This window comes from Oncorhynchus clarkii, chromosome 29 (assembly GCF_045791955.1).
Source record: "Oncorhynchus clarkii lewisi isolate Uvic-CL-2024 chromosome 29, UVic_Ocla_1.0, whole genome shotgun sequence".
In the NCBI taxonomy this organism is placed as follows: Eukaryota; Metazoa; Chordata; class Actinopteri; order Salmoniformes; family Salmonidae; genus Oncorhynchus; species Oncorhynchus clarkii.
Genome location: NC_092175.1, coordinates 7,874,161 through 7,935,108, shown reverse-complemented (window position 1 = coordinate 7,935,108; position 60,948 = coordinate 7,874,161). Strand labels below are relative to the sequence as shown.

At 44.7% G+C, this 60,948-nt stretch overlaps 2 protein-coding genes across 2 annotated transcripts; both read right to left on the bottom strand.

Annotated features, from left to right (window-relative positions):
• Positions 1–1,965: 1,965 nt before the first annotated feature.
• LOC139388034 (fibroblast growth factor receptor 1b) lies at positions 1,966–26,813 on the bottom strand. The gene is made up of 17 exons (XM_071134529.1): positions 26,174–26,813; positions 11,908–12,146; positions 9,253–9,342; positions 8,931–9,103; positions 8,509–8,632; positions 8,210–8,400; positions 7,915–8,059; positions 7,589–7,779; positions 7,296–7,441; positions 5,857–5,978; positions 5,596–5,706; positions 4,356–4,546; positions 4,078–4,200; positions 3,919–3,989; positions 3,598–3,735; positions 3,356–3,461; positions 1,966–3,263 (listed from the first exon to the last, which is right to left on the bottom strand). Exons 2-17 carry the CDS (start codon positions 12,023–12,025, stop codon positions 2,976–2,978), a joined length of 2,328 nt encoding a protein of 775 aa, XP_070990630.1. The 5' UTR covers positions 12,026–12,146; positions 26,174–26,813; the 3' UTR covers positions 1,966–2,975.
• Positions 26,814–51,934: 25,121 nt separating this feature from the next.
• LOC139388529 (membrane-associated ring finger (C3HC4) 5, like) lies at positions 51,935–56,135 on the bottom strand. Its single transcript, XM_071135235.1, has 7 exons — positions 55,962–56,135; positions 55,292–55,378; positions 54,980–55,182; positions 54,706–54,836; positions 54,327–54,501; positions 52,837–53,003; positions 51,935–52,730 (listed from the first exon to the last, which is right to left on the bottom strand). Exons 2-7 carry the CDS (start codon positions 55,318–55,320, stop codon positions 52,554–52,556), a joined length of 882 nt encoding a protein of 293 aa, XP_070991336.1. The 5' UTR covers positions 55,321–55,378; positions 55,962–56,135; the 3' UTR covers positions 51,935–52,553.
• Between the last annotated feature and the right edge of the window lie 4,813 nt (positions 56,136–60,948).

Here is a 60,948-nt window from a genome sequence, read left to right as displayed (position 1 = left end):
TCAGGAGTACATGCGGTAACACTTACCTGTTTCAACTGCTTCAGAAAGAAACTGTTATACTAGAAAGTTGCGTTTCTAAAATGGCGGTTTGGGTCACAGCTGATCCCATTCCGTCTAGGTCGTTATTGGGGCCAGAAACGGAAACAGTGGTGGTTGTGGTTATTGGGTGGGTCGCAGCAGGGAATTTTGGAAGGCTGTAGATGGGTCACAGTACAAAACAGACTGACTTGAGGGAAACTTGAACTCTCTGTCTGTCTCTCATGCAAGCTCACGCACGCACGCACACGCACACACACACACACACAAAATAGGAAGTCTGGGGGGACAGGGGGAGCAGGTAGCTGACTTGTGGTGGCTGTTCAGTAGCCTGATGATCTGTGTGTAGAAGCTACTGACCAGTCTTTCAGGTTTTGCCACAATGCTCCTATACTTAGTGAAGGAAGTGGGGAGAACAGGGCGTGGCTCGGGTGGCTGGGGTCCCCGATGATCTTGTCCTTCCTGCGACACAGGCAGTGTGCACCCAACGGTGCATTCGGCTGAGCGTACCACCCTCTGTAGCACTTTGCGGTCTGCGGCGGTGGAGTTGCCGTACCAGGCTGTGACGCAGCCCGACAGTAGGCTCTCGATGGTGCTCCTGTAGGACACTGTGAGGGCCCTCGGGGACAGGCTGAACTTCTTCAGCATCCTGAGGTTGAAGAGTCGCTGTCGTGCCTTATGCACCATGGTGTCTGCGTGGTTTGACCATTTCAGCTCCTCTGACGTGTGTAAGCTGAGGAACTTTGCACAGTTGAAAGCCACCCTGTCAATAAATCTCCAGCGTTTTTTTTTTTTTTTTTTTTTTTTTTACAAAAGCCTGATAACCCTGACAGCCCCTGTGGTTCCCAAGGCTGATCCTCCGCTAGCTCCGACAGGTGTCGATAACAGCACCACACTGGATGCCAGTGTCTCTGACGCCCCTCTGAACCATCTGTCTCAGGTGGAAACTGCAGCCCCATTATGGCTCCTCACACCCAGTAACGGCAGCTCACGGCCCATAAACCCCAATAGAGCCCACATACAGCCAGGAGAGCACTTAATGGAGAAGGGTGGCAGGGGTGGGGTGTTTGCATTAACACCTTGGTGGGGGACATTGATTGCCGTCGTTGTGTGCGTTTGTGTGTGTGTGTGTGTGTGGTGGTCAACATATAGGGCAATAGGGCAGATGGCTGTGCTAACAGCCCTCATTTCCAGGAATACGAGCAACCCTGAGAAAACACACTCCTCAACACGTTTAGACAAGCCCAGATTTACACAGTGACACAGGAAGAGCTCAGGGAATATAACCCTATTCGGGGTAATCAGGTTAGAATAGGTTACTTCAAAGTCTAGAGTGAATGGATTTATCCTTACGCCTCCGGAGATGTTTCTGGAAAATTCCTATCTGAAACAATCGGGATAGGATCCGTATGAAGTGTTTTTTAATTCAACACATAGTTAGCTATGAGCTGTGGCATAGAACTCAGAAACAGCTGACATCTCAGCAGAGAGAGAGAGAGAACGCAGCCAGAAGTTTAACCGAATGTCTCCTCTCCAACAAACAGACATGCTATCCAGACCCTGGACCTCAGCCAAACAAGCTGCCAGCTATGTGTGCGCGTGCGTCTGGCAGGAAGCTGCTGTCTGTGCTGTAAGGTCCAGATCTCAGGGTGATTGATAGAACGAAGTTACTGGCCAATCCTCTCTTCCCACCATTAAATCTCACACACACACACACTTACCATTTTCTGGAGAGAATGCTTCCTCTGCAGTCAGCAGCAGAACCGCTCCTCCCTCTCTCCCATCACACACTCTTTCACCAGTCCTTTCTTCGACCCCTGAAGTCCTGGAGCACGACAACATTTGGCAGACTGATCACTTCAGCATACGCTCTCTCTCTCTCTCTCTCTCTCCCGATTTTCTCTCTCATTCAAAAAGACTTCCGTGAGGTTTTGTAACACTGTTGTCTTTTATTTTACAGTCCTTCAAATAAAGGCATCCTCTGTAAAGGAAGGTAGACCTCCATTGGCGATAAGTGCATTTGCCACTGTTTTACAACCATTTACATTACCATGAACATTATCCTCAGCAACATCATCATTACCTTCAACGTAACACTGGTGTCCATAGAGTCTAGACTATAGGGTGATACGGTAACTGTAGCCCTGACTAACACTGCTGGTATGATATTAGCTTATTAAAACACATAGCATCTTACCTACTTCTTTCCTCTGATGCGAACACATAGCATCATATCCACTCCACTCTTTCATTGACAGGGATAAAAACAAGCAACCATCTAAAAAAAAGTAACCCTGGAAATATATTTTCAGATGACACAATTCATAATATATTGATATAAAAAGCCCCCGTCCCCGCAGGAGGCCTTTTGGTAGGCCGTCATTGTAAATGAGAGTTTGTTCTTAACTGACCAGTTAAATAAAGGTTCAATAAAAAAATAAGTGAATTATTTGTTTTCCCTTGGTAAGATTTCCTTTTTAATAGCCTGTATGGGTTTACTCACGAAGCAGCAGTTTGGTGCATAATATGGCGATGAAAATCATGTTTAGCAGCCTCCTCCTCTTGCTCCTGTGTGAGTATCCCCATATTAATAGGGAGGAGAACAGAAGAGTCTTTGTGAAAAGTCTATTGCATGTCTTATGACTCTGTTATGACCCTCTGTCTGTCTATCTTTGCCATTGTCTTCATCTTTGTTAATGAGCCTCTCCCCAGAAATGCCAAGCAGGTCAAATGAACCCCGCTCCGGGGCAGACTGGAGAACAAGGGGTTAAAGCACTCAGGTAGTGTCCTCCCCTCTGGTAGGCCTCCCAGTCACCAAGCAGGGGCTGGGGGTAGAAGTCAGGGGGTGGGGGGTAGGAGGGGCTGGGGGCAGAGCTCATGGTAGGGACTGACTAAAAGGGAGGTGGATAGGTTAAGGTGTGCGGCAAGGGTTTGGTAGATCAACGTTGGCTGTGTCCCCGGGTGGTGGTGTGCCGGGTAGGTATGGTGTAGGTCAGGGTGGACGTCCGGGAGGGAATATGGTGGTCGTAGGCCAGGGTAGAGGCCCGAGAAGGGGTCCTAGGGGGGGTGTGCTGGTTGTAGAGCAGGGTGGAGGTCCGGGACGGGCTCCGGGAAGAGTACTCTGCTCCGTGGGTCGGATCCCTGGAGAAGACCGAGTCAGAGGAGCTGCTGGTGTCTGGACCCACTAGAGAATACTGGACCGCAGGGATGGACAGATCCAAATACTCCTAGAGAGAGAGCAGAGACAGAGAGGACATGTTCAGGGGAACAATTCAAATTATACGAAAATGACACTGTGTGTGTGTGTGTGTGTTTTTACCTGGTTGGCCATGAGTGAGAGCATGCGATCCAGATCCTCTACCAGTTGTTTGAAGGTTGGCCTGTGAGACTGAACAGCATGCCAGCAGTCTCTCATCACCATGTACCTGGGAACAAACACCACAGGGTCAGAACAGACAGTGCATTTGCATTGCTATAAGTGCAAGGACATTTATTATACTTGTATCACTATACTTGCGAGGACATTGTACTGTCTGTGTGTGTGTTTCGGCGTGTACTCACAGCTCCTCTGTGCAGGCGGCTGGTCTGTCCATACGATGTCCCTCCTTCAACAGTTTGAACAGCTCCTCCACGGGGACACCTGGGTACGGAGAGCCTCCTAGAGTGAAGATCTCCCACAGCAACACACCAAACGACCACCTGCAACACAAACACACACACACACACACACACAGAATTCAATACAGTGAACTATCACTTTATCAGGGACAGTTATTGCTGGGCTTGAAAAGAAACCTACAGGTACATAACATGATGGATCAGCGTAAAGCCACGGCGCAACAGAACAAAACGTCTATAAAATGTTAGGAGGGCGAGACTTACACGTCACTCTGGTGTGTGTAGATGCGGTCGAACAGAGCCTCCGGTGCCATCCATTTCACTGGCAGGCGACCCTGGGAGGAAAACGAGGGGTTAAACCACCTATATGTCCGTCTGTCTGTGTTTAAGTCACACCTGCTCCATTTTGACCAAGTCACTCACGTTGGTGGTCTTCTTGTAGTAGTCTATGTGATGGATGTCTCTGGCCAGCCCAAAGTCTGCGATTTTCATCACATTGTCCTCTGTCACCAACACATTCCTGGCTGCCAAGTCCCTGTGGATACACTACAAAACAAACCATTGATTGATGAATTAATTGACAGGCACAAATGTCCACACTTCAAGGAGAAAGAGAGAAGTAGAGTAACAGAAGAGAATAGATGCAGACGAAGAGAGAGTGAGAGAGAGAGAGAGACAATAACACTAGTCTCTTCTCTGACCTTCTGTGAGGCGAGGTAAGCCATGCCCCTTGCCACCTGATAGGCAGCAGACACCAGCTCCCTGACCTCCAGGGTGTCCAAGGGGGCCTGGGTAGGCCCAGACCAGTACTCCAGACCCACAGGCCTCCGACACCGCAGGTACTCTCTCAGGTTGCCCTGAGATGCATACTCTACCACCACGTGGAGAGGGCCTGGAGAGAGAAGAGGGTTATAATTAGGCTTGGGCGGTATACCGTATGTAGCGTATACATAGGTATTCTGAAAAAGACAAGATAAATTAAGAATATTTGTAGCTACTTTTAAATGCCTGCAGTCAACTCGCTCAGTAATCTAGGAGATAAAGCAGATTGCATTCTTCATTTCACCTGTCACATTATTTTACATTATGAAGCTTACCGTAGTTCCCCAGAAATGTTGAGCCAGTCACGTGTTTGTTTGTAAATAGCACAATGGGAGAATACAGGAGCTGGTGAGTCCAGCTGTGTATTTGGTTTAACTGGCTAGTTAGCTCAGTAAGTGGCTGAGTTAATAAAGAGACACGTTCTGTCATGTTTGAGAAGTCAAAGTGCTTTGGATGAGTTATCTGTAAAGCGGGCACTGCTGCCATCTTGATTTCTTAGCGTTTATTTTTTCTCCCCTCCATTCGCAGCAGAGCAGGCAGGCCCGTTACCATAGCAACTCCAAACTCCACACAGACACAGCGTGGACACATACTGCTCCAGAGCCAGTACGGTTCTTCCTTCAGACAAACATGCGTCAAAACTTTGCTCATTTTCACAACGTCTCTAGTTCACATGCGTGTGAACTTTTACAAGCGAAACAGAAATTACATTCAGTAGCTACTACCTATACTTGTATAACTGTATAAACTGGATTACATGTCTTTGCAATTAGTTTATTTTGTTTGCGCTCGTTAGCATATTTAGCTAACAGCCTCTATTGAAATACGCTATTAGTTTGTGCTATTTTTGTTAGCATTCTGGTAATGGATGCCCAATGGCCTTTTCAGCACTAAGACGGTACTAAGACGGTAATACCATAGATCCAGAGATGAGAGATACCGCCAACTTGTACGTGTATGAGAGATACCCCTACTTGTAATGTAACATTTGGGTGTTCGCCAAGGTTCAGTGCTTGGACCCCTGCTGTTATCTTTATCCCTTTGTACTGTGCCTCTTTGTACTTATGGTTTGCCATTCTGCTCATACACATGCACGCACACACACAGCGCCAGTCTTACCGTCCTGTGTGCAGGCTCCAAGCAGGTTGATGATATTCTTGTGTTTCCCGATCATCTTCATCATCTCCATCTCAGAGATCAGATCACTCAGATCCTTCTCTGTGGCGTCCGCTACACAGGAAATAGGACGTGACATCACATCAATATCAACCACCGTTTTCAAGGTTAGAAATGACAATACCAAAATCTACGTTTATTCTAATTTGCTCCTCAAATTTTAGGAATATATTTCAAGAAGTAGCCAGCAGTAGTCTCACAAACATTTAAGCATCTTCACTGCGACCATGGTGAGACGGGAGGGTTTTTCTCTGTCCAGACCTGCAGCCTCTGCTAGCACCACCTGACCAAAACATCCTTCACCCAGTGGCTTCCCCAGAGACAGCCTACAACACAGACACGCACGGCATATTGTTATTTGTATTTTTTGCTCCTTTGCACCCAAGTATCTCTACTTGCACATTCATCTTCTGCACATCTATCACTCCAGTGTTGAATTGCTAAATTGTAATTACTTCGCCACTACGGCCTATTTATTGCCTTACCTCCCTAATCTTACCTCATTTGCACACACTGTATATAGACTTTTTCTATTGTGTTATTGACTGTACGTTTGTTTTTCCCATGTGTAACGCTGTGCTGTTGTTTGTGTCGCACTGCTTTGCTCTATCTTGGCCAGGTCGCAGTTGTAAATGAGAACTTGTTCTCAACCGGGTTAAATAAAGGTGAAAAATAAATAAAATGAATGTCTTGTTCATGGAGGTTATGAATCCCCTTGGTTAAGTTATAAGCACCTTATGCAGGGTTATGTATTCCCTAAACTATAGGTTGTGTATTCTCTATTCTCTATCCTGACCCCTCCTGTCTCAGCCTCCAGTATTTATGCTGCAGTAGTTTATGTGTCGGGGGGCCAGGGTCAGTTTGTTATATCTGGAGTACTTCTCCTGTCCTATTCGGTGTCCTGTGTGAATCTAAGTGTGCGTTCTCTAATTCTCTCCTTCTCTCTTTCTCTCTCTCGGAGGACCTGAGCCCTAGGACCATGCCCCAGGACTACCTGACATGATGACTCCTTGCTATCCCCAGTCCACCTGGCTGTGCTGCTGCTCCAGTTTCAACTGTTCTGCCTTATTATTATTCGACCATGCTGGTCATTTATGAACATTTGAACATCTTGGCCATGTTCTGTTATAATCTCCACCCGGCACAGCCAGAAGAGGACTGGACATCCCACATATGCTCTCTCTAATTCTCTCTTTCTTTCTCTCTCTCGGAGGACCTGAGCCCTAGGACCATGCCCCAGGAATACCTGACATGATGACTCCTTGCTGTCCCCAGTCCACCTGGCCGTGCTGCTGCTCCAGTTTCAACTGTTCTGCCTGTGATTATTATTATTTGACCATGCTGGTCATTTATGAACATTTGAACATCTTGGCCATGTTCTGTTATAATCTCCACCCGGCAAAGCCAGAAGAGGACTGGCCACCCCACATAGCCTGATTCCTCTCTAGGTTTCTTCCTAGGTTTTGGCCTTTCTAGGGAGTTTTTCCTAGCCACCGTGCTTCTACACCTGCATTGCTTGCTGTTTGGGGTTTTAGGCTGGGTTTCTGTACAGCACTTTGAGATATCAGCTGATGTACGAAGGGCTATATAAATAAATTAGATTTGATTTGATTTGATATGCAGGGATATAAGCCTTCTAGTACCTGTCTCGTGACAGCTCCCAGAGCGGGTCCGCAGGCAGCTCATATTCTGACACGCCGGCAAGGTTGGGCGTGGCTCCGCTGGAGAGGCGGTAGGGTCTGACCAGACACACCCCAGACTGCAGAGAGGAGGAGGAATCTACTGACACCTAGAGAAAGAGAGGGGGAGGCTGTGAGAGAGGATAGGATAAGCGGTCCGTCTGCTGAACTAAACCCAGGGATTAGTTCTCAGGCAAATTTTACGCATCATACGATCGTGGTTTATGGGCATGTGTGTATATGTGTGTGTGCGCTACCTGTCTGCGTAGGGGAATGCTCTTTGCCAGTTTATGAACAGCCAGCTGGCTACTGAAGTCACTCTTCTTTGGGGAGCAGCGTAATCGGCAGGCGGTCGCTATGGCGATTAGGAGCATGATGATGAAGAAGCCGACACAGTAGATGAAAATCTGCAGGTAGGCCTGAGACGGTACGGGGGAGGGAGGCACGTCTGCAGAGGAGGAAGTCAATGGTTTTTTATTTTGTCATTTTTGTTTGTTTCTTCTCTTCCATTTTGAGTGCACATTTGTAAAGCACATTGGTCTGCAAAGGTTAAGAATAATCGAGTACATTTATGTGTGTGTACCTTTGATCACACTGAGCCAGGCAGAGTGGTGAGACATTCCTATAGAGTTTCCTGCCAGACAGGTGTACTCTCCCTCATCCTCCACAGACACGTTCCTCAGAGTAAACACCTCCATCTCCCTGTCTGTGGTGTTAAACCCTGCAGTCTGAGGGCGATAGAGAGATGTTTATGTGTGGGTAGCCCTCGTGGGTACAGTGTGTGTTAACCTTCAGAATTTGTACGTAGATATATGTGTGTGTGTGTGTGTGTGTGTGTGTGTGTGTGTGTGTGTGTGTGTGTGTGTGTGTGTGTGTACCTTCAGTACACGTACGTAGGGTAGTCCGTCTGGTCCCACTCTGCTGCCGTTAATGGTGATGCGTTTGAGCCACTGGATGTGGGGCTGAGGGTCGCTGAACACTCGACAGACAAACTCTACGTCACTACCCACCACTGCCGTACGATTAGCTGGCAGGCCTGCCTGGAGGATGGGCCTGTGAGGGGAACGTTCTAGAACACACAAACACACATGCAACGTGAGTGACGCAAACACACACATATACATCTCTCCATGTACGCATATCAGAAGTAAACACACACACACACACACATACTGACCCACTACGTCCAGCTGGTAGGTGTGTGTGAGGCTGCCATGCTTGTTCTCCACCAGACATGTGTAGTTGCCTTTATCAGACGGAACAACAGACTCCATTATTATAGTCCACATGTGGTCTCTGAGCTGAAAGAGGGAGGGGGTGAGAGAGAAAGTCAGGGAGTGAAAACATAAGAATAACCAAGAAAAATAAACATTTGATGTGGTGTTTGTGATTGAAATTTGGTAAAGTAGAAATAAGTGACATTTGGTATTCCCCAAGGTTCAGTGCTTGGACCTCTGCTGTAATTTTTTATACATTCTACCCCTTGGCACTGTAATCTAATCTTTACTTTTAAGGTATGCTATTTACCTGCTGACTTTACCGATGACGCACTATACAGACAACACACTATGCAGCAGAGGGCTGTACAAACATACATACCTTGAAGCCTCCAATCCGCTGGTCTCTCCTGAACTCTTTTCCATTCCTGTACCACCGCAAAGTTGGAGTGGGATTACCAGTCGCCTGGCAACGGAATTTAACAGTCTTACTGGCAGGAACGGCATGGAGCCTCTTTTCCATCTTGTCTGGAGTCACCCACTGAGGAGCCACCGCTAGAGAGAGAGAGGCATTTATATTTCTAACTTTGGATTCAATATAAATTTTTTTGGGCTCCTACTTTTTCATACTAATCAAGTTAGAGGGAGCGAAGGGTGAGTGACAGGCAAGGTTTGGGGGAAAGAGGTGAGAGGAAGGGGCTTACGTTGGAGCTTCTGGTTGTTGTACAGTTTATTTTCCTCTGAGGAAGACTCTTCATCATCGTCTTCATCCTCCGACGATGTAAGCATGTCAGCTATGGAGAGAGAGAGAAACACTTTCAGTATTGCTGTCGTTCTCAAACGAGTATGTAAACTATAGTTAGAAACCAGTGTGTGTGTGTGTGTGTGTGTGTGTGTGGATGTGTTTATCTTGTGGGGACCAGTTGACCAACTGGAGACATTTTGTTGGTCACGACAAGATCAAATGCTATTTCTAGGAAGTTTAGGGTTAAGCTTAGAATTAGTGTTAGTATTACATTAAGGGTTAGGAGCTAGGGTTAGTTTTAGGGTTAGGAGCTAGGGTAAGGTTTCAAATCAAAATCTAATTTTATTGGTCACATACACGTGTTTAGCAGATGTTATTGCAGGTGTAGTGAAATGCTTGTGTTTCTAGCTCCAGCAGTGCAGTAATATCTAACAAGTAATATCTAACAATTCCACAACATATACCCAATACACACAAATCTAAGTAAAGGAATGGGATTAAGAATATATAAATATGGATGAGCGATGTCAGAGAGACATGGACTAAGATACAGCAGGATAGAACAGAACACAATACAGGCAGTAATGCAAAATATTTTAACATTATTAAAGTGACTAGTGTTCCATTTATTAAAGTGGCTATGTATATATGTAGCTATGTATATAGGCAGTGGGCTTGAATGTGCTAGTGATGGCAAAATAACAATACATAAATAGTACATTTAGAGTCAAGGTTAGGGTAAGAGTAGGTTAGGTTTAAGGAAAATAGGATTTTGAATGGGACTGAATTGTGTTTCCCCACAAGGTTAGCTGTACAAGACTGTGTGTGTGTGTGTGTGTGTGTGTGTGTGTGTGTGTGTGTGTGTGCGCAAACAGGAAGGGCTGAGACAAGGTTACTCTGTGGGGGTCTGCTGAGTGGGAATGGAAACGGCATAAAGATGAACCTTTTCACCCCTTTTTAAGGTGCCTCGACTGTCGCCACAGCGCACGCACCACCGCTCCTTCAGAGTTCCCACGTAGCTCCCTAACCCCAAGCTCAGAGATAAACAAACACACTAAATCATCAGCACCTTCATCCTGACAAATGGCTGCAAACAAAAGGGCAAGGATGGGTGTGAGGGTGAGTTGAGGAAGGAGGGCTCCAGAGCTTTAATAATGGGTCCTGTTTGAATATGTTGAATAAGAAAAAAGCCCTTTTCCTTCTACCATTAGACACAGTCTGATAGGGTTCCAGTCCACAGCATTCACAGATCCAGCCACGTCAGATCAGTGATTACTATAAGCAGGGATATATTCTACCACACATCCCTTTCCATCTCCCAGCAGAATGTATATATTGATTTCTACACAATATAGAACTACTACATTACTAAGGGCATTTTCTGCCGCAGATCCCTTCCCTCCCCACATCTCAGCAGGACTGCGACCAGAGAAAGCACGACTCATCATCATATCTACTGTAATCTAGAGAGATTAGGTCCATAATCATCACCACCACAGAGTGACATAGACCATCCCAGAATCCCAGCTCCCAGCCTCACCACAGCAGGTCTGTAATCTACAGGGAGAGGTTTACAGAAACTGCATTATGGGAAGTCCTGAATACGGTCTGCTCATGGCAGGGGGAATATTCCTAATGAAAGGTTGTCAAAGATAGACAGAGAGAGAGTTGGAGAGAGAGAAGAGATACAAACAAACAAGGATAAAATAACTGAAAAGAAGAACGGAATCCACTAAACAAGAGCAGAGCAGGGGGAGGTGGTTGAAATCGAAAGACCAACAGTTTTATTTGAAAGAAGCAGCGAGACAGAGATAGAAAATTGGAAACAGCCTTCGTGTATGGCAAAATTGTTTGCAGCAGAAGTGACATTTTTGGTGTTTTTGACTGAGAGAAAAACAAGAATTGATGCGTTTCAAAACAACAGTATCAAACACACATTCGCAAGCACGCACACACACACACACCATGGTGTTAGGGCTGGTTTAGGATGGCCGGTGGTTACACGACTCACCAATAGAGGGAAAAAAACACCGCCTTTCAGACAGCATTCATCCTTTCCTACCAAACACAGCCTTTCTGTTCCACATCCAACCAACTGTGTGCATGTGCGTGCGTGGACAGGATATGTACACCATAGTCAGCGGTGGAGAAGCTAAACCGTGGTTGCGCCATGAAAGAATCCCTGTAAACATCCTCCGTTTTTTTTAACTAAATGGACAAACCTTGAAGACTGAGGTCCTTTCTAGACCAATAAAGAGCCTCCACATCCCCAAATTGAAGAGTGTGTTCTGTCCTCTGTCTCAGAATAAAGACCCACTGCTAACTGAGCAGTTCCAGACAGCGGAACAGAGTCAGTGGGATTGAACCATCATGGAAGCAGCCTGAACCCAGAACCCTCAGCCTGGCATGAAAGAGATCAAATAAGAAAGAGGGAGAGTAAGCACACGTTAAAACGCACACAAGCGAGCGAAACGGAAGCGCACGCACACACACACAGAAGGCTAATGAGATGCAGCCCTGCCGAGAGAGAGAGAGAGGGAGAGAGAGAGAGCAAGCAAGAAAGAAAGAAAGGAGGAGAGAATTTAAGATCTTTTATGTGGTCCATGTCTCTTACCTGTGTCACTGTCAGTGTCACTGAGGGAAGCAGCTGGTCTGGACTGGGTTAGGGGGGACTGGACCAGTAGAACCAGTAGAGACCAGAGTAGCAGCAGAGACCAGCGAGACAACAACATAATGGCACTGGTATAGCTTAACTGGTACAGTACTGGAATGGCAAGGGCTACTGGTACAGGGCTGGCTGTAGAGGGCGCTCCAATGGATCAACCCACAACCATCAACTCATCAGGTGGGGAACTGTAAGAGCGGAAAAAAGAGAGGGTCAAGAGGAACAATAGTGGTTATGTAAACAAATAAACAATGAAAAGAAAAGGTGAGAAAAGGTTGCGTCACCACTACCCTGTCAGCCCATGCTGTCGGGAGCAGATTGGTGGAGACACATGCTCTAGTGTCTCTTTTCACAGGTCTGAGATGGGAACTCAGCTTCCCACACTCCTCAGCCCTCACACTTTAGCACCTGTCCCCGAGGGGAGGTGAGAGAGGCGCACCTACCACACACACACACACAGACACACACCTTTGACGCCTGTCCCCTATCAGATCACCGGTCACACCTTAAATGCCCATCGAACGTCACAGAACAAAAACGGTGTTATATCACAGTTATGCCATACATCCTCTTCGCAGGGTCTTGCCCCACTACCGAATGGACAAGTGTAGTGTCTCTCGTCAGAGATCACATTTATTCTGGGAGAATGCAAAATATGACCTTTTCATTCAAGAGAGAATAAATATATTGTTTCAGGTGAAAATGCCAATCAATTTATAACATTTTTGACATGCGTTTTTTGTTGTTATTCTGTCTCTCACTGTTCAAATAAACCTACCATTACAATTATAGACGGATCATTTCTTTGTCAGTGAGGAAACGTACAAAATCAGCAGGGGATCAAATACTGTTTTTCCTCACTGTAGGTAGTGTCACGCCTGCTCCCACTCTCTGGTACTCGAGGATGCCAGACTGCCTTCACCATTGTTATGTGCATCTGAGCTTCATCACAGGTCACCATCACACGCAGCAGCGCATCATTGGACTCACCTGAACCCCATCTTTATTTGATTGCCTCCCCTTTATCTGTGTGTCCCCCGTGTCTGCATTATTGTTGTTATGTTTCCCCTGTCCAGACGCTGTCCCTGTTTGTTTCATGTTATTTATTAAATGTTCAGTCCCTGTACTTGCTTCGTGTCTCTTGTTGTGTGTTGAGTGTTGTTTGGAAAATATATGTTATTTTCCTCTGGGTGATGACTTTGTCATAGTAGGATCCCCACTCAAAAGAACTTGTGAGCCTCACACTTTTTGTAAATATCTTGGTTTTCACTGGTTTTGCTATTCACAATGAAGACTACATTTTGGTTTTTTTTCACTTTAGCAGACACCTATCCAGAGCGACTTACAGTAATGAGTGCATACATTTTCATACTGGTCCCCATGGGAATCAAACCCCCAAACCTTGCGTTGCAAACGCCATAGTATACCGACTGAGCCACACGGGACCTCAATTTGTTTGTCATATTTTTTTTGATGAGGCAGCCAAAAACCTATTTAGTGTTATCAATGGCTCTAGTCTGAAAAATGGGCCTACAGGTATAGTATTCGTACACTAATTACGAGAGAAACTTTGTTTCCTATCAATTTACATTTCACAATAAAGACATCCAAAAAAGACAGACACTTCATTCTCACGTTGTTTTTGTCATATATTTTGTCCTAAGGCTAGTACAGACGACGTGGCTTAGCATGATTCTGTAACATGTACTGTCTGACATTAAGGACAGGCCCCACTCAAGACATTAATCTCATCTACATGGCCATGTATAACCTTCTGTTACGTGAACCTTTAAATGGGACTTTCCTGTTTTGGTACATTGGTGAGAATGTCTGTCCAGATGTAAACAATAGCCTAATCTACATGGCCATGAAAACCTTCTGTTACGTGTCGTGGCCTTTCAACCATTTCAATGAGGATGTTCCTGCTATGGGTGAGAGTGGCTGTCTAGCTGTGGACATTAAGGACACACCCCCCCGTCTGTCGTCCCATCTACGGTGCCTTCAGAAACTATTTAAAACACTTGACTGTTTCCACATTTTGTTGTGTTACAGCCTGATATATATATATATATTTTTTTTTTAAAGTGTCACTGGCCTACATACAATACCCCTGTAATGTCAAAGTGGAATTATGTTTTTAGAAATTTTGACAAACTAATTAAAAATCCAAATCTGAAATGTCTTGAGTAAATATTCAACCCCCTTGTTATGGCAAGCCTAAATAATTTAGTTCAGGAGTAACACTGTGCTTAACACGTCTCATAATAAGTTGCATGGACTACAATAATAGTGTTCAACATGATTTCTGAATGACTACCTCGTCTCTGTACCCCACACATACATTTATCTGTAAGGTCCATCAGTCGAGCAGTGAATGTCAAACACAGATTCAAGCACAAAGACCGGGGAGGTTTTCCAATGCATAGCAAAGAAGGGAACCTATTGGTAGATGGGTAAAAGAAGCAGACACTGAATATCCATGAGCATGGTGAAGTTATTCATTACACTTTGGATGGTGTATCAGTACACCCAGTCATTACAAAGATACAGGCCTCCTTCCTAACTCAGTTGCTGGAGAGGAAGGAAACCAATGGTGACTTTAAAATAGTTAGTGTTTAATGGCTGTTGTAGGAGAAAACTGAGGAAGAATCAACAACATTGTAGGTACTTCACAATACAAACCTAATTGACGGAGGGAAAAGAAGGAAGCCTGTACAGAATACAAATATTCCAAAACATGCATCCTGTTTGCAACAAGGCTCTAAATTAATGCTGGGGGAAAAATGACCAAAACAATTACCTTTATTAACTTTATGTTGTGAATACAAAGTGTTATGTTATGGGCAAATCCAACACAACACACCACTGAGTACCACTATCCATATTTTCAAGCATAGTGGTGGTTGCATCATGTTAAGGGTATGCTTGTAATTGTTAACAACTGGGCAGTTTTTCAAGTGTGCAAAGCTCTTAGAGACTTACCCAGAGACTCACAGCTGTAATCGCTGCCAACGAGGATTCTGACTTATATTGACTCAGGGGTGTGAATACTTACGTAAATGAGATACAGCATTTCATTTTCAATAAATACGCAAACATTTCTGAAAACGCGTTGTCACTTTGTCATTATGGGTTACAGTAACAAAATGTAACAAGGGGAAAATAGCGCAATGTAAAACACAAGGTGCAAATAAGACGTGACAAACAGTGCAGGTGCAGTGGGAATATTGTGCATAAGACATGGGGGAATAAGACCAGATCCACAAAGGCAAACCACCAGTAAATTAACCTTAACACGTGAATGATAAAACACGCAACATACCCCCAGTAAATGACCTACCAACATAACTTGTGAATTAGAAGGGAAAAAAACTATACAGAAAAAACATGTCAAACGCCAACATCTTTACAAACGTCTTGAGCACACAACTTGTTTTAGGTCACAAACACGCACAAACACAACCGTACATATTGTACCTGGTATATTGGTGTCTGTCGGACAATGTTTTACATAAACAGGAAGCCAACCCAGTTGTTGGACAATCGGCGCAGTCCCATTCCTGGTCTCTTCCTCCTTTATCAGACTGTGAACATACCGGGTCCCGAATCTGTCTCCATGTCGATGCTCCCGAGTGGCGCAGCATTTTAAGGCACTGTACCTCAGTGCAAGAGGTGTCAGGTTACAGGTACAGTCCCTAGTTCGAATCCAGGCTGTATCACATCTGGCTGTGATTGGTAGTTCCATAGGGCGTTCGCCCAGCGTCGTCCGGGTTTGGTCGGGGTAGGCTGTCATTGTAAATAAGAATTTGTTCTTAACCGACTTGCCTAGTTATATAAAGAAACATTTTTTACATGTTGTGCTATCTCCCCCCAGCTGTTGACTTTGTCCGTATACAACCGCACCAAACAATTTTACAGAGGTGCTCGTATCGTCTCACCTCCTCGGACAGACGATCCTCAAAATTGGACGGAGATTTAATTTTGCATAAGGAATGTCGAAATCAAAGCAAATATGCAAGTAGAATAGCAGTAGCAGCATGTCCATTGCTTCCATGTTTATAAATACCAGAAAGCATGTGAAGTCGACACAGGGGCGGGACTTCCACTGCGAAGCTTTCTCAATACTGCCCATCAATTGTATACGTTGTGTTGCCAATTTCATGTGGCGCACTTGTTTGTAGTAGGTTTGTGCGCATAACAAGGAGCTTCCCATTTTGTGACGTAAAATGACACTGCAACACTCTGGCGGCTCCGACTGCGTACAGTGTCCTGGCCTTAACCCCTTTGTCGCTGTACATGTGCTAGTCAGAACTTGGAAACTCTTAAATATCCGACTAGCTAACTGGTTAAAGTTATACACGCGCCGCGTTCAACAAATCAGCGAGTCAGAAATGTCAGTTTCCTAGTTCCGACCAGCACGTGAACGCAGCATAACCCCATATCCAAAACACCTCCTGGCCAGGAAACAGAACACCATTTGCTTCCAGCCTGCCGGTCAGTGTCACAGTGTTAAAGTCTCATTGGGAAGATGGATCTTGTGTTTAGGTGTGATGAGACCGTTCCAACCCACAGACACACACCGTGAGAGACTAACAAAAAGTAAAAAAATACTCTGTAACACATAACCTCCGTGCTTTATGGCAGAACAACCTGACGATACACTAGACCTGGACATTACTGTAGATGGCAGTGAGGAAAGGTGCGTGTGTGGACATTACTGAGGGTCCGACTCCATAATGAGATCTGTCCTTCGGAGCTGGCAGCCAGTGTGTGTGTGAGAGTGAGAGAGTGTGAGAGTGAGAGAATGGTGACCCAGAGAGGGAGGTATGTAACGGTGAAGAGTAGAGCGGGAGGTTTATGAAGACATCATTAATGCCCTTCATTAACGCCGCCCATAACTCAACCCCACACAAACATTAAAGACTCTCTTAAACGAATGAGTCTGTTTGCAGATTTATGAGTTTTATGGTGTAGCGTCTCCATCATACTGCTGGCTAGCTGACAGGAGAGCCCAGCACAGAGACACCCAAGCTGTGACAGAGTGAGGGAGTAAGAGAGAGAGATATAGAACATTCTGAGTATGCAGGCTTTTGCTCCAGCACTACCCCAAAGCATGGTAGGAGTAAAAACATGCAAATCCCCGCCATAGCGCTTCAGCAGGAGGGTTGATTAGCCCTGCCATAGAAGCTAAAAGCTAGTTAACAGCTAACACACCCAGCTCTGTAAACCTCACTGTGGTAGTTATCACACCGCCACCACCACAAAATCACCAGAGACACAATTAGAACAAAAATAAGAGTGGTTTCCTGCCGCTCTAGCCATGCTGTGTGGCTTCTTTAAATTCGAAAGGAACATTTCAGCAATTTAACAGACACTCTTATACGAAGGGACTTGCTTTCAACTAGAGTAGGGAAGACAACGGCCATAAATTATGATCTTCACAAGTAAAAAATAACTTTAAGAGCAGTGATAATTATTCTGCAGATGCTGTTGAACTAAACGCCATTGGCTCAGCATGTTGGTACTGTGTATAGCTTAGCGATGGACTGTTACAATGACTCCGGAGGTTTGATATGATTCTAAATTGATGGTCTGAGAGTAGCTACACACACTCCCAGGGTGGTGTATAGTCGCTAGGCCAGGAATAGAGCATCACACTAGAGCTCTATCGAGGAGAGGGCCTCTCTCTACCTATTGGAAACTTCTCCCCACTCCCATCTATCTCCCATACCTTCCCCACACACACACACACACATTCGCTCTAATATCTTCCTTCCCACTTCCTCCCCCATACACCCCCCCTCTTTCCCTCATCTGTTCTTCATCTCCTCCTCACCCCTAACCCACCCCCCACTCTCTTTCCCCTCTCATCCCTTTAGTTAGATACAGTCTAGTTCTCGTAAGAATATATTTTTATTCTCCCTCTCTTTCTAGCAGATGTGACCTCTCCAGATTTCCCATTCCGGAAGCCCTCACCTACACACCACATTTTGCCTCAGATCCGGCCTGTTCCACCCGTCAATGTAACGCTGTCATAGTAACTATGTCATAGTAACACACCATTTCTCGGTAGAGGCCCACGCCACCAGCAGACTGGAAAACAGATGACGGTGTGAATGTGTAAAGGGGAGCCATGACTAAGGATATGCTACCATTATCAAATCTGTTTTATTTTCCCCAAATTCTGTTTTCTCCGTTTAGTTTTTCCAGGTTTTGTTTCTATGTTTTTTTCTTCAGGTTTTCGCTCTCAAAATTACACTTTTTTATTTTTATTTAAAAAAAACTCCATTTTATGTTTTAAGGCCACAACAATGCTGAAACCACATCAAGAGACCACTTTATGTAGATGAACTTTACGTAGCGCACGTGTGGTGGTAGCATAGCAGTGGGAAGTAGGCAGTATAAAGCTCTCCCATCCATTTATATGCAGATGATACGGTCTTATACTCAGCTGGCCGCCTCCCCGGATTTTGTGTTAAATGCTCTACAACAAAGTTTTCTTAGTGTCCAGCAATATTTCTCTACCCCTAACCTTGTTCTGAACACCTCCAAAACAAAGGCCATGTGGTTTGGTAAGAAGAATGCCCCTCTTCCCACAGTTGTTATTACTACCTCTGAGGGTTTAGAGCTTGAGGTAGTCACCTCATACAAGTACTTGGGAGTATGGCTAGATGGCGCACTGTCCTTCTCTCAGCACATATCAAAGCTGCAGGCTAAAGTTAAATCTAGACTTGGTTTCCTCTATCATAATCACTCCTCTTTCACCCCAGCTGCCAAACTAACCCTGATTCAGATGACCATCCTACCCATGTTAGATTACGGAGACAAAATGTATAGATCTGGAGGTAACGGTGCTCTCGAGCGGCTAGATGTCCTTTACCATTCGGCCATCAGATTTGCCACCAATGCTTCTTATAGGACACATCAACGCACTCTATACTCCTCTGTAAACTGGTCATATCTGTATACCCGTCGCAAGACCCACTGGTTGATGCTTATTTATAAAACCCTCTTAGGCCTCACTCCCCCCTATCTGAGATATCCACTGCAGCCCTCATCCTCTACATTCAACACCCATTCTGCCAGTCACATTCTGTTAGCTTCTTATGACTTGGGGGCAGTACTTTGACATCTGGATGAGAAGCATGCCCAAAGTAAACTGCCTGTTACTCAGGCCCAGAAGCTAGGATATGCATATACTTGGTAGATTTTGATAGAAAATACTCTCAAGTTTCCAAAACTGTTAACATAATGTCTGTGAGTATAACAGAACTGACATGGCAGGCGAAAACTGAGTTTTTGGGATATAAAGAGGGACTTTATCGAGCAAAACAAACAATTATTGTGTAGCTGGGACTCTTGTGACTGCAACCATATGAAGATCATCAAAGGTAAGTGATTCATTTTATCGCTATTTCTGACTTTTGTAATTCCTTTACTTGGTTGTAAAATGTTTGTATGCTTTTGTAAGTGGGACGCTGTCCTCAGATAATCACATGGTATGCTATCGCCGTAAAGCCTTTTTGAAATCTGACAAAGCGGCAGGATTAACCTCTCTGGGATATGTGGGACGATAGCGTCCCACCTCGCCAACAGCCAGTGAAATTGCAGGGCGCCAAATAAAAAAAAAACAGAAATCCCATAATTAAAGTTCCTGAAACATACAAGTTTTAAAGATAACACCATTTTAAAGATAAACTTGCTGTAAATCCAGCCACCGTGTCCGATTTCAAAAAGGCTTTACGACGAAAGCACACCAAACGATTATGTTAGGTCAGTACCTAGTCGCAGAAAAACACGGCCATTTTTCCAGCCAAAGAGAGGAGTCACAAAAAGCAGAAATAAAGATAAAATTAATCACTAACCTTTGATGATCTTCATCAGCTGACACTCATAGGACTTCATGTTACACAATTCATGTATGTTGAAGTCAGAAATAGCATTATAAATATTCACTTACCTTTGATGATCTTCTACATAATGCACTCCCAGGAATCCCAGTTCCACAATAAATGTTTGATTTGTTCGATAAAGTCCATCATTTATGTCCAAATACCTCCTTTTTGTTTGCGCGTTTAGTACACAATCCAAACTCACAAGGCACGGGCACGTCCAGGCGAAAGTTCAGACGAAAAGTAATGTTACAGTTCGTAGAAACATGTCAAACGAAGTATAGAATCAATCTTTAGGATGTTTTTATCATAAATCCTCAATAATGTTTCAACCGGAGAATTCCTTTGTCTGTAGAAATGTGAAGGAACGCAGCTAACGCTCACGCGAGCGCGCATGATCAGCCCTTGGCACTCTGCCAGATCCCTGACTCAATCAGTTCTCATTCCCCCCTCCTTCACAGTAGAAGCCTCAAACAACATTCTAAAGACTGTTGACATCTAGTGGAAGCCTTAGGAAGTGCAACATAGACACTGTATATTCGATAGACAATGACTTGAAAAACTACAAACCTCAGATTTCCCACTTCCTGGTTGGATTTTTTCTCAGGTTTTTGCCTGCCATATGAGTTCTGTTATACTCACAGACATCATTCAAACAGTTTTAGAAACTTCAGAGTGTTTTCTATCCAAATCTACTAATACTATGCATATATTAGCAACTGGGCCTGAGTAGCAGGCAGTTTACTCTGGGCACCTTATTCATCCAAGCTACTCAATACTGCTCCCCAGTCCCAAAGAAGTTAACAAGAAGTTAATCTTTAAGCCGATGTATAACACTTGTATTTTTTATGAATGTTTATTATGGCTATTTCTGTATTTTGAATTTGGCGCTCTGCAATTTCACCGGATGTTGTCGAGGTGGGTCGCTAGCGGAACGCCTGCGCCAGAAAGGTTGATGGTCCCCAAAGCAAACACATCCCTGAGTCGCTCCTCTTTTCAGTTCGCTGCAGCTAGCAACTGGAACGAACTGCAACAAAGACTCAAACTGGACAGTTTTATCTCAATCTCTTCATTCAAAGACTCAAACGACTCCTGGCCCAGGTTATCCAGGAAGGATATTGACCTCATCCTGTCAGTAAAGGATGCCTGGTTGTTCTTTAATAGTGCTTTTCTCATCATCTTAAATAAGCAAGCCCTGTTCAAAAAATGTAGAACTAAGAACAGATATAGCCCCTGGTTCACTCCTGACTTGACTGCCCTTGACCAGCACAAAAAGATCCTGTGGAGTACTGAATTAGCATCGAATAGCCCCCGGGATATGCAACTTTTCAGGGAAGTCAGGAACCAATATACACAGTCAGTTAGGAAAGCAAAGGCTAGCTTTTCAAACAGAAAGTTGCATCCTGTAGCACTAATTCCAAAATGTTTTGGGACACTGTAAAGTTCATGGAGAATAAGAGCACCTCCTTCCAGCTTCCCACTGCACTGAGACTAGGAAACACTGTCAACACCGATAAATCCACGATAATCGAGAATTTCAATAAGCATTTTTCAACAGCCGTCCATACTTTCCACCTGGCTACCCCTACCCCAGCCAACATGCACCCCACGAAGCAACTTGAGCAGGTATATTCCAGCAGGTATATTTCACTGGTCATCCCCAAAGCCAACACTTCCTTTGGCTGCCTTTCCTTCCAGTTCTCTGCTGCAAATTACTGGAATGAATTGCAAAAGTCACTGAAGCTGGAGACATATCTCCCTCAATAACTATACGCATCAGTTGTCAGAGCAGCTTACCGATCTCTGCACCTGTACACAACCCATCTGTAAATAGCCCACCCAACTACCTCATCCCCATATTATTTTTTTGCTCTTTTGCACCCCAGTATCTCTACTTGCACATCATCATCTGCACATCTATCACTCCAATGTTAATGCTAAATTGTAATTATTTCGCCACTATGGCCTATTTATTGCCTTACCTCCCTAGTCTTACTACATTTGTACACACTGTATATAGATTATTCTATTGTGTTATTGACTATACGTTTGTTTATCCCATGTGTAACTCTGTGCTGTTGTTTTTGTCGCACTGCTTTGCATTAACTTGGCCAGGTCTCAGTTGTAAATGATAACTTGTCCTCAACTAGCCTACCCAGTTAAATAAAGGTGAAAAAATAAATAAATAAAAACACATTTACACTCTTACTGACAGTTGTGGCTGCTTTGTGTGATGTAATGTTACCTCTACCTTCTTGCCCTGTGCTGTTGTCTGTGCCCAATAATGTTTGTACCATGTTTTGTGCTGCTACCATGTTGTGTTGCTAACATGTTGTTGTTATGTTGTGTTGCTACCATGCTGTGTTTTCATGTGTTGCTGCCATGCTATCTTAGGTCTCTCTTTATGTAGTGTTGTCTGTCTTGTTGTGATGTGTGTTTTGTCCTATATTTATGTTGTATTTGTTTTGTATTTTTAATCCCAGGCCCCTTAAATATTATTATTTTTAAATAGCTTCTACCAAATAGCTGTAGGCTTAGTTTTATCACAAGCACTTACAGCTGGGAAGGCTGCAATTTGGACAGCACGTGAGCCAAATACATATTCCGTAGAAGGATTTTGGAACCTCTAACCCTGGCACTCTAACTGTTAAACTCATTAGTATACTAACAATGGCTGCCAGTCCTGACTTGAATGGGAACTGCCCATCTATGGATCATATATCTATGGTTGTTTGCAGCTGTCAGTTTGCCTTTTACAAATGTATAAAAACAATTGTGAGAAAAACGCAGGCCTACCATTTGGAAAGCAAATGCTTAATGCTGAAAAGAGTGAACTAATCTGTCTGTAGAAGCAAACAATTTTTGTTTTTCAGCGATTCTGAGCAAACAGCACTTGAGATATTGGCACGAGCGCATCGGGCATTACTGGTGAGTGGCCTATGAATCATTTTCATCATTGGGTGAGTCAGTGTCACTGGAAAGTTTATTTTGTAGCTTAATGTAGCCTAACATTTGGAAAGTATTCAGAAACCTGGACTTTTTCCACATTTTGTTATGTTTCAGCATTATTCTAAATGTTTTCCCCCGCCAATCTACACACAATACCCCATAATATCAAATCAAAAACAGCTTTTTAGAAATTTGTGCAAATGTATAACAAATTTAAAGCTGAAATATTACGTTTACATAAGTATTCAGACCCTGTACTCAGTACTTTGTTGAAGCACCTTCGGCAGCGATTACAGCTTCGAGTCTTCTTGGGTATGACTCTACAAGCTTGATATACCTATATTTGGGGAGTTTCTCCCATTCTTCTCTGCAGATAATCTCAAGCTCTGTCAGGTTGGATGGGGAGCATCGCTGCACAGCTATTTTCGGGACTCTCCAGAGATGTTCAATCAGGTTTAAGTCTGGGCTCTGGCTGGGCCACTCAAGGACATTCAGAGATTTGCCCCGAAGCCACTCCTGCGTTGTCTTGGCTGTGTGCTTAGGAAGGTGTTGGAAGGTGTACGTTCGCCCCCCCAGTCAGGTCCTGAGCGCTCTGGAGCAGGTTTTCATCAAGGACCTCTGTACATTTATCCGTTCATCTTTCCCTTGATCATGACAAGTCTCCCCCTCCCTGCTGCTGAAAAACATCACCACAGCATGATGCTGCCACCATGCTTCACCATAGGGACGGTGCCAGGTTTCCTCCAGACATGATGATTGGCATTCAGGCCAAAGAGTTCAATCTTGGTTTTATCAGAGCAGTGAATCTTGTTTCTCATGGTCTGAGAGTCTTTAGGTACCCTTTAGAAAACTTAAAGCGGGATGCCTTTTACTGAGGAGTGGCTTCCGTCTGGCCACTCTACCATAAAGTCCTGATTGGTGGAGTGCTGCAGTGATAGTTGTCCTTCTGGAAAGTTCTCACATCTCCACAGAAGAACTCTCAAGCTCTGTCAGAGTGACCATCGGGTTCTTAGTCACCTCGCTGACCAAGGCACGTCTCCCCTGATTGCTCAGTTTGGTCAAGAGTCTTGGTGGTTCCAAACATCTTCCATTTAAGAATAATGGAGGCCACAGTTTTTGGGACCTTCAATGCTGCAGAAATGTTTTGGTACCCTTCCCCAGATCTGTGCCTCGACACAATCCTGTCTCAGAGCTCTATGGACAAGTCATTCAACCTCATGGGTTGGTTTTTGCTCTGACATGCACTGTCAACTGTGGGGCCTTATATGGACAGGTGTATGTCTTTCCAGATCATTTCGAATCAATTGAATTTACCACAGGTGGACTCCAATCAAGTTGCAGAAACATCTCAAGGATGATCAATAGAAACAGGATGCACCTGAGCTCAATGTTAATTCTCATAGCAAAAAGTCTGAATGCTTATGTAAGTAAGGTATTTCTATTTTTTGCTAAAATTTCAACACCAAAAAAAAACCTTTTTGTTTTGTCATTATAGGGTATTGATGAGGAAAAATAGAAAGGCTGTGAGAAAATGTGAAAGAGTCAAGGGGTATTTTCTGAAGGGTCTGTATATAGACGGGGTTTCTGGTTGCCTCTTCAGAATGTTGCAATAAATACGAATCCCTCGTGCATTCTGTTCATGTCTTATGATAAACTTGGACGAATTAATAAACGTTCATTTAGTTGAATCCTTGCTAAGTTAGTCCCGTGTAGCTCAGTTGGTAGAGCATGGCACTTGCAGCGCTAGGTTTTTTGTCGGTCCAATTCCCAAGGGGGACAAGTCTGAAAATGTATGGACTCAATACTGAAATCACTCTGGATAAGAGCGTCTGCTGAATGACTCAAATGTTCAACATATTGTTGAATTCCATTATAATGTCTGGAGACAGAGAAGAGGGCATGTTGAGAGTGGCACTGGATAACAGCTCACTCTTACCATACACTTCTATTTACCTCTCCACTCTCTCTCTCTCTCTCTCTCTATATATATATATATATATATATATCATTTTTTTTATCTCTCTCTACTTTTCACCCATCTGTCTCTCTTTCTCTTGCTCCTCCCTGAATGAGGCATCTGATATAGAACAGCTAAACATCTGTCTCTCTTTCTCTTGCTCCTCCCTGAATGAGGCATCTGATATAGAACAGCTAAACATCTGTCTCTCTTTCTCTTGCTCCTCCCTGAATGAGGCATCTGATATAGAACAGCAATTACAAATTCGCTCCATTCACAAATTAGTCAGGAGGTCTAACACACACATTCACCGTCTCCCACTGTTACCCCTGTTGAGTAAGATTTCCAATGTATTCATTATGCAAATACACTTGAAACTGAACTCTCACACCATGACATGATTATCATTGTCGTGTGTGTGGCTATATTACCCTATATGTGCAGATATGAACATCCAAAGTTGTCCTCTGAACATAATGGTCCGGTTTCCCAGACAGAGATTAAGCCTCGTCCTGGCCTAACAATGCTCTGACGGAGGATCTCGATTGAAAGTGCTTTTTAGTCGAGGACTAGCTTTAATCTCTGTCCAGGAAACGGGTCCAATAACTTTTTCAATGCCAACGGATCATGTGGCAATAGAACTAATTCAATTCCATTCTATTCGTCAGCCGGTGCCCGTTGGTTCCGCGAGTGAGTCACCGGTCAAGCGCGGTGAGTCAACAAAGATTGCACGCATCAGCCAGGTCTCATCAGACGTGACACGAGCGTCATTTACCGCACACCGACACATTTACAGCCACGTCTGTCGGACACAATGTCCCCTCGTTAGCAGTGACCTGTGACTGACTGCTTGTGCTGTGTTCCTCAGAGAGAGACGCGGGTCAAGTCTTACCAACTGGACTCTACCCTCTGGTTTGTAAATGTGGTCACCTTTGTGTATATCTTATACATTATTAATGGCGCCTTCATAAGCCCTTTATAAGACATTATAAGGCTATAAAGGGTGCATGCCATAGGATACGTGGATTAATGGTTGTAAGTAATTTGAAGCATTGTAGTTCGTGAAGGGTTCGTTCGTTTAACTGATAAATCAAGAGGAACCCCTCGGATATCCAACTCATTCCAAACAAACCCTTGGTTATTGCAGTTACATAGTTATTCAATAGGCTACCACATGCAGGGGCTCCTAAATTCCATAGGCAATTTTTCGTATATAGGCTATGCATTTAAAATCTATATGAACATGCTTGACTAGGTACCCTACACCTACTTAATTTAAACGTAGCATTGTTTTTTATCAAAAGAGCAATGATTCTGAAAAATAATGAACCAATGTTTACAGACCACAGAATGCAAGCTGCATGCAACATTGTGTGACTACAGTCTTGATATTTATTGGATTGCATTGGTGTCTCACCTGCGTTTCCGATCCTTGTGCAGCTACCCTCGAGGAGGTAGGATAGGAATTAAATGTCCGATTCCTTTGATGCCTTCAAGTTACAACTCCCGAAAAAACATCGGTATTTTTCCGAGTTCAAATAGAGTGGCGCGGCGAAGCCACGCGTAATGGACGTTGACTGCGGAGTATGGTGCGGTCTCTCTTTCTACCTTCCAGCAAGTTTTAAAACTAAGACTTTCTGTTCGAATACAACAGCATTTAGTTGTTTATCCGTTTCAGTAAACCAGCAAATCTCGAAGCATTTTAGTTTAGTCCAAATGTGCCTATTCCTGCCTGGAGAAAACGTCGGAACTCCGACCGTTTTCTGTATTGTCTTGGAACAATCGGAAAAAATCGCGAAAAAAAACGTTTGCACAAGCCTGCAACCTAATATTTTGCAGAAATTATATATATATATATATATATATATATATATATATATATATTTTTTTTTAAGTCAACAACGCAGATATGTTCTGTATTTTGTGAATAGCATGTGAGGTGAAGTGGCTGGCAAATTCAATTGATATATTTCAGAGCAGCGAATTCTAACTCCCTGCAGGGCTGCGTCTGTGACCTCCCCGAAAAACTTCTCACCGCGCAGTGTGTGCGTTGTGTGCGCGTGTTTTGGAGGGTGGGGGGTTACAGATCTGGGAGATTCTGAAGGAGACCTCCCCCTTCCCTGCTTGCCTCTGTCGCCCCACCCTCCGTCTCAATTGCAGGAACTCCAAATTATTTTAGCCTACGCTGTAACCCTATAGGTCTGTCCCAAATAAAACAAAGAGTTCTCTACTGATTTGACTGACCAAAACACGGCATAATTTGGAAATAGACAGTAACCTATGTTTGTTTGTGTTTTGGCAACATTCTCATAGGCATTGATTACTCATAGTTGTTGTCCACTGCATTTTTAACTATGACCTAACAGGGAAATTGCCTTCATATCTTGTTGGGAGGGAGAGCCCTGCTGTGTGAGTTGTGGGAGGAGGGGGGGCTGACTGGCTAAGCAGTGATGTAACTGTGCCTGGTCTAAGTAGGTTGTACAGTTGATTAAAATAAGAGGAAAGCAATGCCGAGAGAGAAACGCACACTGTTATGTTTTGTCTGCGTCCATTTACAGGAAACCTTGGGATGGGATACAGTATGTTGGCTGGCTACAGTAGGAATGGCTGTTTTATAATTAGCAGTAAATCCTATTAGGCTGTGATGAATGGACTGTAAGGAGTGATAGAGATGTGATACAGACAGTAAACGCGGTCCTTACATTCAGTACATTATGTGTGTGTGTGTGTGTGTGTGTGTGTGTGTGTGCGCGCGTGCGTGCGTGCGTGTGATGGATGAACTGTGAAGGGTGTTACAAGCTGTACTTCCTGGTGTTGTCAATAATGTTCAAATTTGAACTACTTTCCTAGCATACATTAGAGATCCCAAAGTGGAAAATAACCCAATAACATGTATTTATGGGGTACCTCATAGAATCTATTCTATCTATCTGACTGTCTATCAGTCTGTCCGATAGTGTGCAAACTCCACTGAAGACAGGTTAGTGTGGTGCTATATAAGGAATACGCGCTGTCTATAAATGCTTAATAAAATGCAAGCAAACTAATAAAAGGCCCCTAAATTCAATAAATACGCCTGCAGTTATATTTGTATACATAGGCTATCTCAGTTGGATGGAGTGACACCATGCAGTCACAGATCGCTAACCTAGATCACATCGCTAAATGCCACACATGTTGCACTACAAAGCAGCACTCCTCACATTGTTCTGGTTAATCTGCTGTTAATGCAGACACAGAGTCTGCGCCCTGAGTGTGTCACACACACACACACACACACACACACACACACACACACACACACACACACACACACACACACACACACACACACACACACACACACACACACAGGGCCTGGTCCGCACTATGGCTTTTATAAAAACACCTCATAAACCGAGAGCTTCTTTTCTCCTCTGGTGGCTGTGTGTGTGCAGAAGCAAGTGTGTATGCATGTGTGAGTTTGTGTGTGTGTGTCTGTGTAGGGTGGGGCATAGGCAGGGTAGGCGGGCAGCATTGCACCCAGACCACATCACATGTGTGAGCGGGGGGCACATATGGAGCTGGTTGTTGCTGACGCCACATTGGGGGTGTATGTGGGGGAGTGGGAGGGGGGACTGTACGATGAGAAATGAGAATGAGGGGAACAGGAGGTCCTAAACCAGTGGTTTATTTTTTTAAGCACAATTGTTTCTAGTTCCACCCCAGCCAGCACTGTCTCTAGCCCCGGAGACAATCAGCTTCACATACCATTAAGGAAACACTAACCCTAACACTAACACCGTGTGTTTATCCTCTGGATTAGAGAATAAACAGCTCTGATTGCCTCGTTATTGCGGAGCCCCAAACACCCCTCTACTATATTTAAAAGGTGACCAGAGATCTGCCTAACACACACACACACACACACACACACACACACACACACACACACACACACACACACACACAAAGTAGCATAGCCAGAAATGTGTTGGTGGGTAGGCCTGCGGAAATTTGGGTGGGGGGGGCAGCTAACTTCTTGCAATTGTAGACATTTTGCAATGGGGTAAAGTGAAAAATGTGCCGTTTTATAGCTAATCTCATGCTATTCTACACATTTTGCCATGAGGCTGAGAGAACATTTAGCATTTTTTAAGCTAACTCAAGCACAAATATAGGTGTGTTGACTTTGATAAAGGCGCTGGATTATGACCTGTCTTGTTGGCTAAATGAACAAATGAACAAGGCAGTGGCATGGTGCATATACAGCCAGGCCATCCGCGATACAAATCAGTATTGTCCCGGTCCGAGGACGGCGGGAGACGATGTGGAAACCGGCCACTCGGGGCAACAGTGAGTGCTGTTACCTTCAAGTAGGGTTTTCGTTTTGCTTGGTCATTGGGGGTGGAGATGGCATATGGTTGTAAGCCTATGGTTGTAAGCATGTGCCTCTGGTCCAAGGTTGCATGTTTAAATCCAGCAATAGAAAGTTGTTTTTGAGATGTTATTTTTAAGCCTATCCCAAACTTTATCGCTTACCTTAACCATCAAGAGTTGATGCCTAACCTTAAGATTTTGGAGTTAATACCTAAACGTAACCTTAAACACTTTGAAATTTGATGTTTGGAAGAAATTTGACATTTGAGAAACTTGGATGAGTGTCTAATTCTGACGTGAGACTGTGAGAGCTAGTTCTGCATATAGCCTTAGAAGCACAATGACATATGCCTCAATGCGGTCATATTCGTGCAGTGGAGGCTCTGAAGGGGAGGACCATCCTCTTCAGTGAATTTCATAAAAATAGCGAAACACTTAAAAAGTAATACTTTTTTAGATAAAACTACAGTAAATATATTCACATGTCACCAAATAATGTCACCAAATAATAATACAGCAGTCTGTATGGTAGCACCATGGTGTAGCCGGAGGACAGCTAGCTTCCATCCTCCTCTGTGTACATTGACTTCAAGACAAAACCTAGGAGGCTCATGGTTCTCACCCCCTTCCATGGACTTACACAGCAATTATGACAACTTCCGGAGGATGTCCTCCAACCTATCACAGCTCTTGCAGCATGCTGAAAAGTTGTCCACCCAATCAAAGGATCAGGAAATTAAATCTAGTACTGAAAGCATAAGCTACAGCTAGCTAGTACTGCAGTGCATAAAATGTGGTGAGTAGTTGACTCAAAGAGATAGAAAGACAACAGTTAAACTGTTTTGAAAAATTAATTTATTCAAAAATCAAGGAGAAGCAAGAGAGAGATGTTTTGTCATTTTTTTCACTTTCACTTACTTAGCTAGCAAATTCAGCTAGCTGGTTTAGCCTACTCAAACACCTGGCTATGACTATCCAACATAACACTGGTGTAACGGCTGTTGGAAGGTGAGGACCAAGCTGCAGCGTGGTATGTGTCCATATTTATTTAATGAACACGGAAATCACAAAAATAACAAAGCGAACGACAAAACAGTTCTGGCTGGTGCAGACACACAACACAGAAAACAACTACCCACAACTCAAGGGCGAAACCAGGCTGCCTAAGTATGGTTCTCAATCAGAGACAATGATTGACAGCTGCCTCTGATTGGGAACCATACCAGGCCAAACACATAGAAATACAAACATAGAACAAAACATAGAATGCCCAACCCCAACTCACGCCCTGACCAACCTAAAATAGAGACATAAAAAAAGGAACTAAGGTCAGGACGTGACAACTGGAATTCTTCCAAGTCAAGGTAAACTTTTGATTGTACTAATTTATTGCCAACGGGGCCCGCCGGTGTAACTGCTGAACTGCTTACTGACTGTACACTGTACTGCGTGATTGTAGTGGTTTTTGTGCAAGGCGCTATTGAATGTGTCACTGTCCTTGTGTCACTGTATGTCACCTCAAATGTTTCTCTCAACCTGTTTGCATCTACGTTGTAAACTTTCATTCATAGGCTAGGTTGTAGCAACCTCATGATATGGGTATGGGGAACATTTGACTATCATGTAGTAGCATACACCCATCAATGCTGCGTGAATGGAATATGAATGACAGTCATCAAGTATGCTATAATAGAAATAAGGCCATGCTCATGAAAACAAATAATGGTCCTCCCTCATTTTAAACAGCACCGACCGCCACTGTATTTGTGTCTTATTGGGGATGTGGCTTTCAGTTAGTTATTTTTGGCCACCCATCCCATGAGAGTCAATGTCATTCCAGTTCATCTGAATGTCATTCCAGTGCACTGCTTGCTATGAATACAATCTGATGGTTTTTGCATGCTTAGGTAAAAATAATAATGTCCCGTTTGGAACACTGACAAGTAGAGAGCATAAAAAAAGTATTACAATAAAACACTGTTTTTGTTATTGCTCAATCTGATTGGGTGGACCTCGCTCCCCAGTGGGTGGGCCCGGGCTCGGCCTACACAGCTGACACACACACATACACACCAGGACACATAAGGACGTTACCAACTGTAGCAGGCTCAGTCCAGTCCAGCCCCAATCCTCTCCCCAGACCCTAACCCGGCCTTGTCAAGTCACACCAGTCCTCTCCCTCTAGCACAGTAAATACTGTGAGATCCTTGTTCTCAGCCCTGACCATGCCACTGATCTCAGGCCTGTCTAAGTCACTGTAACCCCAACACACAGATACTGTACATACGCTCAAGCACACGCAGGAGCACACAAGGACATCAAGTCATGACCACTACTGCTTAGTATGCACATTTTTTTCAGGCCTGCCAAGCTGTGTGTGTGTGTGTGTGCCTTCTGTCTTCTGGCCTAGCCCTGTGTGGTCAGGCGACCTCAGAAGAGCAGTGAAATATGTGTTTGTATGTGTACGTGTGTGTGTGTGTGTGTTTGTATGTGGCTTTTATATGAGGCTGTTTTATTGGGCGTCGCCCGGGACGACCTCGGAACACAGAGGGTGACATGACATGAGGAACCAAAATGGTCGCCGAGAGAGAAAGAGGAGGGCAGAGGTAGAAAGGGGGGATGGGGGGGGGGGGGGGGGGGGAGGGAAGCAAAGAGAGGAGGGTGGAGAAGGAGAGGGAGGAGGATGGGGGAGACTCCAAAACCCTCGAAACCACAGTTCTTATGTGAGGCACATAACATCCTAGAACAGGATTTAAAATATGAAACATTCCCACGAACCAACAGGAACATCCTGGAAGGAGCCTTCTTAAAGACATTCATGGTCTGTAGAAACGCGTCATTACGTCTGTGTGTCGAAGGAGAGGACACTTGGTGCGTTTAGCCACCTCCTCCAGTAGTCCTAGATTCGCTCCACAGGCAGGGTGAGCCAAGGTGGGCATGAGTGATGACCATGCCTGCCTCTCTGTGTCTGGTCAGGTCCCCACCTCTTCACTCTCACTTAAATAGGCACAGAATCAGCTAACATTAACTAAACCATACACACAGCTCAAGAAGTGAAGTAAACACACAACCCTCAAGCAGTCAAACCCTAACCTCTCATTACACACACCCACTCGATCACCTCATCTTATCTTTTTCAGCTATCCTCTCCACATCTCTGCCTTCTCTCTCTCCTTCCCTCTCTTCTGTCTGTCTCCAGTGACAGTGTGCCAGCTCAACTAAGGACCTGGTCCTCAGATGAGCTCATCTAAGGACCAGCTGCTGGAGGGAAAATGGTTGCTGTTGCTGAGTCACCGACTGCCCACAGGGCACACACTGGTTGAATCAATGTTGTTTCAACGTAATGTGTCAACGTATTGTGACGTGGAATCAACGTGGAAAATACATTGGATTTGAAAAAAGTAATCAACCAGTACTGTTTTCATCTCATCTTATTAACAAGCGTTTGTAAACACTGGAATTAGGGTAAAACTTCAACTTAAATACGTTGAGTTAACCTGACTAGCAAGTTGTTACATCATTCTAGTTTCAACATAATCATCAGATATATGTATACGTTGAAATTGCGTTGAGAATTCCACATATATTTTTCATATTGGGTGGTTCAAATTATGTTGCATTTTTAGATGTGATTAAACATATTTCAGTCGACCTTGTTTCAATGTTGATAGTAAAAATGGCATGTTTGAATAAACATTATTGTTTCACCATCATGCTATGGACCCTTAATAAAGAGGTTCATTGAAATAAAATGTGAAGCCAAAAAGTCCAACAATTCCTGCCTGAACAGTGACCCCTACTGGTGTATGAGGGGTAATGCACTTCAGTGAGGACAAGTCTATCATCTAGATGCTTTCCTCTATGTACCCTGTTTCGCGTTGGAAACAAGATGTGCTCGTTTCAGCTGAGCTACCATGTCAACACATTCACATTGATCAGCATCCATTCTCATTTGCGTAGACTACCTAAATCACATTGAACAGTTGAAAGTGACTCCAACTGTTCTTACACAAGCAGTATGTGAAAGTAAATTCGGAGGGAGGTTGGCTCTGATTTGCCCAACAAAAGACACCATCATGTAGCTAGGTATATTATCATTCCTCCATGGTTGATTGGATCTTTGCTGCTATAACAGCCTCCACTCTTCTGGGAAGGCTTTCCACTAGATGTTGGAACATTGCTGCTATAACAGCCTCCACTCTTCTGGGGAGGCTTTCCACTAGATGTTGGAACATTGCTGTGCGGACTTGCTTTCATTAAGCCACAAGAGCATTAGTGAGGTCGGGCCATGGAAACCCATTTTATGAAGCTCCCGACGAACAGTTCTTGTGCTGACGTTGCTTCCTAGGACAGTGGTCCCGCTCAAGGCCTACCACTTCACAGCTGAGCCGTTGTGGCTCCTAGGCGTTTCCACTTCACAATAACAGCACTTACAGTTGACCTGGGCAGCTCTAGCAGGGCAGAAAGTTGATGAATTGACTTGTTGGAAAGGTGCCACGTTGAAAGTCTCTGAGCTCTTCAGTAAGGCCATTCTATCGCCAATGTTTGTCTATGGAGATTGCATGGTTGTGTGCTCAATTTTATCCACCTGTCAGCAATGGGTGTGGCTGAAATTGCCGATTCCACTCATTTGAAGGGTGGTCCACATACTTTTATATATATAGGGTAGTTACCATTAGCCCTATAAATAGGATGCCAAATTAATGATATTAACAATACACTTTTACCTTTGGATACATTTCGACCTCAATGTATTAAGTTTAAGTTTTACCCTAATTTTAATGTTTCCAATGCTGGTTGAAATGATATGAAAACAATACTGGTTGATTACTTTTTTCAAATCCAGTTTATGTTCCACGTTGACAAATTATGTTAAAACAATTCAACCAGTGTGTGCACACTGGGTGTGTTCAGACTGGCACGCTTACCTGTGAGTGTGTGCACGCGGATGTGTGCATGTGTTTGCGTGAGAATGCACGGGGGTGTGTGTGTGTGTGTTTATGTCAGTCCATGTGTGTGTCTACACGCGTGTGTGTGAGTGAGTGAGTGTGAACTTGTTCGTCTTCTTGGAGCTTTACAGCTATGTCTGAGCTTAGCGGAGAGAGGAGAGTGTCTTTAGGAAGGAAGTGAGTTCTGGGCTGACTGAAGGGACATTCTCTGTTCTCCAATTAAAACTGCCTGGCCGTGTAAACGCCACGTTCCAGAGCTGGTGGTCTCTCAGTCTCTCTGAAAGGGAAGGACTGGGGCCAAGACTATATTCATGCTCTTCAACCTGTTGAATAAGTATGCGTTAGAAATAAGAAATAATTGCTTCCAAAGATAGATCAAGACCTTGCTCATGCCTGCCTGCACCATAAGTGTATGTGTGTTGTCCTCCCATAAGCCTAGGAGGGGAAGAGGCCTGTGGAGTTTAGGAATGGAAACCTCTTAGATGTTAAATCTCCTAGGGGGACGTTGAGCGGTTCTGGATCGATTCAGACTGACATGTTGGTGTACAAAGCGCTCTGTGAACGTCGTAGGGTCCTGTGCCTTATAGTCCCAGAAAGCCCAACCTGTCTGCTCTGCACTACCACTCTCTCAACGGAGCTGACTTGAAGTGTTAGGTTACCCCACGTTTATGTAGGCAGTGACGTGACATAGGGTGTGACATGACATTTCTGGCATATCCAGACAAAATAATTGATTTGCACTTCCGCAGAGCGACAGAGACGGCATATGAAAGGTGACAGTCTAGCGAATCACACGGTTGTGGTTTCAACTCGCTGGGATATTCTCAGCCGGATTTACAGCTCTCAACAGGAAAAAAATACGAAATAATTTAATAGAATTGAAACAAGACCACTTTCTCTTGGTCATAGACGGACTAAATCACGCCGTGCTTAAAGCTGAAGTTGTCACGAGTCTGCATACGTTCGATTGGTGTCTCTGCGCCATTCAGTGGACGTTTAGGAGAAAATTCTTTGTTATATGAAATTGTCACGAAGTATGATCATAGTTATTCTACAGTTATAAGAAAGGTGACATCGTATAGTAAGTAAGTCCTTTATAATTTGATTGGTACTATATTCAGAAAGCATTCCAGTCATTTCAAGCCTTATTGACCCACTTTCATTGAATAGGAATAAAAACATACGGTATGATTTTTCATATTTTCATCAAATTTGTGCTATGTACTTGAGCTTGTGACCTCAGAAGTGAGTACACCTCAGAAATGTATAGCCATTTTTTACCAGAAAGGTGAGTTCCAGACCTTTCTAAAACTATACAACATTACCAGCTTTGGTTTATGGCCATCTCATGAAAACAAATTATGCTTGGTATGTCTATTTAGGCGGAAATAAAACTGTTGCCCTATCATTCAAGAGGATTTACACTGAGGACTTTAGCCCACACCACAACAGGCACACCCTCTCTCGCGTTCTCTCTCTCTCTCTCACACACACACACACACACACACACACACACACACACCACGCCATTACCCACAATGCATACCAGGGGTTACCCAGCAATCCCTCCGTGAATGGCCTTGCTGACCCTCAGTTCTGCTTTGTTGGGAGAGGAGGGGCACATACGAACACTCGCGCAAATTAAGGCCACACACAGAGCTGGATCATCTGTGAGGTCATATGAATTCAAGCTTCTCCACCATACGCAAGGCTGCACTATAAATACAATGCATTACCATGCATATTATACACACCCATTTGCACACGCATGTGCAGTGAGCACACACACACACAAGTGCACACACACGCCGTCCAAGCCAGCACACACACAATCTAGCCCAGTATCAAGACTGTCGTTATTTAAGAGTTCACTGGGTCTGACAATTTGAAACTCACCAAAAGAACAGTTAAACAGCCCACATTCATGATCCACCGAGAGAGAGAAACTTTGTGTCTCTGACCCAAGAATAGATATTAAGTTGTTTTGGTATGTCTGGCTTTGTGTAAACGAGTGGGAGCCGTTTTCACTTGTACTGAAAGATAGGGAGAAAACAAATAGTAAGAGTTGATGCTCAGTAATAACATGAGAGTTCTTGCTGAAGTAAACACTCATGAACAGTCATTCTACCTGTGATGTGTACCTCATCGCCCTCTCTGATTGGACCATTGTCCACATCCCCCCCGCCTCTCCCGTGGTCCCGCCCCCACAACCTCAAACATCCAAACAAGGCCCCCTACCCACAACCCCATTTAACCACCTTCTTCGACACACACGCACGCATGCACACACGCTACCCCATCAGTCACAGCTTGTTAGTGAAAGCCACATCCATCCAATCAGCCCTGTGGTTTGTCTAAAGAAACAAGGAAAAGGAGATTGACAGTTGACTGTTTATCACCATCATTTTGGCTGCAAGGATTTTTTTTAAAGCCACGCTCATTGTGTTTTTTAAAGAGAGGTGGAGTTCTTCTCTGTCCTGGGACCCCAATGGTGGAACAAGCTTCCTCCTAAAGTCAGGACAGCAGAGTCCCTGTCTATCTTCTGAAAACGTCTGAAACCCTACCTCTTCAAAGAGTATCTTAAATAAAATCCTGTCACTGCTAAGTGACTAAAAGGTTGGATTTATACCTGGAAAACAGGGTCTGCAGACCAAGCTAATGAATGACCTTGATTGATCGATTGATTATACAAAAAAGTCCGGAAATTCCTAAAGGAAAACCCACAGTAATCACCCAGGGAAAATCAACTGCACTCTTTTCAACAACTTCTGAAGGAATCCTGTATGATGTTTTTATATATATATATATATATATATATATATATATGGGCAGGCATCTGACATGTGCTTAGGCTTAGCACTTGATACCAAGACTGGCCACTGGTACTGAGACACCACTACTGAGACACCACTGCCCTCATCTGGATATAGAGGGAATTACAGCCAGCACCAGTAGTAGGAAACTGTTTCTCAAATTCAATCTTATCTGTCACATGCTTTGTAAACAACAGGTGTAGGATAACAGTGAAATGCTTACACTTACGGACCCTTCCCAACAATGCAGACCGGAAAAATTCAAAAGGATTATAATACGAGGAATAAACACACAATGAGTAACGATCATTTGGCTATACTGTACATACAGGGTACCAGTACCGAGTCCATTTGCAGGGGTACGAGGTAATTGAGCTAGATATATAGGTAGGTTTAAATTGACTAGAAAACAGGACAGATAATAAACAGTAACAGCAACGTATGTGATGAGTCGAAAGAGGATCAATTCAGATAGTCCGGGTAGCTACTTGGTTAACAATTTAGTAGTCTTATGGCTTGGGAGGGTAGAAGCTGATCAGGGTCCTGTTGGTTTCAGACGGTGCATCGGTACTGCTTGCCGTGCGGTAGCAGAGAGAACAGTCTATGACTTGGGTGGCTGGAGTCGTTGACAATTTTTAGGGCCTTCCTCTGACACCGCCTGGTATAAAGATCATGGATGACAGGGAGTTCGGCCCCAGTGGTGTACTGGGCTGTAGGCACTGCTCACTGTAGAGACTTGCGGTCGGATGCCAAGCAACTGCCATAGCAAGCAATGATGCAGCCAGTCAAGATGCTCTCAACAGTGCATCTGTAGAACTATTAGAGGATCTGAGGGCCCCATGCCAAGTCTTTTCAGCCTCCTGAGGGGGAAGAGACATTGTCATACCTTCTTCACGACTGTGTTGGTGTGTGTGGACCATGTTAATTCCTTAGTGATGTGCCAGATTTCAAACCAAAACCCTCACAGTGTGGTACATTCCTGTTTGCGGATCACTAAGGAGGGGCCTTTGACATAATAACACAACTACACTGAACTGAAATATAAACGCAACATGTCAAATGTTGGTCCCATTGTTTCATGAGCTGAAATAAAAGAGCCCAGAAATGTTGCATACGCACAAAAAACGTATTTCTCGCTAATTTTGTGCACAAACTTGTTTACATCGCTCTTAGTGCACATTTCTCCTTTGCCAAGATAATCCATCCACCTGACAGGTGTTGCATATCAAGAAGCTGAATAAACAGCATGACCATTACACAGGTGCACCTTGTACCGGTGACAATAAGAGGCCGTTTAAAATGTGCAGTTTTCACACAACACAATGCCACAAATGTCTCAAGTTTTGAGGGAGCGTGCAATTGGCATGCTGACTGCAGGAATGTCCACCAGAGCTGTTGTCAGAGAATTCAATGTTAATTTCTCTACCATAATGCCGTTTTAGATAATTTGGCAGTACATCTAACCATCCTCACAACCGCAGACCACGTGTATGGTGTCGTATGGACAAGCGGTTTGATGATGTCAACGTTGTGAACATAGTGCCCCATGGTGGCAGTGGGGTTATAATATGGGCAGGCATAAGCGCCGGACAAAGAAAATTGCATTTTATCGATGGCAATTTGAATGCAGAGAACCGAGTAGATCCTAATGAATTGATTTCAAACTAACTCAGTAGAACCGTTCAAATTGTATTTAGATGTGTTCAGTATAGATAAAAACAGGCTAGAGACTTACTGTAAAGAACATGATAAAATAGTAATTATCCAGTGATGAGATGATCAGATACAGTGTAGCAGCACCATGTGATGGGAATCCAACACCAGCCATGACATGGAGAACATGGCCCGTGTAGACCTGTGTACATTGCCACGAGCAGCAGAATGAACCGCAGATAAGAACAAGGCAAGACGGTGCACTCACAGAGTGAGTGAACGGGTGCATTTCATGTTGCTTCGACGCGAGAGCTGCGGGACCAAAACAGCAGAGAAGTTTAGCCTCTTGCCTCATATTCTTAGTTGTAGCAGAAGTCGGCCCTACTCGGTTGCTTACTTTGTGCACCGCTGAATCTACTTTTAAAAATACATCTAGTATTTTAAATACACGTGGGACCTTTTTTCAACATTACAAACGTGTGTACAGTAGATCCTAGATCTGATACATTCTCGTGTGTCCGAGACCAACCTGGTACTCATTTCACATTCTCTGCTCATCAACCGCTGATCTCAGACCAGGGCAACCAACAGACTGTCTAGGAGGGGTAACTAAGTACAGCGTAGCTCTGACTTGGTGGGTTTGGCCAACAGGAAACGCACACACTCTTTCCTGGTTAGAGGGTAATGGTCATCGGCAGGCTGGGAACTCTGGATAGGAGACAAAATGGTTCAGTGAGGACACATACAGGGATCGTGTGCACCTACAGCAGTCAAGACACAGACATACACCTTGATCAGGGTCTCCAGTTGCTCAGCTCAGCCGGCTGATCGATGCCGAAGAACCGAGCCTCCTCCAGGACTGATACAGATGTGTGGGGTACCCAGTGGGTTGATGAGTTGTCTGTATCTCAGGTGTCGCGGTCGCTGGAATAATGGTCGGACCAAGGCGCAGCGTACGTAGAGTTCCACATGCTTTTAATGAATAAAGTTAAACTTAAGAAAATACAAAACAATAAATGAACAGTCACGGCAATGCAGTGCTAACAGGCAACTAAACATACACAATATCCCATAACCCACAGGTGGAAAAAATGCTACTTAAGTATGATCCCCAATTAGAGAACGATAACCAGCTGCCTCTAATTGGGAATCACACAAATCACCAACATAGAAAATCAAACAGAACCCCCACATAGACAATATAAGCTCGAACAACCCCCCCAGTCATGCCCTGACCTACCATAGAAAATAAAAGCTTTCTATGGTCAGGACATGACAGTACACTCCACCCCCCAAAAGGTGTGGACTCCGACCGCAAAACCTGAAACAAAAAGGGAGGGTTGGGGGGGGGGTGTCTAGTGTCGGCTCTGGTGCGGGACGAAGCACCCGCTCATCCTGCGGATCCAGCCATGGACCCAGGCTGAACACCGTGCCTGGACTGGACCTAGATGCCGAGGAAGGCTCCTGCCTTGGAGCGGGACTGGACGCCGTGTCTGGACTGGGCATCGGCGCAGAGGAGGGCTCCCACCATGGAGCTGGACTGGACGCCGTGCTTAGACTGGGCACCAACACAGAAGAAGACTCCGGCCATGGAGCTGGAGGTTCCGGACCGTCGCAGGAGGTCCCGGACCGGGAACTGTCACCGGAAGCTCTGGACCGGGAACTGTCGCCGGAATGAATGGACCAAGGCGCAGCGTACTTAGAGTTCCACATGTTTAATAAATATGAAACTCACCAAAAACAATACAGACGAAAAACATGACGTTCTGTGCTGCTCACAGGCAGCTACACAATATCAAGATCCCACAAACAACAGGTGGGAAAAGGCTGCCTAAATATGATCGACAATCAGAGACAACGATAGACAGCTGCCTCTGATTGGGAACCATACCAGGCCAACAAAGAAATAGAAAACATAGATTGCCCACCCTAGTCACACCCTGACCTACCAAATAGAGAATTAAAAGGATCTCTAAGGTCAGGGTGTGACATCAGGTAATTGAGGATGGGCTCAAAGTAGTCTGGACTACTGTCTATTAGATAGGCCCCCCTCCAATTCCTCATTTGTCAGTGTGCATCAAACACATGGTGTGAAGAGAGAGCAGTTGTCATGGCTACCGTGTGGTGGTGAAGCAGCAACACCCGACATTGAACATCAGCCAATCAGTGTGAGCCTGGAATCTCTCTGGACCGCCAGGGATATCCTGAGGATCTGCACACAGATATCATACAAATAGCTAGTACAGTGCCTTCAGAAAATCTTCACACCCCTTGACTCTTTCGTTGTTGTTACAGCCTGAATTTAAAATTGATTAAATTGACATTTTATTTTTACACTAGACTATACACAATACCCCATAAAGTGGACGTTTTTAGAAATGTACTAATTAATTTTAAAAAATGAAAAGCTGAAATGTCTTGAGTCAATAAGTATTCAACTCCTTTGTTTTGGCAAGCTTAACTAAGTTCAGGAGTAAAAAAGTCACATAATAAGTTGCATGGACTCACTCTGTGTGCAATAATAATGTTTAATTAACATGATTTCTCATGACTTCCTCATCTCTGTACCCCTTATCTCACCCTCAGTCGAGCAGTGAATTTGATTTGATTTGAATTTCAAACAGATTCAACCACACAAAGACCAGAGAGGTTTTCCAATGCCTCGCAAAGAAGGGCACCTATTGGTAGATTGGTAAAAAAAAAAATGAAGAAGCAGACATATACAGTGCCTTGCGAAAGTATTCGGCCCCCTTGAACTTTGCAACCTTTTGCCACATTTCAGGCTTCAAACATAAAGATATAAAACTGTATTTTTTGGTGAAGAATCAACAAGTGGGACACAATCATGAAGTGGAATGACATTTATTGGATATTTCAAACTTTTTTAACAAATCAAAAACTGAAAAATTGGGCGTGCAAAATTATTCAGCCCCCTTAAGTTAATACTTTGTAGCGCCACCTTTTGCTGCGATTACAGCTGTAAGTCGCTTGGGGTATGTCTCTATCAGTTTTGCACATCGAGAGACTGACATTTTTTCCCATTCCTCCTTGCAAAACAGCTCGAGCTCAGTGAGGTTGGATGGAGAGCATTTGTGAACAGCAGTTTTCAGTTCTTTCCACAGATTCTCGATTGGATTCAGGTCTGGACTTTGACTTGGCCATTCTAACACCTGGATATGTTTATTTTTGAACCATTCCATTGTAGATTTTGCTTTATGTTTTGGATCATTGTCTTGTTGGAAGACAAATCTCCGTCCCAGTCTCAGGTCTTTTGCAGACTCCATCAGGTTTTCTTCCAGAATGGTCCTGTATTTGGCTCCATCCATCTTCCCATCAATTTTAACCATCTTCCCTGTCCCTGCTGAAGAAAAGCAGGCCCAAACCATGATGCTGCCACCACCATGTTTGACAGTGGGGATGGTGTGTTCAGTGTGATGAGCTGTGTTGCTTTTACGCCAAACATAACGTTTGGCATTGTTGCCAAAAAGTTCAATTTTGGTTTCATCTGACCAGAGCACCTTCTTCCACATGTTTGGTGTGTCTCCCAGGTGGCTTGTGGCAAACTTTAAACAACACTTTTTATGGATATCTTTAAGAAATGGCTTTCTTCTTGCCACTCTTCCATAAAGGCTTGGGAAATATTTTTGTATCCAAATCTGGCTTTAAACTTCTTCACAACAGTATCTCGGACCTGCCTGGTGTGTTCCTTGTTCTTCATGATGCTCTCTGCGCTTTTAACGGACCTCTGAGACTATCACAGTGCAGGTGCATTTATACGGAGACTTGATTACACACAGGTGGATTGTATTTATCATCATTATGTCACGCCCTGACCATAGTTTACTTTGTATTTTCTATGTTTTGATTGGTCAGGGTGTGATCTGAGTGGGTATTCTATGTTTCATGTCTTGTTTGTCTATTTCTATGTTCAGCCTGATATGGTTCTCAGTCAGAGGCAGGTGTTCGTCATTGTCTCTGATTGGGAAACATATTTAGGTAGCCTGGGTTTCACTGTGTGTTTGTGGGTGATTGTTCCTGTCTATGTGTTTTCACCAGATAGGCTGTTTAGGTTTTCGTTACGTTCATTACGTTCTTTATTTTGTAGTGTTTGTATTGATTCGTGTTTTACGTTTGTTTATTAAAACATGGATCGCAATCGACACGCTGCATTTTGGTCCGACTCTCCTTCTCATCAAGAAAACCATTACAGAATCACCCACCACCAACGGACCAAGCAGCGTGTCAACAGGCAGGAGCAGCGCGAGGAGAAGCGCAATAAGGATTTCTGGACATGGGAGGAAATCCTCGACGGGAGAGGACCCTGGGCTAAACCAGGGGAGTGTAGCCGCACTAAGGTGCAGCGGGAGAAGAAACAACAGGAACAGCCCAAGGAGGAGTACAGTATGGAGTATACTACTTGGGAGGAGATCGACAGGTGGGCGGCCGACCCAGGGAGAGTGCCGGAGCCCGCCTGGGATTCGCTGGAGCAGTGCGAGGAGGGTTACCGTAGAATGGAGGCGGTGAAAGCAGAGAGGCGCTGGTATGAGAAGGCAGCACGGCGACGCGGATGGAAGCCTGAGAGGCAGCCCCAAAAATTTCTTGGGGGGGGGGGCTAACAGGGAGTATGGCTATGCCAGGTAGGAGACCTGAGCAGACTCCCTGTGCTTACCGGGGGGCTAGAGAGACCGGACAGGCACCGTGTTATGCAGTGGTGCGCACGGTGTCTCCAGTGCGGGTGCATAGCCCGGTGCGGTATATTCCAGCTCCGTGTGTCTGCCGGGCTAGATTGAGCGTCGAGCCTAATGCCATGAAGCCGGCTCTACGCAGCTGGTCCCCAGTGCGTCTCCTTGGGCCGGCTTACATGGCACCAGCCTTGCGCTCGGTGTCTCCGGTTCGCCTGCATAGCCCAGTGCGGGCTATTCCACCTCGCCGCACTGGCAGGGCGACCGTGAGCATTCAACCAGGTAAGGTTGGGCAGGCTCGGTGCTCAAGAGCTCCAGTGCGCCTGCACGGTCCGGTTTTTCCAGTACCACCTCCACACCCCAGCCCTCCGGTAGCAGCTCCCCGCACCAGGCTTCCTGTGCGTGTCCTTGGCCCAGTACCACCAGTGCCAGTACCACGCATCAGGCCTACAGTGCGCCTCGCCTGTCCAGCGCTGCCAGAGCCTTCCTCCTCTCCAGCGCTGTCGGAGTCTCCCGCCTGTTTAGCGCTGTTAGAGCCTTCCTTCTCTACAGCGCTGCCGGAGTCTCCCGCCTGTTCAGAACTGCCAGTCTGCATAGAGCTGCCAGTCTGCAAGGAGCTGCCAGTCTGCAAGGAGCTGCCAGTCTGCAAGGAGCTGCCAGTCTGCAAGGAGCTGCCAGTCTGCAAGGAGCTGCCAGTCTGCAAGGAGCTGCCAGTCTGCAAGGAGCTGCCAGTCTGCAAGGAGCCGCCAGAGCTGCCTGTCTGCAGGATGCCGCCAAAGCTGCCAGTCTGCAAGGAGCCGCCAGAGCTGCCAGTCTGCAAGGAGCCGCCAGAGCTGCCAGTCTGCATGGAGCAGCCAGGGCCGCCAGTCAGTATGGAGCAGCCAGGGCCGCCAGTCAGCATGGAGCAGCCAGGGCCGCCAGTCAGCATGGAGCAGCCAGGGCCGCCAGTCAGCATGGAGCAGCCAGGGCCGCCAGTCAGCATGGAGCAGCCAGGGCCGCCAGTCAGCATGGAGCAGCCAGAGCAGCCAGTCAGCATGGAGCAGCCAGAGCTGCCAGTCAGCATGGAGCAGCCAGTCAGCATGGAGCAGCCAGTCAGCATGGAGCAGCCAGTCAGCATGGAGCAGCCAGAGCTGCCAGTCAGCATGGAGCAGCCAGTCAGCATGGAGCAGCCAGTCAGCATGGAGCAGCCAGAGCAGCCAGTCAGCATGGAGCAGCCAGAGCTGCCAGTCAGCATGGAGCAGCCAGTCAGCATGGAGCAGCCAGAGCTGCCAGTCAGCATGGAGCAGCCAGTCAGCATGGAGCAGCCAGAGCTGCCAGTCAGCATGGAGCAGCCAGTCAGCATGGAGCAGCCAGAGCTGCCAATCAACCAGACTCTTCCAGATCTGCCAGTCGTCCAGACTCTTCCAGATCTGCCAGTCGACCAGACTCTTCCAGATCTGCCAGTCGACCAGACTCTTCCAGATCTGCCAGTCGTCCAGACTCTTCCAGATCTGCCAGTCGTCCAGACTCTTCCAGATCTGCCAGTCGTCCAGACTCTTCCAGATCTGCCAGTCGTCCAGACTCTTCCAGATCTGCCAGTCGTCCAGACTCTTCCAGATCTGCCAGTCGTCCAGACTCTTCCAGATCTGCCAGTCGTCCAGACTCTTCCAGATCTGCCAGTCGACCAGACTCTTCCAGATCTGCCAGTCGACCAGATCTGCCAGTCGACCAGACTCTTCCAGATCTGCCAGTCGTCCAGACTCTTCCAGATCTGCCAGTCGTCCAGATTCTCCCAGATCTGCCAGTCGTCCAGATTCTCCCAGATCTGCCAGTCGACCAGATTCTCCCAGATCCGCCAGTCGACCAGATTCTCCCAGATCCGCCAGTCGACCAGATTCTCCCAGATCCGCCAGTCGACCAGATTCTCCCAGATCCGCCAGTCGACCAGATTCTCCCAGATCCGCCAGTCGACCAGATTCTCCCAGATCCGCCAGTCGACCAGATTCTCCCAGATCCGCCAGTCGACCAGATTCTCCCAGATCCGCCAGTCGACCAGATTCTCCCAGATCCGCCAGTCGACCAGATTCTCCCAGATCCGCCAGTCGACCAGATTCTCCCAGATCCGCCAGTCGACCAGATTCTCCCAGATCCGCCAGTCGACCAGATTCTCCCAGATCCGCCAGTCGACCAGATTCTCCCAGATCCGCCAGTCGACCAGATTCTCCCAGATCCGCCAGTCGACCAGATTCTCCCAGATCCGCCAGTCGACCAGGATCTGCTGAAACCGCCAGCCAGCCAGGTTCTGGTAGTTTCTACTACCTGCCTGGGCTTCCTCTCAGTGCTGAGCTTCTTCTCAGTGCTGAGCTTCCTCCCAGTGCTGAGCTACCTATCTGTCCCGAGTTACCTCTGTCCCGAGCTGTCCCTCTGTCCCATGTTATCATTGTGGTGGGTAACCTATTTAGGGACGTTTAGGAGGGGGATTAAAACTGTCATGGAGTGGGGTCCACGTCCAGCGCCAGAACCGCCACCGCGGACAGATGCCCACCCAGACCCTCCCCTATAGGTTCAGGTTTTGCGGCCGGAGTCCGCACCTTGGGGGGGGGGTACTGTCACGCCCTGACCATAGTTTACTTTGTATTTTCTATGTTTTGATTGGTCAGGGTGTGATCTGAGTGGGTATTCTATGTTTCATGTCTTGTTTGTCTATTTCTATGTTCAGCCTGATATGGTTCTCAGTCAGAGGCAGGTGTTCGTCATTGTCTCTGATTGGGAAACATATTTAGGTAGCCTGGGTTTCACTGTGTGTTTGTGGGTGATTGTTCCTGTCTATGTGTTTTCACCAGATAGGCTGTTTAGGTTTTCGTTACGTTCATTACGTTCATTACGTTCTTTATTTTGTAGTGTTTGTATTGATTCGTGTTTTACGTTTGTTTATTAAAACATGGATCGCAATCGACACGCTGCATTTTGGTCCGACTCTCCTTCTCATCAAGAAAACCGTTACACATTAGTCATTTAGGTCAACATTGGATCATTCAGAGATCCTCACTGAACTTCTGGAGAGAGTTTGCTGCACTGAAAGTAAAGGGGCTGAATAATTTTGCACGCCAAATTTTTCAGTTTTTGATTTGTTAAAAAAGTTTGAAATATTCAATAAATGTCGTTCCACTTCATGATTGTGTCCCACTTGTTGTTGATTCTTCACAAAAAAATACAGTTTTATATCTTTATGTTTGAAGCCTGAAATGTGGCAAAAGGTCGCAAAGTTCAAGGGGGCCGAATACTTTCGCAAGGCACTGTAACATCCCTTTGAGCATAGGGAAGTTATCAATTACACTTTGGATGGTATCAATACACCCAGTTACTACAAAGATACAGGAATCCTTCCTAACTCCGTTTCTGCAGAGGAAGGAAACCGCTCAGGGATTTCATTATGGGGCCAATGGTGATTTTAAAACCGTTACAAAGTGTAATGGTTGTGATGTGAGAACTGAAGATGGTCAACAACAATGTAGTCACTCCAAAATACTTACCTAAATTAGTGCAACGACATAAACCTGTACAGAATATAAATATTTCAAAACATGTATCCTGCTTACAACAAGGTACTTGCACATACTGCAAAAACACAACACAGCACCGAGTACCACTCTTCATATTTTCAAGCATGGTGGTGGCTGCATCATATTTGAGGTATATTTGAGGTATGCTTGTTATCTTGCTTACCATCCCATTCCAAAATCATGGGCATTAATATGGAGTTGGTCCCCCCCCCCCCCCCCCTTTGCTGCTATAACAGCATCCACTCTTCTGGGAAGGCTTTCTACTAGATGTTGGAACATTGCTGCGGAGACTTGCTTCCATTCAGCGACAAGAGCATTAGTGAGGTCGGGCACTGATGTTGGGCAATTAGGCCTGGCTCGCAGTCGCCGTTCTAAATCATCCCAAAGGTGTTCGATGGGGTTGAGGTCATGGCTCTGTGCAGGACAGTCAAGTTCTTCCACACCGATCTCAACAAACCATTTCTGTATGAACCTTTCTTTGTGCTCGGTGGGATTGTCATGCTAAAATCAGAAAAGGGCCTTAACCCAAACTGTTGCCACAAAGTTGGAAGCACAGAACCGTCTAGAATGTCATTGTATGCTGTAGCTTCCCTCCAATGGAACTAAGGGGCCTAGCGCAAAGCACAAAAAACAGCCTCAGACCATTATTCCTCCTCCTCCTTATGCCTTGATAGAAATGAGTATCAGGTTGGTCTCAGACACACAGGAATGTATCAAAACTGTACAGTTGGCACTATGCAATTGGACAGGTAGCGTTCTGCTTTTTTCATTTTTTATTTGTCAGTCGAACTGCCAGATGGTGAAGCGTGATTCATCACTCCAGATAACGCATTTCAACTGCTCCAGAGTCCAATGGCGGCGAGCTTCACATCACTCCAGCCAACGCTTAGAATTGAGCATGGTGATCTTAGTCTTGTGTGCAGCTGCCATGGAACCCCCTTTCCGTAATTTCGATTAAGACATTAAATGAGGGAGCAACAATGGACGTAGTCAATGAAACTATGTGTTCAGCACTTTTGAAATGTACAGCGACAGAATGCAGAACATGGGCTGCTCTTACAGTAATTGTCGCTGTACACCAAATCAGAACAGTAGGATGAATAAAGAGGGCATATAAACAGACAATGAAACCTCTTACAATATTAGATGATATTTCTCAAAAACAGGTTATAGGCTACATGTGCAGCACCACCGAGTCAGAACAGTAACGGTAGGCAAAATTAAGAGGTGAAAATAGACAAAAATATTAGGGTGAGGCACATTGGCTACTAACAGCGTACTACACAACTTACACTTAGTATTACTTTCTTAGCTACAGTATACATATCTCCCCTTGCATATTACATAATTTATGCAGCAGCATACAATAAATTTTTTGGACTCACCTTGGCTTGTGATGTGTTCACTTAAACATGAAGGTGGCGTGGCTGTTTTGTCATCAAACTTTGTCATCAAAGTCTGACATTCTCTGGATTTATGGTGGGAACTCTGGGGGGGGAAACACACAGCCACTCCATTGAATAGCAGGCTACTGGTTGCTTTGCACAGCTGGAAGTTGGCAGTTAGCCACTGATTCATTCCAAACGACTCATTGTTGAATTTGTGATTTCCAACATGTGTAATCTTTATGTCCGATACGTTTTATCTATAATTTCTCTTCATTATTTCTCTTCATATGACAAGGATTAGAAAGGATTTGCCAGTAGATTGTCGACTTGATTCATGATGATGACTGCTAGCTGAAGCTTTGAAAGTAAGATGTTGACATGATCAGTCCCATCAAAGCTACTGTACATATAACGTGATTTGACTTGATTTTATCTGTGGCCAATGACCTTGAGCCTTCTTGGAAGGGCACTTGTAATAAACACAGCAAAAAAAGGAATGTCCTCTCACTGTCAACTGCGTTTATTTTCAGCAAACTTAACGTGTAAATATTTGTATGATAACAAGACATAACAAGATTCAACAACTGAGACATGAACTGAACAACTTCCACAGACATGTGACTAACAGAAATGGAATAATGTGGTGGGCTCAAAATCAAAAGTAACAGTCAATATCTGGTGTGGCCACCAACTGCATTAAGTACTGCAGTGCATCTCCTCCTCATGGACTGCACCAGATTTGCCAGTTCTTGCTGTGAGATGTTACCCCACTCTTCCACCAACAAGGCACCTGCAAGTTCCTGAACATTTCTGGGGGGAATGGCCCTAGCCCTCACCCTCCGATCCAACAGGTCCCAGACGTGCTCAATGGGATTGAGATCCGGGCTCTTCGCTGGCCATGGCAGAACACTGACTTTCCTGTCTTGCAGGAAATCAAGCACAGAACGAGCAGTATGGCTGGTGGCATTGTCATGCTGGAGGGTCTTGTCAGGATGAGCCTGCAGGAAGGGTACCACATGAGGGAGGAGGATGTCTTCCCTGTAACGCACAGCGTTGAGATTGCCTGCAATGACAGCAAGCTCAGTCCGATGATGCCGTGACACACCGCCCCAGACCATGACGGACCCTCCACCTCCAAATCGATCCCACTCCAGAGTACAGGCCTCGGTGTAACGCTCATTCCTTTGACGATAAACACGAATCCGACCATCACCCCTGGTGAGACAAAACCACGACTCGTCAGAGAAGAGCACTTTTTGATAGTCCTGTCTGGTCCAGTGACCGTGGGTTTGTGCCCATAAGCGACTTTGTAGCTGGTGATGTCTGGTGAGGACCTGCCTTACAACAGGCCTACAAGCCCTCCGTCCAGCCTCTCCCAGCCTATTGCGGACAGTCTGAACACTGATGGAGGGATTGTGCGTTCCTGGTGTAAGTCGTGCAGTTGTTGTTGCCATCCTGTACCTGTCCCGCAGGTGTGATGTTCGAATGTACCGATCCTGTGCAGGTGTTGTTACACTTGGTCTGCCACTGCGAGGACGATCAGCTCTCCATCCTGTCTCGTCTGTAAGCTGTTAGTGTCTCAACGACCGTTCCACAGGTGCATGTTCATTAATTGTTTATGGTTCATTGAACAAGCATGGGAAACAGTGTTTAAACTCTTTACAATGAAGATCTGTGAAATGATTTTTATTTTTATGAATTATCTTTGAAAGACAGGGTCCTGAAAAAGGGAAGTTTCTTTTTTTGCTGAGTTTATAACTCTGGCAGGATACAAAGGGATGACATTTTGGATGTCTACCCTTACTAAGGATATAAACTTTGCGATGACGTAGTGTCCCCATGAGTGACAGAACACTTTGCCAAACATGGCGCAATGCTCCTATTTTTTGCTGGCTCGCCCCACCACCACAGAAAGCACTGAGCTGGGCTGAAACACCTGCATTTTGGAGCTACCTTACTCAAGAAAACAAAAATGAGACCATGTGTGTATGATATATATATTAATTTACATTGTTTGCAAACCTATACAGTGGGGAAAAAAGTATTTAGTCAGCCATCAATTGTGCAAGTTCTCCCACTTAAAAAGATGAGAGAGACCTGTCATTTTCATCATAGGTACACTTCAACTATGACAGACAAAATGAGAAAAAAAATCCAGAAAATCACATTGTAGGATTTTAATGAATTTATTTGCAAATTATGGTGGAAAATAAGTATTTGGTCAATAACAAAAGTTTATCTCAATACTTTGTTATAAACCCTTTGTTGGCAATGACAGAGGTCAAACGTTTTCTGTAAGTCTTCACAAGGTTTTCACACACTGTTGCTGGTATTTTGGCCCATTCCTCCATGCAGATCTCCTCTAGAGCAGTGATGTTTTGGGGCTGTTGCTGGGGGCAACACGGACTTTCAACTCCCTCCAAAGATTTTCTATGGGGTTGAGATCTGGAGACTAGCTAGGCCACTCCAGGACCTTGAAATGCTTCTTACGAAGCCACTCCTTCGTTGCCCGGGCGGTGTGTTTGGGATCATTGTCATGCTGAAAGACCCAGCCACGTTTCATCTTCAATGTCCTTGATGATGGTAGGCTTTGTTACTTTGGTCCCAGCTCTCTTCAGGTCATTCACTAGGTCCCCCCGTGTGGTTCTGGGATTTTTGCTCACCATTCTTGTGATCATTTTGACCCCACAGGGTGAGATCTTGCCTGGAGCCCCAGATCGAGGGAGATTATCAGTGGTCTTGTATGTCTTCCATTTCCTAATAATTGCTCCCACAGTTGATTTCTTCAAACCAAGCTGCTTACCTATTGCAGATGCAGTCTTCCCAGCCTGGTGCAGGACTACAATTTTGTTTCTGGTGTCCTTTGACAGCTCTTTGGTCTTGGCCATAGTGGAGTTTGGAGTATGACTGTTTGAGGTTGTGGACAGGTGTCTTTTATACTGATAACAAGTTCAAACAGGTGCCATTAATACAGGTAACGAGTGGAGGACAGAGGAGCCTCTGAAAGAAGAAGTTACAGGTCTGTGAGAGCCAGAAATCCTGCTTGTTTGTAGGTGATCAAATACTTATATTCCACCATAATTTGCAAATAAAATAATTGTAAATCCTACAATGTGATTTTCTTTCTCATTTTGTCTGTCATAGTTGAAGTGTACCTATGATGAAAAGTACAGGCCTCTCTCATCTTTTTAAGTGGGAGAACTTGCACAATTGGTGGCTGACTAAATACTTTTTTTGCCCCACTGTATGTGACACGTATTAATGCCAAAATAACATGCAAAACAGGCAAGTCCCTGCCTGTAAAAATGTGGGGCTCAGATTTAGCTTATTCAGAATTAATTCATCATTAACGTTTGGTTCATGCATGTGACCGACCAATACCTCACAAGGCTTCTTCTCTCCAAGCTGAGACCTTGAAACTGAGATATCCCTTGGTTCTGGGCGTACTGCCAAATTGCTTAGACTGATAGTGAAGATTCCTCCCAGGCACGATCAATCAGTCACTTGCATGAACCCAGTCAAATTGGTTATTAGAAAAGCACAAACATAAAATGTTCCTTCAAAGTGTTGCAATAATGTCAGCCAATCAGCGATCAATGAGTAAATGTTGTCCAATTGCAATGGAGGCAGTAACTTACATGGACTTACCGAGATGGCATTGGTCATCATTTGTTCCACTTCTTTCCTCACTTACAGTTCTACACCACTCCTACTATCAAACTTGGTGCCTCATCAGCCAGGGGAAAGGGAAAGTAGAAGTCATCCCACTTCAATAATAACAGAGAGAATGTAGTATTTAACAATCAAAACACTTTATTAGCTAATTCATTCTTACAGGCAAATAAAATAGCAAGGGTTCTACAACGTAGACCAGGGGTGTCGAACTCCTTTTACCCCGGGGGGGGGGGGGGGGGGGGGTGTTTGGTCTTCAACGAGGTCCAAAGGGCAGCACTAAAAATGTGTTATATTTCCTTGTAGTAAAAACTTGCAAAATATTGTTCTTATATATATACTCAAACCACCCACGGGCCGGATTCGACACCCCAGGTGTAGACACGCGTGCACACACACACACACATACGATTGGGTGTATGTCTTACAATGAAATATCAGAGCATGGTTGAGTTCAGGTGATACCAATGGGAGAAAACACTTTCAAAGGAAAAAACTCACAACTGCATTTCTATTTGACAAGTTATCTGTTTGGAAACGTGACACACCTCTTAAACACACCCCTTGTCTGAGTAAAATAAAACTACATTGTGCTTGATTGCAGGTTTCTCTTTGTGTGAGGTCAGGGAACAGGGAGGATTCTGGGAGGCTGTCAATCGTTTCTGCTCCAACTTATTATATCTCCGCTCTACCTCTCTGTCCCTCCTTCGCCCTCTAGGGTTAGGGGGGAGTGTTGTGTTCACTCGTTTCCACTATCCTCTGTGTCGTCCTCTCCTCCCTCACTCCGTCCCTCTCCATCCATGTCCCTCTCTCTCTCTGGGTAGTTGAGGATGTGGCGGTTGGCTTGGGTGAGGTACTGCTGCTGTTTGAAATACACCTTCAACACTCCCTTCATCACCACAAACGCTATACCACCCTACAACACAGAGGGAGAGAGAGAGAGGGAGAAAAAGAGAAGCATAAAACACCTGCCACCCCAGACATTCTGTACACCACACACACACACACACACACACACTCACCAGAACGGTGCGTTGCAGAGATGAAGGTACCCTGCTGAAGATCAGCCGTCCCACCAGGTTGGCCACGGAGGGGAAGATGAGAGCTCCACACAAAGTACGAGACACTGACAGGTGGTCCCCTCCATTACTCCCATCAGCTGGCACACGGGGCAACGGACGCCCTATACCTGTGTGGGATGGGTGTCAGGGGAGGAGAGAGACAAAAAGGAGAGTTTAAAAAAAATGTATCAAGTAAATTTCATTTGCAGGAATGTACCACAGCGCCTTTGGAAAATTTTCAGACATCTTGAATTGTTCCACATTTTGTTAGGTTACAGCCTTATTCTAAAATTGATTAAATGTTTTTCTTCCCCCTCATCAATCTGCACACAATACCCCATAATGATCAAGCAAAAACAGGTTTCTGTAGCATTGAAGGTCCCCAAGAACACAGTGGCCTCCATCATTCTTAAATGGAAGAAGTCTGGAACAACCAAGACTCTTCCTAGAGCTGGCCGCCCGGCCAAACTAAGCAATTTGGGGAGAAGGGCCTTGGGCAGGGAGGTGACCAAGAACACGATGGTCACTCGAACATGGCTCCAAAGTTCCTCTGCGGAGATGGGAGAACCTTCCAGAAGGACAACAATCTCTGCAGCACTCCATAAATGACACCTTTATGGTATAGTGGCCAGACGGAAGCCACTCCTCAGTAAAAGGCACACCTGACAGCACTCTTGGAGTTTGCCAAAAGGCACCTAAAGAGTCACTGGTGTGATGAAACCAAGATTTAACTCTTTGGCCTGAATGCAAAGTGTCACGTCTGGAGGAAACCTGGCACCATCTCAATGGTAAAGCATGGTGGCGGTAGCAGCATCATCATCATGCTGTGGTGATGTTTTTCAGCGGCAGGGACTGGGAGACTAGTCAGGATCGAGGGAAAGATGAAAAGAGCAAAATAAAGCGAGATCCTTGATGAAAACCTGCTCCAGAGCGCTCAGGACCTCAGACTGGGACGAAGGTTCACCTTCCAACAGGACAAGGTCCCTAAGCACACAGCCAAGACAACGCAGGAGTGGCTTCGGGACAAGTTCTTTAGGCCCATCCAGAGCCCGTACTATAACCCGATCGAACATCTCTGGAGAGACCTGAAAATAGCTGTGCAGCGACGCTCCCCATCCAACCTGACAGAGCTTCAGAGGATCTGCAGAGAAGAATGGGAGAAACTACCCAAATATAGGTGTGCCAATCTTGTAGAGTCATACCCAAGAAAGACGCTGTAATCGCTGCCAAAGATGCTTCAACAAAGTTATGAGTAAAGGGTCTGAATATTTTTATATATTTGCAACCATTTCTAAAAACCTGTTTTTTGCTTTTGTCATTATGAGGTATTGTGGGTAGATTGATGAGGTAAAAAACATTTTGATCGATTTTAGAATAAGGCTGTAACGTAACAGAATGTGGACAAAGTCAAGGCGTCTGAATACGTTCCCGACTGCACTGTGTGTGTGTACCTGGAACTAGCAGCTGTAGTTTAGAGGAGTGTCTCTGCCACAGCCTCAGTATGTAGTCCTCCCAGCGTATCATCTTGCCCAGGACCAGCATCACAGGGATGGTAGGTAGACCCATAAGGAGGAACAGAGGATCTGCTCTCTCCATCACATCCAAGCCCTTCTTATGGCCCACCACCTGGAGAAATAGGGGGGGAGGGAAAGGGAGGGAGGTAAGGAGGGAGCGAATTGTGAATCTCGTGTTCTGTGTTGCATTTGGCGTTCGCAATGGATTCACTGAACTAGTTAGTAAGTTAGTGTTAGTTATGGTCAGAGGTTATGGGGTCTAGGGCAAGGGTATAATGGTTTGAGGTTCAGGGGTCAGGAGAAGAGGGTCTTGTACCTGCATGACAGTCACAGCTCCATAGGTGACAGCTGACCAATAGACTGTCCCCACCACCACCCCAGCAGCAGCGAACGGACTGGCCCGCGACAGAGCCTTGTCCACCTGCTGGAGGAAGTACACCAATGGCCCTGGAGGGGAGGACAGACCGACATATACACAGTCAGTAAAATACACACACCTGGACAGAAGACACTAGAGTAGAACTACCTTGTGTGTGTGTGCTGCAAGTTGCCCATATTGGGAAAGACTATACTCTGTGTGTGTCAGTTACCCATCTTGGGGAAGACGATGCTGTACTCTGTGCCACACTGAGGGCAGCTGACAGCTCCTCCACTGTTTCCTTTCTGCTTTTCATCGAGCCAGCGCTGCAGGCAGGCCTGGTGGATCCACTTGGTACAGCCTTTACACCTGCAGGGGCTCACCCACTCTGCCACGCGGTCCTCTCTCTCTGTCGCAAAACACACCCAGCAGTGCCTGGACATACACACACAGTGGGAGACACAGGTGAATACACACAGACAAAGGACACACACACACACACAGACAAAGGACACACACACAGAGACAAAGGACACACACACACTTCTCAGGGGGCTCCTCTACACAGGCCATGTTGAGTCCGTTCAGTTCCTCTAGGTCCCTGTCTCAGCATGGGCCAGCCAGGAAGGACCTACACACAAACAGTCATTTTCACTTTCTCTACATACGGCATCTGGTTAAATTACAGACAACATTTACCAACTGTTTGTATTAGCTTCTACATTCAACTAACTCACTTTTGTTTTGGCCAAACTTATAACTAATTTAGCTGTCTCGGCCATGCCAAACTGATATGGGGCCCTAGCCTAGTGGTTAGAGCTTTGGACTAGTAACCGGAAGGTTGCAAGTTCAAACCCCCGAGCTGACAAGGTACAAATCTGTCGTCCTGCCCCTGAACAGGCAAGTTAACCCATTGTTCCTAGGCCGTCATTGAAAATAAGAATTTGTTCTTAACTGACTTTCCTAGTTAAATAAATGCCCCAGTCAGTGAACAACTGCAAGCTAACCTGCGATAACGCTAGCTGGTTTTCTGTGTTTTAGTTAGATCATAAAATGACATGTTGCCATTAAAACGTTTTAATCGCTTTGTGATTTTTGTTAAGGCCGAGATTGCGTCAAGTGTATAACGTTACCGTAAATAGAAAAATAGTTTAGTAGCTATGGAGGAATTCATTACTTCTAGTTGTTGTTGAACAATGACAGTGGTTTCTTACCTCAATAATGCCTCTATATAAATACCCCGAAGTACCTCACAGTCAGTTTTAAAATAGAGAATGACAAGAAAATAGTTTTGATCGCTAAATAATCTTCGTCAACTGCTTTATGTCACCACCATAAAGCAGACAAGAATAATAAAGTACTTCCGGGTTACGCATTTTTGAAATCCTTCAGAATAAGAGTTAGGTCCTGTATAGTTCATAGTTGAATTAATAATTAGAGCTAAATTGTGCAGAATTATATATATATATATATATATTATACTAGCTATCATACAAAGAATACTTTCAAGTATTTCTATAACATATATTTATTTGATAAATATTGAGCGTAAATGGTGAACAATATTTTTAGTGCATGCACAGTGCACTCCTATCATTTAGAGAACCATACACAATTTCCTGTAGGTTGTCTTGCAGTAAATGGAGGTTCCATTCTACTTAGGAGCACTTCTAGTTTCCAAATCCACAGAGTTACACCCAGGGGAGCGTCACTGCTTGTTTTTCGGCCCTTCAAGAGAGTCCAATCAGCTGAAATCCAGTTGTTTTTTCATATAGGACTGAAATATTGCATTATACATAATCTATTGTGTGTCCATAAAACCAGAGCCCTAATTACTAGAGTCCCTAATATACAAAACAGATGAGTTTCAACCAAAAGTTTGCGTAGGGCCCCTGAACACTATATGGTACAAACATAGCACTGTAAGGGAAAAACTATTGGTTGTGTTCATCAAACCAGGGTCCAGTCTACACTTTTGTACAATCAATTTAAATCTCCGCTGACTGACTAATTCAGGACGATATCTTATTTACAAAGGAACAAATCAACTACTTTAGCTTACTCTTTGTTTGCTTCCAGTGTGAAATAAAACACCAATCCATATCTTGCGCTCTTGATTTACACTATAATGGTGGTGCCAAATTCCGACAATTAGCAGGTGGTTAGGTGAGAAACGAACTGCTTAAGCGAAACAATGGAAACAGTGTGATCAATAGATGGAGTGTTAACTGACTGGCATTCCTGTAAATTACTTACTTTTTCTGATGATGATGAGCAGGCTGCAGACTTTAAATCAGACTTTAAATCGGTGCAAGGCCAGCCTTTTGTAACAAAATATGCCTCAGGGTCAAGCGTTTTGGCTGGACAAATAAAAAATATTATCCTAGTAAGATCATGTGAATAGGTTAGTATCACGCCAATCATCAGATTGCTTATGTTTCTTAAAATGCCGGGGAAACCCTGTAGATTTGTGCCCAGTGTGCTGATTCTAGCGATGAGTGTTACTGTTGATGATCAATTTCTGTTGACGATCAAGTAACTTCATTGTGATATGTGTTATGAATAAAGCATGCTTTAAAAAAAAAAATGTACTTGCATCTCTCTTGACTTTTTAATGTAGTAATTTATTATTATTCTTTGTATATTTTCCGAAGTGTCCACCAGAAGGCTTTGACTTTTACATTGTAAGCTATTTTGGTATGCAATGCGTCCTGTGGCTCAGTTTTTTATTCAAACTCACCTGTTTTGTACTTTAGGGACTCTAGTGAGTATACTGGACCCTAGGTTTATGGACACACAATCAATCAATTTTCCTGAATAGTGCTATATTTGTACCATATAATGTCCAGGGCCACATTTTAAGCTGTTTGACCACAGTAAAAGTCTAGCAACACTGCCTGACCTAAGTTTTTGTTCAAACTGACCACTTTTGTATTGTAGTGACTCTAGAATACACAAGCTGTTTGGCCACAGTAAGGGTTCTATTCAATCTGTATCGCAGAAGTTCAGCGTTACAGCGCTATTGACATTTAAAGGCAATATTCCTGTGTTAGTGAAGACTGCATTGACAGTAAACGCTGCACATATCGGCTCAATCGGAAATTATCTTTACATTTCTATTGCGCAATCTGTAACGCTTCAGCAATACAGAATGACTAGAGCACTGAAGGTCCAGAAACACTTCCTATGACCTAGGTTTTGTTCAAACTCATCTGTTTTGTACAGGTACTTGTCTATGGTGCAATATCTATGTCCAATATGAAAAACATACTGCATTTAAGCTGACTGGCCACTCTTTAAGGGCTGCAAAATGAGCAGCAAAGCTGTCATCAAGGCAAAGAGTGGCTACTTTGAAGAATCACAATATAACATGTATTTTAATTGGTTTAACACTTTTTTGGTTACTACATGATTCCATATGTGTTATTTCATAGTGTTGATGTCTTCACTGTTGTTCTACAATGTAGAAAATGGTAAAAATGAAGAAAAAAAACCTGGGATGAGTAGGTGTCCAAACTTTTCACAGATAATATGTATATGTATATATATATATATACATACACACTACATGACCAAAAGTATGTGGATACCTGCTCGACGAACATCTCATTCTAAAATTATGGGCATTAATATGGAGTTGGTCCCCCTTATAACAGCCTCCACACCTCTGGGAAGGCTTTCCAGTAGATGTTGGAACACTGCGGGGACTTGGTTTCATTCAGCCACAATAGTATTAATGAGGTTGTGCAGTGATGTTGGCAGATTAGGCTTGGCTCGCAGTCAGCGTTCCAATTCATCCCAAAGGTGTTCGATGGGGTTGAGGTCAGGACTCTGTGCAGGCCAGTCAAGTTCTTCCACACCAATCTCTGCAAACCATTTCTGGATGGACCCCGCTTTGAGCACAGGGGCATTGTCATGCTGAAACAGCAAAAGGCCTTCCCCAAATCTTTGCCACATAGTTGGAAGCACAGATTCATTTGGAATGTCATTGTATGCTGTAGCATTAAGATTTCCCTTCACTGGAACTAAGGGGCCTAGCCCGAACCATGAAAAACAGCCGCATACTATTATTCTTCCTCCACCAAACTTTACAGTTGGACCTATGCATTGGGTCAGGTAGCGTTCTCCTGGCATCCGCCAAACCCAGATTCGTCCATCGGACTGACAAATGGTGAATCGGGATTCATCACCTCAGAGAACACTTTTCCACTGCTCCAGAGTCAAATGGTGAATCGGGATTCATCACCTCAGAGAACACGTTTCCACTGCTCCAGAGTCAAATGGTGAATCGGGATTCATCACCTCAGAGAACACTTTTCCACTGCTCCAGAGTCAAATGGTGAATCGGGATTCATCACCTCAGAGAACACTTTTCCACTGCTCCAGAGTCAAATGGTGAATCGGGATTCATCACCTCAGAGAACACTTTTGCTCCAGAGTCAAATGGTGCAAGTTTTACACCACTCCAGCCGACGCTTGGCATTGAGCACGGTGATCCATGGCTGCTCGGCCATGGAAACACATTTCATGACGCTACCGACAAACAGTTATTGTGCTGACTCTGCTTCTAGAGGAAGTATGGAACTCGGTAGTGGGTATTGCAACTGAGGACAGATGATTTTTACATTTCTCCTAGACGTTTCCACTTCACAATAACAACACTTACAGTTGACTGGGGCAGCTCTAGCTCAGGGCAGAAATTTGATGAACTGACATGTTGGAAAGGTGGACTCACTCCTATGACGGTGTCACGGTGAAAGTCACTGAGCACTTCAGTAATGCCACTTTACAAAAAAATGTATCAATTGAGATTGCATGGCTGTGTTCTTAACTTTATATACCTATCAGCAATGGGTGTGGCTGAAATAGCCAAATCCACTAATTTGAAGAGGTGTCCACATACTACTGTATATATATATATATATATACAGTGTACATACAGTTGAAGTCGGAAGTTTACATAGGTTGGAGTCATTAAAACTTCTTTTTCAACAACTCCACAAATTTCTTGTTAACAAACTATAGTTTTTGCAAGTTGGTTAGGACATCTACTTTGTGCATGACACAAGTAATTGTTCCAACAATTGTTTACAGACAGATTATTTCACTTATAATTCACTGCACCACAATTCCAGTGGGTCAGATGTTTACATACACTAAGTTGACTGTGGCTTTAAACAGCTTGGAAAATTCCAGAAAATTATGTCTTTATGGCTTTAAGTGGCTTCTGATAGGCTAATTGACATAATTTGAGTCAATTGGAGGTGTACCTATGGATGTATTTCAAGGCCTACCATCAAACTCACTGCCTCTTTGCTTGGCATCATGGGAAAATTAAAAGAAATCAGCCAAGACCTCAGACAAAAAATTGTAGACAAGTCTGGTTCATCCTTGGGAGCAATTTTGAAATGCCCGAAGGTACCACGTTCATCTGTACAAACAATAGTACGCAAGTATAAACATCATGGGACCAAGCAGCCGTCATACCACTCAGGAAGGAGACACGTTCTCTCCTAGAGATTAACATACTTTGGTGGGAAAAGTGAAAATCAATCCCAGAACAACAGCAAAGGACCTTGTGAAGATGCTGGAGGAAACCGGTACAAAAGTATCTATATCCACAGTATATCGACACAACCTGAAAGGCCGCTCAGCAAGGAAGAAGCCACTGCTCCAAAACCGCCATAAAAAAGCCAGACAACGGTTTGCAACTGCACATGGGAACAAATATTGTATTTTTTTGGAGAAATGTCCTCTGGTCTGATGAAACAAAAATAGAACTGTTTGGCCATAATGACCGTCGTTATGTTTGGAGGAAAAAGGGGGAGGCTTGCAAGCCGAAGAACACCATCCCAACCGTGAAGCACGGGGGTGGCAGCATCATGTTGTGGGGGTGCTTTGCTGCAGGAGAGACTGGCGCACTTCAGAAAATAGATGGCATCATGAGGAAGCAAAATTATGTGGATATATTGAAGCAACATCTCACAACATTAGTCAGTAAGTTAAACCTTGGTTGCAAATGGGTCTTCCAAATGGACCATGACCACAAGCATACTTCCAAAGTTGTGGCAATTTTGCTTAAGGACAACAAAGTCAATATATTGGAGTGGCCATTACAAAGCCCTGACCTCAATCCCATAAAAAAAATTGTGGGCAGAACTGAAAAAGCATGGAGGCCTACAAACCTGACTCCGTTACACC

Coding starts and splice junctions, on each gene's coding strand:
- LOC139388034 (XM_071134529.1), bottom strand. CDS start 12,025: ATGTTGTTGTCTCGCTGGTCTCTGCTGCTACTCTGGTCTCTACTGGTT. Junction 5,979..7,295: donor TGGGAGCTGTCACGAGACAG/GTACTAGAAGGC, acceptor TCTGTGTTGTAG/GCTGTCTCTGGGGAAGCCAC. Junction 3,990..4,077: donor ACTACAAGAAGACCACCAAC/GTGAGTGACTTG, acceptor TTTTCCTCCCAG/GGTCGCCTGCCAGTGAAATG.
- LOC139388529 (XM_071135235.1), bottom strand. CDS start 55,320: ATGGCCTGTGTAGAGGAGCCCCCTGAGAA. Junction 54,837..54,979: donor CATCGTCTTCCCCAAGATGG/GTAACTGACACA, acceptor CCTCCCCTCCAG/GGCCATTGGTGTACTTCCTC. Junction 52,731..52,836: donor CTCTGCAACGCACCGTTCTG/GTGAGTGTGTGT, acceptor TCTGTGTTGTAG/GGTGGTATAGCGTTTGTGGT.